Source organism: Thermobia domestica, chromosome 12 (genome assembly GCF_964235325.1).
Source record: "Thermobia domestica chromosome 12, izTheDome1.hap1.1, whole genome shotgun sequence".
NCBI lineage: Eukaryota > Metazoa > Arthropoda > Insecta > Zygentoma > Lepismatidae > Thermobia > Thermobia domestica.
Window position 1 is genome coordinate 22272154 of NC_137465.1, and position 72089 is coordinate 22344242.

At 35.5% G+C, this 72089-nt stretch overlaps 1 protein-coding gene across 9 annotated transcripts; it reads right to left on the reverse strand.

The window, feature by feature from the left end:
- Window positions 1–17084: 17084 nt before the first annotated feature.
- On the reverse strand, window positions 17085–50498 carry LOC145666360 (uncharacterized). 9 transcript variants are annotated; one of them, XR_014127727.1, is made up of 4 exons: window positions 49623–50498; window positions 43457–43983; window positions 20994–23311; window positions 17085–20271 (listed from the first exon to the last, which is right to left on the reverse strand). XR_014127727.1 is itself a non-coding variant. In XM_081733517.1 (3 exons), the coding sequence occupies exons 2-3, from the start codon at window positions 43918–43920 to the stop codon at window positions 21964–21966; spliced, it is 1812 nt and encodes a 603-aa protein (XP_081589643.1). In that variant the 5' UTR covers window positions 43921–43983; window positions 50348–50498; the 3' UTR covers window positions 17085–21963. The 9 variants fall into 9 exon arrangements, 8 of the variants coding, with proteins under 8 accessions (XP_081589643.1, XP_081589647.1, XP_081589640.1 ...); XM_081733517.1 differs by having other exon boundaries at window positions 17085–23311; window positions 50348–50498; XM_081733521.1 differs by lacking the exon at window positions 20994–23311.
- Window positions 50499–72089: the final 21591 nt, after the last annotated feature.

Genomic DNA, 72089 nt, shown 5'->3' on the forward strand with positions numbered 1-72089 from the left:
CATTTTTTCGTTGCGTTCGTTCATAACGGAATTCCATGGTGTCTTCTGGATTGCTGTAGATGGGCTGATTACGGCCTGTAGTAAAACATACTTTACACCCGTGATAAAAGCAGCCGGCATGCTCGTAGACGTGCTCCTCTAACGTCTCAGGATCTTGGTAGTAGCCATCAACATGGAATCCCGCAATAAACACTTCTTTTTGTCGGGCCGCATGTAAGATTTGTTTTTCTTCGGTTTTTTCAATGTAGGCCAGCCATTGCATTGCAGCGATCGATTGGGTACTTCTCCATCGATAGCCATGTGCCGGTAGAATTCCTATGGTATTAGGTTTAAGGAAATTCCGGCGGAATACTAAATTGGAAGCACTGGCAATCGTGATCGTCTCCAAGAAGGGATTCACTTTGGTTTCTATTTCAAATGACGTCATAAACGAAACGCATGCTTGTCGCAGTACATTGACATCTTGAATACAATACTTGATAATTTCTTTCTGGAAATCAAACGTGTCATTACGATGATCGTTGTACCACTGCATGAACTTGTTCCTGTCTTCGACGGCCATTTCATTTGCACCATAATACTTTGTTTCTGGAAGTGGTCCAATATACGATTGATTCTCCTTGGTGTTGAAGAAATGCGGGAAGTAGCCTTTGGTTGCGGGTAAATTGAACGCTTTTGACAATTTACTTAATGCCATAGGTAGGAAGTTCAAAGAGTCAATGAACGTCAGGTTATTCAAGGTTAAACTCAGTATCTTGGTTCCATTTAATATGACGTCAGGTCTCCATTGGCATTGTTCTACCATGGTCTTTAGGATAAAATGTCCATCGTATCCCTTAGCGTTGTGTGCGACACAGAAAATCCTATTTATATTAGGACGACGTTCCCGCAAGTACTGGAGAAAATCATAAACTGGATCCGCTCCTTGGAAAATATGCTGGCGCTGACCACACGCACTGCAAGACTGCTGGATATTATTGTTTTCAACACATGCGTAACATACTTGTTGTGCAACCAATAAATTTGGAATGTGTACATACGTATTATCGCCAATATTCGTGTCCTGCATAGATTCTATATCATAGAATATCAACAAGGCTTTCTTTGCGTGCATGAGTGAAGGAACACCAGGTTTCAAGCATTGTCGATCGGGAAGCATAAAACATTGATGCGATCCCGGAACAATCTTCTTACAAACATTGCAAAAGATCTCATTGCAATCATGAAGTCGTTGTCCTGTATGCACAAGAGAATATACTCTGTAGCATCTAGTACATTGCTTCACCATTTTGCATACAGGTTCCCCACGATGATATACAATATTACGATGATTGTTAAAACATTTTTCCCCATAAAATTGACGATTGCAGTCGTTGCATAATATCGGCGTTTGATTCTTGTCGCATAGTGGTCTCTGTAGACATTTGGAGCACGTTACAGGACAATTTTTCACATGTTCATTGCGTTTACTATACTTTTTATGGCACGCTTCACAGTAGAACTTGGTTGCAAAACAAGCAGTTAAGGATTGGATGATGTCAAAATGGCCAGCCAAACAAATCAAATTTATGGGAGTGCGATTTTCGTCGTTGGGCCCCTCGTACATGATATCACGACCTGTGAAACTAGTATACACTGTAATTTTATATTCTTTGAGGTATGCCTGGAATTGTCGAATTTCATTTACACTGGCACCATGATCCAAATTCACTCCTGCATTTGAACATAACGCATCGACTTCTTGGTCCACAATACATTTTCTCTGATGTTGATACTGTGTATATCGTTTCATATCTGTATTCTTGTATTTTCTCAGGCCAATAGCAATAACAAGGGCGAACGCCAGACACCTTGAATCTTGATTTTTTACTCGTACAATCCCACGCTTGCAACGTAACAATTCTTCATTTTGAAGTATTCCTTGTGCTAAACGATCTCCATATCCGTATCCTCTTGGAATATCCACACGATGAAAATGAACGGTGAATGGCTCGTGCAGGAGAAATGCATTGTTACTTTGTAACACTCTTTCGAACGAGGCCCACATCGTTTCCAGTGTCAGGTTTCGTGCTTGGCGAAAACTCACCCAAAATGGTTTATTCGTGTTGCGTGGCGATATTACCGATAAACCAACCATCGCCTCATCGTCGACATTGGCTAACAAATGGTCCAGCATTGCTTGGAAACTATTATGTACATACTGTATGATATCGGTTCCTACGGGTGGTGCGTTGAATTGAATTTCGAGCATTCTGCCCTCAATGTTAAATCGTCTATAATGACGAGTGATTTCATTGCGAACAGGAAAACCCGATTCGGCCATGGTTAATAAAAGGAGAAAACAAACAAACAGGTACGGTAAAAAAATATGTAATGTGGGGAAAAAAGGAATTGTGCAGCGTGAATTTACTACAAAAGAAAAGAAGAAAGAAAAATCTTAATCATCTGATAAACAGGAAATCATAACATTCATGATAAATTTTTAACTAAGCAATTCATGTAAAGGTCCTGAGTTTGATTCCTGGCGGTGACGTTCAGAATCTCATTATGAAAGCACATGTACTAGAAATCAAAGTTTTTTTAAAAAAATAATTGTACTGAGATGTGATAAAGTACGCGTAAGCATTTTTTTTCCACTCACAACGACCTTTAAATGATGCGTTTGCAAGTTGAAGAGATTCATCAAACATTAACGATACCCATGCGTAATTGTCAAAACAAAATCTGTATAGCGTATTTTTTTATTATTGTGACTAAGCGGTTAGCGTACATGGTTCGGACGTGGAAGTCCCTGGTTCAATCCTCGGTGGGTTTGCTTTCCACGTCGGGGCATGTCAAGCCTTTTCTGAAATTTAATATTCTCACGCGTTATCATACATTCTTTTCAAAACTAAGCTAAATGACTGACGTACACACCTCATAATACATAAACGTACATAAATCGTCTATAATGACGAGTGATTTCATTACAAACAGTAAAACCCGATTGGGCCATGATTAAAAATGAAAACAAACAAACAGGTACGGTAAAACAAATATGTAATGGGAAAAAGGAATTGAGCAGCGTGAATTTGAGTTGATTTTTAGTTTAGCGTCCCTTTCAGCAGCGAGGCTATATGAGACGTGGACCTACTGATTAACGTGGAATCCGAACCACATGAGCTCCCCGCCGGGAATCGAACCCGGGTCTCCCACGCCAAAGGCGCGTATGCTAACCGCTTAGCCCAGGAAATCATAACATTCATGATAAATAATTAACTAAGTAATTCATGTAAAGGTCCTGAGTTTGATTCCCTGGCGCTGGCGTTCAGAATCTCATTATGAAAGCACGTGTACTAGAAATCAAAGTTTTTTAAAAATAATTATGTTACTGAAATGAGTGTTTTATTGCTGTCAAACACGAGACCATTACATCAGCATGTAACTGACCTACCATTCTATAGTGATAAAAAGAATGCATGAATGAATGAATGTTTCAACAGTACTGAGATGTGATAAAGCACGCGTAAGCATTTTTTCTACTCACAACGACCTTTAAATGATGCGTTTGCAAGTTGAAGAGATTCACCAAGCATTAACGTAACACATACGTAATTGTCAAAACAAAATCTGTATAGCGTATTTTTTTATTATTATTGTGACTAAGCGGTTAGCGTACATGCTTCGGATGTGGAAGGCCCTGGTTCAATCCTCGGTGGGTCACACATCGGATCGCTGTCAAACCTTTTTTGAAATGTATTATTCTCATGCGTTATCATACATTCTTTTCAAAACTAAGCTAAATGGTTGACGTACACACCTCTGGCCTTGGTTCAATCCCGGGGCGGTTGCTCGAATATCACGTTAAACTGAAGGGACGTTAAACTAAAACAATGGTTTCAAAGGGTATCGAACCATATTATTCTCAGGCATAGTTTTAGAAATTTTGTAATGTATTCTTTTCAAAACTAAGCGCACACATTTTCTGGCCATGGTTCAATTCCCGACGGGAGTTCACATTCAACATTAAGCTGAAGGGACGCTAAACCATATCATTTATCGTGCTTAGTTTTAATGTGTGGAGGTTCCTGATTCGTACTCCCACTTTCCCATTCCACTAATTCCTTCATAGCATAAATATTTCGTACTAAAAGTAAAACAGTGTATGTGTGATCCGCCCACAAATATAAAATAAAAATGATTTTCGAATCTTGTGTGAAAAATAAAATCTCACTGAACTTACCTCAAATTCAATGAACAAAAAGTCGGTGCAGTAAAGCTTCTTAAATAAAGACACTTTTAAAAAACAGACCTTCTCACACGATAGTTGAGAGCGATGTAAGATTTGAAAAATGAAATTTAGATTTTTATTTAGGTCGTTGTGAAAACGATGTCACCGTCAACCAATCAGAAACGAGGAAATTTATAAAATGACATCACAACGAACCAATCAAAACGCTCGCTGCTTTTGTCATGAATCACGAACCAAAACGATGTGTAACAATCGATCGTGACGTCATTCACGTTTCTCAATAGTTACAACATCTAGTATCGCAATTCCGATGCCAATTCCCTTCTGCCAGGATCATGTCACTACCTGTCGTAACTGTGACGACATTTCATTTTCCTCATATTCCATACGAGAATGTCAATGTTTGCTTTTTTTTCCATGAATCATGCTGACACGTTCGTAGTAAAACTAAAGTAATGCGATCCGCTGACGTTTGCATTTTCAATCATATGTGCTTCTATGTCGTCACACAAAGAAGTCTATCAGCATTTTATTTTAATCCACGTTACACTGTCAGATTTATTTTCTTAAAGTATATGTGTATCCTTTTCAAGAACCATGGTTCGAAACCCACCAAGATCGATTAAAAACCGAATTCATTCATAGCTAAGCGGTTAGCATACACATCTTTGGTTCGAAAGACCTGAGTTCGATTCCTGGAGAAACATTTCTTAGGATTTTTCTAAAACTTGGTTTAAATTTCTAGTTCGAAAATTTTAAAAGTTTAGTTCGATAAAAAGTTTGATTTGAAAATTTTTAGATGTGATTTACATCTTTAGTTCGAAACTTTTGTTTTTAAAAAATGTTTTAGTTCAACAAAATTTTGTTTCAATTTTTTTAGTTCGAAATTTTTTTTGGGTTCGAAAATTTTTTGTTTGAAACTTTTTTGTTTCAAATTTTTTAGTTCGAAATTTTTTTTGAAATTTTTGTTTCAAAATTTTTAGTTCGAAAATTTTTTGTTTGAAAATTTTTTAGTTTTGAAATTTTTTTAGTTCGAAAAATTTTTAGTTTAAAATTTTTTGCACTCTGCGGAACCGTTTCGAAAAGAACCGGAGCAGTTTAGGTAAGAAAAATCTGGCAACACTGTTTCCATTAATGAAGCGCTTACTGAGCGTTTAAAAAATCGCTTAAACTCACAACAATGTGTTATAAGAAATCTACAAGCGACACCCCTCTTTCACCATTGTTACTTCCAGAGACATAGGCTACTAATTCAAGGACAGGATCTCCATCAAGGTAAGAAAGCTGGTAATCATCTTATCTGTCAAAGAGAACGATAATATTTAATGTAAACTTCAGTACAATATCATGATACCAAAAAGTGTTATTTAAGGAGGAGGTTGAACCCTCCATGGGAACTTTACGCATAACCATAAAAGGGAACAAAATTCTAAAATCCAGGATCGCCGTCATATCACTCTGAATGTCTAGCATTGGGGTGGGGATGTAAGATTATGCGATTTCTATCAACCAATCAACATCGTGGTACCAAAGCAACCATCTTACCCGTAAAATGGAAACAAATGAGTGAGGGGGTTTTCCCATGTAATCTGTTCACCGTGTGGTGGGTCTAAAATCATGTGACCTCTATCAACCAATCAGAATCGAGATACCAAAGTATACATCAGAAAGGACACCCTAATTTCAAAAATCCTAGGACCTAAAATCACGTGATCTCTATCATCCAATCAGAATCAAGGTACCAAAGCACTTATCTTACCTGTAAAAGGGAACGAATTAGTGATGGATTTCCCCGCAAGGGTAAAACATAACGTCATACCATGTGACCTGTTCACCGTGTAGCGGGTCTAAGATCATGTAACCTCTATCAGCCAATCATCATCGTGGTACCAAAATACTCATCTTAACCGTAAAAGGGAACAAATTTCAAATATCCCAGGGTCTAAGATCACGTGACATCTGTCAACCAATCAGCATCGTGGTACCAAAGCACTCATCTTACCCATAAAAGGGAACGATTTTTAAAAAATCCCAGAGCCTAAGATCACGTGACCTCTATCAACCAATCAGCATCGTGGTACCAAAGCATTCATGTTACCCATAAAAGGGAACGAATTTCAAATATCGCAGGGTCTAAAATCACGTGACAGCTATCAACCAATCAGAAACACACATCTTACCCGTAAAAGGGAACAAATTTCAAAAACCCCTGGTGAGGGATTTCCCCGCAGGGTGACTCATGACGTCATACCACGTGACCTGAAAATTTGAATTTCCCGCGTGGGCGGGGCCTAAAGTCACGTGATCTCTCTCAGCCAATCAGAATCGAGAAAATTTTTGCTGACTCGGCGCAATATAACCGGGGGACTACTACTCATATGAAAATATACTGTACTTATAAATCAGTTTAATACCTTTGTTTTATGGCTGTATTTATAGTATCTTGTTAAAATGTTTGTCCTCAAACTGTCAAATATAAATCGCAGTAAATTCTGTAATCTGTTGTCACAAAAAAGTATCCTATTTTTCGATCGGTATAAGGTAGAGATACCATACTATTTTTCGATCGGTATGGTAAAACAATATTTCTCCATACTATTTTACCGTAAATTATTAATTGTCAATAAACTTTGTTACTTTTAAATGAATGAAGCGAGATAATTTTACTATGATGTTTTAAAAGATGGTCATTTGGGGGGGCCAGGAAATTATTTGGGGGGCCTGGCCCCGATGGGCTCCCCCTTGGCTACACCCCTGACTACGGGGTTGACTAAAGGATGGTTACCAAAATTGTATTCCGAGAGTCTGATTAGGAGGTAGTATTTGTCGAAGTTAATCACATGTGACTAATTAATCTAGAGCAGAAGCTAATCTTTTACCCAGAAAGTCTTCCTGGCGAAAAGTGAGATCGAACCAGAGATCTTGTGCTCCAGAGGTGATCTATCTACCGAGCTATTTACAGCTAATTTTATTAAAACCTACTAGTTTACTTAACCGTCTTCATTTCTCCAACTGTTTTGCAAGTACATGCTTTGGCACCTTGATTGCTGTACTTCATATATCTCGTGATCTTCAACAATAATAACAAGTATGGATTCTGTAATTCTTGTTTATAGTGGCATATACTCAAAACAATTTCAGGCTATCTTTTAGTACTGATTCATACTTGATACTATGCACATCTCCCGAATAAGAACACTTTTATCCAGAAACACCCGCAGGATTTTTCCGAGGTCGGGGAAGATGCAAAACCCCGACATACATTGATGCGCATAACGCATGATGCAAAACAGTTATTTTTGAGGCATATTGCGTATCTTTGTGGACTACATTAAATAGGTCTATATTAAATATTCTAGTAGGTGTAACCAAATATAATGTTCCTTGGTGTGTGTTTCTGGGTAAAAGCGTTTTGAAACAACCAAACACCTTTCGAAAAAGCAGGGTAAAGCGATTGTCCCTTTGCCTCCGCTGCGGACGTTCATGGCCTGATCGTTGACAGAGCATAGTGGTCTATTGCTTTACTCAATGGTGTCATTCACCTAGTTCGCCCGATCCGGTTATTAGAACTTCTCAGGTTCTTGGAACCTGTTGTTAAAATTGTATCCCCATTTTCATATCCGGTACTTACGGAAACAACAATTTTCTGGTGTTACGAAGTGTCAAAAAACCTTTAAAACTTAAAGAAAGAAAATATTGAGTGAGCATGGAACAAATGAATTTCATTTTTCTACACAATCCACTCTACGTTCAATATACGTTTCCCGTTACTTACAAGGTGTCCCAATGCCTCTAAAGACTTTTTTTTTTATTGGATACGCAATCAGTCATACACCATGCTTTGCACCTCTTCATCAGATTGAAACTTCTTTATCTTTAGTGCCTTTAACCACTGAGGCGAGATTCGGTACGAAAGGAGAACGAAATTAAGATTTTCAATGATCGCAACCATTGCACAGACAGTATGAGGCCGAGTATTGTTATGTTATAGAGGAAATTTGTTTTCAGAAGTCCTTGTTACTTCGTATAGTAAGTTTAGGACCATTTTGGAGATCGGAATACAAGATATTATTGACTATGCGTTCCCTATGCAGTAACGCTCCAAAATGTCACCCTTTTAGTCCCAGAAGAAAGTACTAACTTCCCTGTAGATGGTTGTGTCCGATAATGGACACTGCCATTGCATGCTCGCTTTCTTACTTCCGGAATGTAATAGTGCACCCATGTTTCATACCCAGTAACGAATCTCTTCTGAAAGTCACTACCTTCTCGTTTGCGGCGTGGCAAAATCTCGTGACACATCAACACATCGCTGCTTCAGTTCGTGTATTAACTGGCGTGATACCTACCTGGCACACACATTTCGAAATCTGAGCACAGCGTGGATAATGTTACAGATTGAACAGAGACTTATGCCAATGATTGTAGCTACTTCATCCAGTCACTCTGCATTGTCCCTTATCACACTTTCAATTTACATAGAGCAAAACGGTAAGCGACAACAAGAAATTATTTGTTGATATAGATTCAGCGCCCCAAGCATTTGTTCCATCTCCACTCCTTATTCTTATGTTGAAACAGCAAGCGGTAAATCACTTACAATTCGGAATTCACGGGCAATATTCGTTAGAATATTGGATCAATAAGAGGTAGACATAGAGCACTCACTTCTGGTGAGTCAGGTTTTTGGCTGGATCCCAGCTCGCGCCAAGTGAGTTTTGTTGTGGACAAACCATAAGTGGAGTTTCCTTCGGGTTCCTCCCTTTCTTTCATTCAACCATTTCATTCGTTGTCATCATCACCTTCTATCTTTCCTTCGAAGCACAATGATAGGACGTTACAGAAAAAAACATTCCTGTCTCTCGGTTATGCCATATAGGCATGAGACAGTGATGATATGAATGAATTAAATGGTAGAATGAGAAAGTAGGAGCACTAAGAGAAACTCTGAGAAAATCCATACACACACATGCGGTGTGTCCACCAAAAACCTAAATACTAACTAGAGAAGGTCGCGGGATATTACTCTGACTTCGTTCCGATATTATGGTCAGTCGACGCCTTTTTACATATGAAACACTTAGGCAACCGGAAAAATATTCGATCGCAAGCGTGTTCGAATTATGAGCGTTAAAAGTTCAAAATTGAACAGATTTTGCAGAAACTTTGAAGTACCATTTCTTGAGATAAACATTTTAGTTTTGATATCAGGGAGTTCTCCTGGATACCCAACACAGTAGTAAGATCAAAATGTATGCATTTTGCAAGATAAGGGCAATTATTTGGAATGGTGTGATGGGTAATGGTGTCTTACACCATGCAAATTACCTCTCATTTGACATACCGGGCCAACCAGTGATAAAAGTGGATCTTCAAAGGTGGGAAGACGGTAGGTAGCGGTATGACGCCATGGCGTTCCCCTGCCTATCTATATCCATTATAGTTTTTTTCGGAACTGGGTGGACGCTTTAATTATTTTCGAGGTGGGGATACAGCGTCCCCGCATTCTCCTTCACTTTTACCCCTGGGGCCAATAGGCTAATAAAATGTATTTGATACCCCTATTCGACTATATTGTTATTCAAAAGACGACGTGTTATTCCCGGCGGGAGCTCATGTGGTTCGGATTCCACGTTAATCAGTAGGTCCACGTCTCATATAACCTTGCTGCTGAACGGGACGTTAAACTCAAAATCAACTCAACTCAAAAGACGACGTGATGTTCATAATTAAACTTGTGATGATCTATATTGTTGTGTTCTTCCCAGGCCCGTATCCCCTGGTGGTCTAGTGGGCCTGGCTCCCCCTATATTTTTTCTCCTCCCCTAAAATTTTCACGATATGCTCGCAAATAAACAATAATATAGTGATGAACTATAATATGGTTGGATCCGTCCCCCCTAACTTCTACCACTTTCCTGCATTTTTGAAATGACTTCTGACTTGGTTCTTCCCCTTATGTAGCTAGGTTCAAACAACTCGAGCAGCGCCAAACAGCTTGCCCTGCTGCAGTACTCCGAATACTGTCGGCCTTCTTTCCTCATAGCAGAGCAAATTAATATTACCACCGCTAGGACTGAATTTGGTCTTAAATGCAAATAAAACTTCTACCTAGTAATTTTGCGATCAGTACTACAGTTAGAAACTCGGCGTCCCTACGCTTTTTTGTTCTCGGCGCCCCAAATAATTACATATTTCTCCACCCCTTCATCCCTAACATAATAATAAATCTTAAGTCAAGTATGCTTAGTTAGTGAATTAACAATTGTTACAGTTAAATACCACTCACTAGTTGCTACAGCTACATCTACGTAACAAAAAATAACCAATGGGGAATACGTTCTGAATTACTTTTAGATTTCTTACGCTATCATTAAACACATTAGAATAATAAAAGAGGATTGTTCATGAAATGGAATATTTCCTCTCGATTTTTTAACTTTTTCATACGAAAAAGTATGAAATTTATTTATTTCAGTATTATTTAATTTTTAACTTTGCGCTCTTCAAACATGTTGCCCTCTAGGCACGGGCCTAATTGACTAACGGAAAATGCGGCACTGTTGGCGACGCTGAAAACTTACGATTCGACTCTAATATCGATTGATTTCGATATTTTTACGTCCCTATGCAACCACTGTGGGTGCTAATGGGAGCTTAATTGGACTTAAGGGGAATTGAAAGTTGAACTATTTACCTAAGCGACCACGAAACTATGGATTCGATACTACTATCGATCCTTTTCTAGCATCTTTTTTATGTATCCATACAGCTCTTTTCCAGACTGTAAGAAATATGGTTAAAATTGATCTAGGCATATCAGAAATATGTTGAAACACACACATACATCTCTTTTATGTATATAAATACAGATAAGATAACAGAGAGAGAGAGAGAGAGAGAGAGAGAGAGAGAGAGAGAGAGAGAGAGAGAGCAATTCAAGGCATCACCACTTTCATATTACAAAAGCATCTAAGTAAAGAGTTTGTGTTGTGGCATGCTTCTTAAGGACAATTCCAGTCTTCTCATGTGACCTTTGGGATTCAGGAATTTCTTGCAAGCTTTCCGACTTTCGATTCTCTGTTTATACCCTCTCTTTATGCTTTGAATAATTTTTCAAGTATATAAATGACCTGCTGTAATAAGAGTGTTGAGAAGTAACCTCTATATGACAATTGTTGCACATAAATACACTACTTAACTTGTTTATTACTATTATTCCATCTTCTTAAGTTGTATTTAACAATCACATATAGTAGCGTACCCAGGAATTTATTTCGGGGGGGGGGGGCTGAAACTAAATATGAAGGTATTTTATATTAAAATTCCTAAAATTGCTCCTAAAATTAGGCTAAATTTTAAAAAAGTCGAAATTTCAGGGAGGTCCGGACCCCCGTGACCCCCCTTGCGTACGTCCCTGATCACATATATAATACCAACGTACTCTGAACACCTATCTCAGACGTTATATTTTAAACATGATTATTACTTATATTCTGCAATGATTATATGAATATATGTATATATAAAACTGATGTATTTTAATGTAGTTATTTTATACTATTTTTTATGCATTGCAGAAAATAAAATTTCATACAAGAGAGAAAGGAGACTTGACTCAGATAGGAATCGACCCTGTGACCTTAAGATTTGCAGTCTAACGGTTTACCATTTTTATAGCAACTTAATGTCAGTACAAGTCAATAAACAAAATAAGGAAGGTGATACAAATGGGCAGATACAGGTTGAGGTACATTATGCAGATACCCCTCCCCCCCAAAAAAATTGCGAATAACCTATTGCGCAACGCGAAAGGAATTTGGGTTCGCTGGGCATAAAAAACATAATATAGGAAGTATGAACAACTTTCTGATATTCTGCTAACAAATATAAAACAGTCTTGCCAATCAAGCAATTAAGAGCTTGATATTTTGTTTTCGGAGAAAGTAATGCCGGGAAAAATAATTAAGTCTATTGAAATAGCCGTGGGAGTAGTGCGGGGCAAGTGGGCCATATAGCGACAGAACTGGGGCCACACCACTGTTGCTTCACCATATTCTGTAAAATGATGTCGAACAGTGTCCTTTACATTGCAAGAATCACAAAGATCTGAGTCACTAAATCCAAGTGAATGTCGTCGGGGTACAGTATCAACAATTTGATGCACCCAAATAAACCATACGAATCTTGCACGGGAAGTTAAATAAGAGGCATGTAAAACACGCCATATACGTTGCCAATTATGATGGAGATGCGTAGTAACAATATAGGAGCATGATTACAAGATTGGCGAAGAGTCGAATACAGTTTGTTGACAGAGGCGTAACTCAGAATTCATGAGTGAAATTTTTCCAACGTTACAAGGGTAAGTTACCTGCGATTGTCACCAGCTGACACAGGAAGATTGATTTGCTCTTTCCCTTATTAAAAAAAAAAAAGAGTTACTTCTAAATCTTGATCTTACAGAAAAAAATGTTTGTGTGCAAACTGTAGTACCTTCATCGCATTTGGACTGGTAATTTTCAGGTTGTGGATCATTCGCTCACGCCTAAAGTACATTTCAACCTTTTCTTGAACTGTTCTGCCATGTTGGTAGTTTTCTTGAGCATTTCATGATTTATTTCTACTTTCACGATTTCTTGTAGTCTTTGCAACGCAACGTTACTAAAATTATTCATTGTAGTATGTAAGGCCTTACTCCTTTCCAGATTCCGGCTTTTTGGGCTATTTTTTTAGACTTTCAGTCAAGCAGCTACTGCATCGCCAGTATTTATCCTAGGATCATGGTTCATACCTCATTCTCTTCGGAATAGAGCTGGCTTTCAAATGGTACCACTTGCATGCTCATACCATATACCAGGAGCGGGAAAAGTGATGTCAAAGGGAAAATTTCGGAGGGAATTTTTTTCTCTCACTTTGCCCCCCCCCCTGGAGCGGCCCTGTGTGAACGTAGCCATCTAAAAGAAATCTGATAAACAGTACTTGGTATATTGACTGTGTGTGTCAAACTTCAAGGTTCTATCTCGAATAGTAAGGGAGTGAGGAATTTTATGAGGAATTCCCACAATGCCCCAAATTACCACAAAACACTATGATCTTAGGGAAAAAAATTCCTGAGACATCCCGAATTACCCTAGGGTCATGTTTCGCCCATACGTCTCTTCAGAATAGAATGCTTTTCAGGCGGTATGACTTACGTGTCTCCATCATGTATATAAGGCGAGAAATTCCCGAAAAATGGATTTTTTGTTCTAAATAGCCCTTTTTAAATTTTTAGCCCCTCTGGACCCCCTGTTTTAACGCATAAATCCGAAAAAAACCTGTTAAATACTACTCGGTGGACTGAATGTTTGTGCACAATTTCAATCTTCTAGGTACAAAAGTAAACCCGCCAAAAAATATATATACCGACAATGTGCCATATTCCCGTATACAGAGGGATTTTTTTTTGAAAATTCCCTGAAACATCCCTAATTACCCTAGGGTCATGTTTCGCACATCATTCTCTTCAGAATAAAATTGCCTTTCAGACGGTATGACTTACGTGTCTCCATCGTGTATATAAGACGGGAAAATCCCGAAGAAAAAAGGATTTTGGGGGTAAAAATATCCCTTTTTTCAACCCTTTGACCCTCTGGTTCCCCCTTTGTTTTAACTCACAAATCTGAAGAAAAAATCTGGTAAATACTACTCGGTGGACTGAATGTCTGTGCAAAGTTTCAATCTTCTACGTGCAAAAATAAGCGCGCCAAAAAATATTGAACATAGGCTTAATAAATGAAAAAAAAAATATTTTAGACTTATGACATCATCACCTTCTATGTCTGGACGCAGGAAGGTGTTAAACCATACGTAATGTCTTCTACAATGCCTCTGGACTTGAAAAAAAAACGGACGAAAAAGCTCAAATAGGAGAGTTATAACGCAATGTACCATGAAAAACGCGTATGGTACCAATTGTACCATAAAATCCCCAAAGGGTTAGTAACCATCTGGATACTCTCCTGGTGCGACTCAGGGAAAAAGAATGACCGGGACAAGATTTGAGATCGGGGCCTTGGGAATGGGACACTAGCTCTTCATCAATTGAAATGCTGCCACATGTTTTCACATTACTATTATTATTTTTTAAATATTTTTAATTATTTTCTATTCTATGTTGCTAATTGATATTATAATTTGCCTCAGTTGTAACATTCTCATTTTTGACTTATGTAGTACGACTGAGAGAGTGAACCAGAAGTTTATTTTACAGCACAGTGTTAAATAAATTAAATATATTATGTAATTGTAATATTTATAAGAATCTTTACTTTTTAATAATAAAAGTGTGACTGCTTCAACATGTCATTTTCAGCTGTAGCTGTTGTCTTCCTTGTCCTTTACATTCTTCCAGTATGTTACGTTTGTGACACAATAGTGTTTTCAGAAGCTGATACAGGTCCCACGCAAACATTTTAAATATTTTTGTAAGTTTAAGATGTAATAATTGATCCTTAATCATTCCCTGCTGTTATTATTTTATTAAACACTGTCTATTGTTTCTATTTTCAGAAACTGCGCCAACACAAGAGAAACGTAACTAACGGGATTATTGAGAATTGCCTTCAGCATGCCAAACAGAGATGAACAAGAAAATCTGTTAAGAATTCAGCTGCAGTTCCATAAAACTTTAACTGTCAATTCGCAGCGTCGAAATTAAATTTATTAATCAAATGTAACATTATAAAGGAGCAAATTTGTATTTCTGGTTATTCAGCAATGTGTATGTTCTTTTTGTTTTTTTTATTATTATTTAATTAACGTGTCACTGACATAATTTTCTAAAACAAGTGTTTAAAAATTAGGAGGTAAATTTCTGATATTGGAAAGATTGTTCTTAATGTGTAGAAACAAGTAATATGAGCAGCATCAAGAAGATGCTGCTGAAGAGAAGATAAAGAAATAAAGCTAGAATAATATACATTTATATTTCTATTTAACGACTAACCGAAATAAACTGATATATATATGTATATATATTATAGTGGATACTGTAAATTATGACTACATAATGTTTGCTTGCTCTCATAATTTTAAGCATTTTTTAACTCAAAATCTTATTATATACAAAATGTTTTTCGGTGTTCCACTGCTACTGCTGGTATGTGGCCGCGTCGTGCATGTATGTTGGGGTGTGTTATGTGATCTTACAAGGTTCAAACTGCATATTAGTGTCTTCATAATCATCACCTACCAGTTTTGAAAGCAGCTATATTGGATTTATTATCTTTAAAATAGGAAAAGGATTGCTAACAATTGTTTCTTTAATTTGATGTCTAAACTTCAATCCTTTTCCTATTTTTTTTTAAAAAAGAATCCAATATATCTGCTTTTAAAACTGGCAGGTGACGATTGTGAACACACTGGTATGCAGTTTGAATCTCGTAACGTCACATAAGACACCCCAACATGCACGGCGTTGCCACACACCTGTAGTTCATAGTGCAACATCATTGCGACATGTCACAATTTGTTACAATGAGGGAACGTGGATATTCCTAGGATGTACTGACATTTGGAGATCCCAGCGACATCGCATGGGATGCAACCAGAGCGGACATGTGTTAGTCGCACGGACTTTCTGTACCAGGCATTTTTTTATGCAATAGCCTTCTTTTTCAAACAAGCTGCCCTCAATTACCTGAGAGGTAATACATCAGGTAATTGAGAGATAATTAAGCCCAGTATTTGAATACATCGAATTCTCCTGCATGAGATTTCGAGAATCTAAGATGTCCTCACTGGACTGTTATAAGCAGATGTACCTTGTATAATAAACTCTAGCGCGATTCTCACTAGTATTGTTGTTTTTTTTTTAAGTTTGTGGGCCGGAATGGTTCCTCGTGATGAAGACAGTGATGCAAAAGTGTCTAAGCAAGTAAAATTCAGCAGAAGAATCATGTTTTCTTCCAACTGTTGTGTCGTTGCCTGCCCGGTTTGTTTTCAGCCCACTATTTGTTCTCAGCAAGCAGGCGGTATATATACAGAGTGACGCAAAAGTCCAGAGCCCATAGGCCAACTCGGCTACTATTGCAGATATGAAAACAAGATAAGGATATTTTTAAATTCCAGCGACAGTTTTGTTGTGTACTAGCGTATCGTCCAATAAAGGAAATACGTTACCGTGAGTCATGTTGCACTACATGAATGAAAGAATGTGGCCTGAAATTACCTACACCAAGAAGAATTGAAAGGTGACACAATAAAAGATAAACATGCGATTTCAATATCCACGCCAGTGGCGTAGCAACCACGGGGATGGGGGAGAGATCAGATACGAAAGACACGAAATTGAGTCCTGGATTAAATATTTCATTGTGTCTTTCTTTCCGTTCTCTTTGGTCCAAATAATTTCAAATAATTTGTTTCATTGAATGTTGTCCAACCGTGGCAGCGTTGTACTTTTCGTTACTATTGGGCGGTATACTGATATATAAACAAAAATTGCTGGAATTTAAAAATACCGTTACATATCTTACCTTGTTTTCATATCTCCAATACTAGCCGAGTTGGCCTACGGGCTCTGGGTTCTATCATGTACAGAAAATATTTTCTGTGACATACAAAAAATATTCACTAAATATTTTTGTCATATAAAGAAAATATTTTGTCATATGTAAGAAAATATTGTCTAAATACTTTTTGTCATATACAGAAAATATTTTTTGGCATGTATGGAAAATATTTTAGAATTATTAGTTTATAGAACATTAATCTTTGTTAAAAATGAATTAGAAATCTTCAGAAGACATTTCAACAAATGTACCCAATACATTGTGAAAATATTAAGAAAAAAATTTCTTCATTCTTGACAAATTATTTTCTGTTTTATTGGTAAATAATTTTAAAATATTCCATGCGAAACATTTTAAAAACAATTCCGTTAACATTGTATAAAACATTTCAAATACATTTTCAGTAATATTTGGAAATCGTACAGAAAACATTTTTTGGAAAACTTTTCTAACGGCGTATAAAATATTTCTGCGTTTCTGAGTGTATTAAGAGAATATTTTCAGTATTATTTGGAAAATGTTTTCAAAAACATATGGAATATATTTCCTTAAGGGAAGTAGGATACATTTTCTGAAGGAAAATGATGGTACGTTTTAAAAACGTTTCGAAAATATTTCATTGCTGTGTGGGCATAATATGAACACATGTGTACTATCTAATTTAATTTTTGTATATATACATATGATTAAAAATGATTAACTTTCCAGAAAATAACAGCAAAATATTCCCTTAAATGAAGCTGAAAAACGTACAGTGCCAACTTTAAAATTAATAAACTGATAATTTTATATTCATCTACAGGGTCCCCACTTACAGTTCATCACCATATAAAAGTGGGCTATTTATATCTCTATGAAATATGTAAGAGAAAAGAACACTAATTTTTCGGATAATGATGAGCAAAATATTCCCTCATATGAAGTGAATAAACGCACAGTGCCAACTACTAAACTAACAAACTAATAATTTTATATTCATCTACTAATAATTTTATATTGCATAATTTTCACATTTCCAGGAATAAAGTTAGCAAAGTCCCCTGAAACAAAATAGTAAATACCCCACTGATTCTATGAAATGGAAAACCCAACTAAAATTACACACAAATATTCTTATTTTATCCTGTACAGTAGAGTTTGGTAAATTTATACATATGTTTAATTTATCAGGGTTATATTCTAGAAGCTATTATGGACCAGATATCTTGTACAAAAAAAAAGCTACTCTGAATACTTTCCGAAAGTATATATCTAAATTAAAGAAGTTATCACTAAAGACCGGATTTTAAGGTCCAAAAATATGTTAGAAAAAAGGGAATAAAGGGGCTGAAATTCATTTAAAAGTGCCAAAAAGGTGCTAATAGAATATCTTTATTAAGTGCTATAGTATACAGTTACATGAACATTCTTTATTCATTACACCAACAAATATTGTTAAAGTCGGGTTTAAACTTTGGACATAAATTGCAAAATAGTTTTATTAATCCCAAACTTGTACAACATTCAGCATTCTTTTAATAAAATTGTGTTTAAAACCAACTCGATATTTAAAAAAAGAAAACTAATTTAGCAATAGTGAGAAACCGTAACATATTTTTGGGTCTTCAGAAACTGGTTATACTTGATTATACAGGACATTTCTATATTTTCAAATGGTAGTTTCTGTCGCTTGGAGCTCAGGAGATCCTTGTCTATGGAGAAACTTTGCTCGACATCAACGGAAACCAGTACACATCTTGTAAGCGAATGGACAGGAAGTTCAGTTAACGTTGCAAAGGTTTTTATGTCCAGATTGTTTCGCAAATTCAGTTCAAATGTATCCCTCCGTCAAGATTGCATCTAAATTTATGGAATGTTATGTGTAAACTTGGTTGAAAGTAAAACATATTTTTCTGTCATTTATTTAAAAAAAAGGGAAAAAAGGGACAATAGAGGTGCTGAAGGCTAAAAGAAGTAACTAAAAGGGAAATTTTATGAATCTAGCAAAAAAGTGCAACATTCACGAAAAAGGTGCAAGAAAGTGCGTTCATTTTAGTTCGTTTTATGCCCAGGAATACATATTTTGAACTTTGGTTGTTATGGCAACTACATTTTTAGAAAAGGTGCTGCATCTTAAAATCCGCTCTCTAGTTATTACTTATAGAAATACATAATTCTACACATGAATTTTCAATATAGCAAATACGTACTTCAAGCTGGAATTTTATCGTATCATTTTTACTAAGCGTCGGAAAGAGGGTTAAAGTATTTTCCATAAGCCACATTTGAAGAGTAGGCATTTCAGATAGTAAGTAGTAAATATATGAAGGTTACCACAAGAGTAATTCAAAATACACCTCTTGGAATCTGTAGTTGATGCTGTTTACCTTAAAACTTCCACTAACAGTTACTCTTTACCTGTATCAATTTGACTCTAAACTGACCTTACAATGACACCTTAAAATATACATGGTGTTTCAAAACAACTCTGACAACGTTTGGACATGATTCCTGATGCCAAGGTAAGACAAAAAGTATAAACTAACCTGGATGCACAAATATTTCTGCAACAGATTGGTGAGTAGTTCAAAGTATACAGGGGTAGGCAAATATCTAAAAACACTTCATACAGGACACTTAGGTTTGCCCTCCACTGCACAACAGATGTTGCGATTGCCGATCGTTTTTTGTTTTCAATGTCACGTGAACCTCCTCTTCCGTCAGGGGTAATCAGTTCACCTGTGAGTGTCGTAGTGTGAAAGTGGTGCGGTAAAATGGGCTTCCTGACAGACTTCCAAAGAGGCATGATCGTTGGTGCCCGGCTGGTTGGAGCATCAGTGGCGCACATTGTGAGAAATCGAAGGCACTGTGTCCAATGTCACGAGGGCATACACAATTCATGGGCAAACGACGCCTGCACAGCACAATACTGGTCGAAAGACAATCCTGTCAGATAGGGACCGGAGGGCACTAAAACGGATTGTAGCAGATAAAAGGAAGACCACTGCAATGAAAATTACGTCTGAACTCAATCCCGGCCCACAGAACCCGGTTTCGTCAAAAATCATGCGACGGAAACATCATAAAATGAAAATTTATGGCAAGGTCGCTATCGCCAAATTGCTGGTCATAGCAATAAATGCGAAGATGATATCGAGTCGTGCAAGAACCACAAGGCGTGGACTCATCAGCAATGGAAACACGTAATGTGGTCCGATGAATCAATCTTCATCTTGTTTCCAACAATTAGTCCTGTTTACGTATGGAGAACACCGTCGCAGGCCCATGATACAGATTGTTTGCTCCGAACTTTCCAAATTGTAAAGCATGGGGGTGGTTCTGTTAAAGTACGGACGGTGATATCGTGGTTTTCTGCAGGTCTCATTATAGCTCTGCATGGAATGATGAATGCCAAGGCGTATTTGGCCATTTTCGTGGACCAGGTTCTACCCATGGCCCAAATATTGCTCCCTGATGGTGATGTGATCTACCAAGATGATCGTCCTGCAATATCAAGCACGTGAAAATTTAAGAATATTAAATAATATATCCTTATGACGATGCTTTAGTTCTCATGATTATTCAAATGTTATAATATTTTTGAAACATAAAAAGTAAGAAGGAAATGCGACCATATCCCGGATAAAAAAAAGGTTTGTACAGGTCTGTAACACTATCAGTACACCTCGTTAACTCTGCTACAATCATTTCATACCTTTCACATATAATGACGTTTTTGAGACATCTTGCCTAGCTTTGTGTTAGCTTTATTTAACAAACTGACCATGTTTCTCTAGTTATTGGCAGTTTCGTTATTTCCCACATGATACACTAATATAAATTACAAAAATAACGTTTTAATATATCCTTTCCTCCCATTTTCCAGACTATATTTCGCTTTTGTTATACTGTTTGAATATCGTGTGTGAGCGAAACATGACATTTATTAAATACTTTACCATTTTACTCACTTCTAAGTTTTCTTCTGTATATCTAATTCTCTCTTAGCAAATATGTTCTTCGATTATATAGCACTCCATATTAATATATATATATATATATATATATATATATATATATATATATATATATATATATGAAACACTTTACCTGCACATGTTATGATTGTTGCAAAAACTACACATGACTAAGTTGATCTTGTTTGATGTTACTCACGTATATATTGAGTTGTAAACCTTGCTTTTAAACTAATTTTTTTTACTCACGTCTGATGGTTCCCTTCGGTACGCATGAACAGTTTCTTCTTGTGTAAAAATTAACTTTGGAGACATCCCTTTGCAGTTTTGACACATCTGATATTTTTCACCTGAATGTGTTTACGCCGTCTTGATCAACTGCAAGTAAATTCTTCCCCGCACTTTTCGAAATTGCGAAGTTTGTGCGTGTGTGATAAATGTATTGCAAAACATGAACTTTGCATTTCCGTACTTCGTTTGATGTTTCAATAAATACCTCCCCAGATATGTGATTTTCGATCTTTCTCATTCTGTTCTAATTTGTGTTTTGAGAATTAAATTTGACTTTTTATAATTCCTTTGCCCACATTCATTCTCACCACACATGAGCTTTTTTTTTAGTTGTGTATGTTGACATGTGCCATCCCAAAACTGAATATAGGCTAAATCTCTGTTCAGTCACGCGTGGGGTTTATTTGCAGTATGTATTATCGTGTGCCTTGTCAAAGTGTAACTTAAACAAGATGATTTCTTCAATCTTGCATGTATGAAGTTACTACCATTTGTGCCTTAACATCTGGCTTGCTTAACTTGAACGTTGGTTAAACCTTCTTTCACACTTTTGGAGGTATTTGAAGAGACAAACGTCTTTTCAAAATTGAACAAATGCTTTCTATGATCTTGGCATGAGTAAGTTTTTTACCAGTGTGTGTTAGCAGATATGTTGCGAAGCTCTAATTTTGATGAAATCGCTCTCTACAAAGCACGCATCTATGTACCATGCCTTAACCTGTGTTTTGTCTAACTTGAATTTAAGTAAATCTTTTTTCACACACATCACGTAAGAGGTTTCTCACCTGTTTCATAGCATGCACGTTGCAAAAGTAGAATGTACGAAAAATCGTTTTGCACACTCATAACATATACAACGTTTTTCACCAGGATGGATTGACGTGTTTTGTCGAACTTGAGCGAATTTATATCCATTTCCAGACTTTTGTTACATTTGAAGTTTCTCACCGGTATGTAATAACATGTGAAGTGTCAAACTTGAACGTTTAATAAACCTTTTTCCACACTCTTTGCACGAATGTTTTCTTTCTCCGGTGTGTGTTAGCAATTGGCTTACCAAAGTTGAACGATCATTAAACCTTTTTCCACACGTTTGGCATGCGTGAGGTTTTTCATCAGTATGAGTAAACAGGTGTCTTTTCAAACTCACATTTTCAGTAAATCCTTTTCCACAGACCTGGCACGTATGCGGCTTTTCACCAGTATGAATTAACGTGTGTTTTGCCAAACTTGAATTGAGAGTAAATCTCTTCTCACACACCGGGCACGTATGAGGTTTCTCACCTGCGTGTGTCAACATGTGCGCAGACAATCTATGACGTAAGGTAAATCGCTTTCCACACTGATGACACATGTGAACTTTTTCACCAATATGTATTAACATGTGTTTTGTCAAATATGAACGTGTATTAAAGCCCTTTCCACAATCTTGGCACATATACTGTCTCTGACCACTGTGTATTAACATATGTTGTGTCAATCTTGAACGTTGGTTAAATCTTTTTGCGCAATCCTGGCATGCATAAGGTCTTTCACCGGTATGTATTAACATGTGCGTGTTCAAAGATGATTTTTGAGTAAATCCCTTTCCACACACTTGGCATATATGAGGCTTTATACCAGTATGGATTACCATGTGTTTTGACAAATTTGATTTATAAGTAAATGCTTTTCCACACTGCTGGCACGTATATGATTTTGGACTTATATGTATTAACATGTGATCTCTCAAATGAGAACTTCGATTAAATCCCTTTCCACACCCTTGGCATATATGCTGCCTCTGACCAGTGTGTACTAACATGTGCTCTGCCAATCTTGAACGTTGATTAAATTTTTTTGCGCAATCTTGGCATGCATAAGGTCTTTCACCAGTATGTATTAACATGTGTGTTGTCAAAGATGATTTTTGAGTAAATCCCTTTTCACACACTTGACACGGGTGAGGCTTAATACCAGTATGAATTAACGTGTGTTTTCTCAATTTTGATTTTTGAGTAAATGCTTTTCCACACAGGTCATACGTATAAGGTTTTTCACCGCTATGTATTAACATGTGAGTTCTCAAATATGAGCTATGATTAAATCTCTTTGCACACACTTGGCACGTGAGATGTTTTTCACCTTTATGTTTTAACATGAGTGTTGACACATGTGATGGAGTATATCCCTTGTATAACCCCTTACTAGTAGAACTTTTCACTTCTGAATGAGAAACTATTTCCTTTGATTTAGTAAAGGTGTTCTCTTTTCTGGAAAACGTACCTTTAAGAAGCCTGTAAAAAATTCAATGGACAGAGCTCAGTTGGTTTTTAGTTTAAAGTCCCGTTCAGCTGCAAGGCTATATGAGATGTGGACCTACTGATTAGCGTTGAAAAAGAACCACATGAGCTCCCAGCGGGAATAGAAACTGGGTCTCCCACGCCATAGCCAAGTACTCAACAGAGCAGTGGATATTGAGATAATATGAAAAACGAATAAAATTCCAAAGCTTGCATGCAAAATAAAGCAACTAGAGTGAGGTAATTGTTTTCTATTATATTCGTTACTGGATATTGAGACATTCATATGAAATCATATCTTATATTTCGTGATAAACTGGTCTGGCGTAATTGTTCTATTACAGTAAATCTCTCAGAAAAGTTGAACCGAGAATTATCGAAAAGTTATCATATTTTTAATTTTCAAAAAGAATGTGTTTTATTTACTGTGAAATAACATTTACATTTATATATTTGAAATGAGGCTTAACTCTAATTGGGTACATACAAGGAAAAATGTAACACCATGCAACGAATACTAAGTAATACAGGTAAACACAAAACTACGAAGATGTTATGTATTTTTGATTAACTTTATAAAAGGGAATTAGGAATTGCGAGAATATTCTTCAGTTATAACTACCAGGAACTGTTACTATAATGACAAAGGAAGGCTATACCAATTGTTACAACTTTGCACAAAGTACGTCATTTGTATTAGTATACCATCTCTGCTAGTGTTTCTAGAACCCTCGCAATGCTACGAGATAATAAATTTTAATCCGCGTTAGGACCTTTGTGTCTATTCAAATATATCTATGTCGTTAAACGTGATACATATTTAAACATTTTAAATAAATAAAGCCTATTAGAAACGCTGAGTTTTCGATTCCATGTAGTTTTTAGTCTATATGTAAGAAATAACTAATATTATGATTGCAGAATTCGAGACTAACGTCATTGCCGTATTCGTCTCGTGGATTACAACAGTTAGAGGCATCCAGAAGTTTCAAGGTCCTTATTTTCTGACGTCATTCTGGAATATTCAGAAATAAGCGTTTTGTTGTGGGTTTTCGATTTATATGTAGGATTAAATTTGTATAGGTTGCATTTCTATTGAGACAGTTATGCAACCAGATATGGGATTTTAAAGCGCCATATCTGGCAATATTGGGAACTACTTGTTCTTGCTCTAGCCCTCTCGGTGACATTAAGGTCATTCAGACTGAAATGACGAAAGTGGAGTGTGATTCCAGAAGTTGGGAAAGTGTTTAAATCGTTTGCGAAAGTTTGATGGGCAAATCTAAAATAGTAAAATAGCATTGCATTTGGAATACATAAAAAAGAAGTTATTCTTGGATTTGAAGTGAATTGCAGTTCGTTATTTATTAACAGTATTATATTTAATAGTGATATTACCGTGAGAACTTATAGTGTCCAATATTAGTAAGCGGTCTTCTCTCAAAGCGCATATGAGTGCACATATTACAATCTCCATGGTGTAACATGATCAAGGTGAGTTTGTTTTTGAATTACACGTATGTTTCGAAGAAATCAGCTTTACTGACTTAAAGGATTAATATTGAAAGTAATAAGTGAATTATTTCGGACTATTGTAGCATTTAAGACATTAATGTTCGATTATGAATTATGTGAAGTGCTTGTTTAAATGGAACAGTATACAGTGCTTGTTAAATGTGTGTAATGAGAAACTTTTCGTTTCTTCTTTTTGGAATATATTTTGAGGAAGTTTATAAAGTTAATAGTAAAGAGGACTTAAATATCTTATTATTTCAAAAATATACTTTTGCCTAAATTTATGGTTGCCCTGTGTTTGCTGAACAACTTTCTATACTCTGGAGTCGTCTTACCATTGATGATTATTATAAGAGGTATGTATATAGATAAATTTAATTTTTATGTGAAATGTGTCGTAGACTATATTAAAATAGCTAGAGCCTCCACGAACAAGCTTCATATTTATAACGAGAGCACGTTACACAAAAATTTCATTCTGAATGTTCGAATATATGTACATACCAAGTGACATATATATATATTATTAGATTTGTGGAAAAAGGACAATATATAATTATAAAAATTTGTACTCTTGATGAACAGTATTGATATGTGGAAAGTGATTAAATCCGGTTTGACAGGTTCTTACAGTGGCTTAAGGCTCATTTATTGCTAAAAGGAGTCCGATACTTTTCTTTTCTTTTTCCCCCCTATTGCTTGTAACAGTGAGTCTAATAAGTGTAAAAGTATGCAAAATGCCGGGTCTCAACTCGTATTAAATGGTAGTGTAGGAGACCATGAAGGAATTATAATCCCTGAATGTGCTCGAGGTCATTGGTGTTTGTCATATCTGGAAGACGAAATGTGGAGGGAGGAGAGTCCTTCGATTAATAGTGGAAGCTATTCAAGCAGTTGTGTAACAGGTGTCGAGTCAGGAACGGGAAGCAAGCTGCACTTGTACGATGACGTAACTCAACCATTGCTATCAGGTAGTAGTAGTGGTGTGAGGGAATTCGATTTAGTGCACATTAGTAGTGGTGAAACAGCTGGTTTTATAAACCAGGAAAAAGAAAAAGAGAATACAAATCCATTTGTGCCTTTTGGTCGTGAGTTAAGATCGGAGCTAGAAAATAAAACTTCGCATATTAATCAAAGGATTTTTCCTTTTAATATGAATTTTGATAAGATAGCGGTTTATACTACAAGTGCTCTTTTTAGTGAGAAAATAAAGCAAATTCTGTTTACAGACGGTAAAATTGATGTTGGTTTGTTTCGTTCACTGTTTATAATATAATAAAGGTGGTTTGTTTCCGATTGAAGCAGTGTTTTTAGCTGTTTTGAGTAAATCACAGGGCGTTTAAATAATGAATTATTGCATTTATATGAGCAAACGAGACAATGGACAGACATAAGTAGTTACTTGTTTAGGAAGCTCATTACTCCATTAGGTAAACGGGACCGGACTATAGGATACTTAAATGCAATGCAAGAACCTAATGAAAACATTCTTGAATACGTAAATAAAATTGTGGATTATCATTAGTTTGTTATGGCCGAATAAATGAAAGGGAGGTATTAGATGTAGTCGTAAGTGGAAAGAAACCACAAATAAAATTTGATATGTATAAATATAGACAACCGGAATCATTGAGAGAACTGATAGCTGATATCCATAATTATGAGACATATAAAAGGAATGTTGAAATTTACAATTCAATGGTAAACTTTACTAGAGCTGATAGTGCAATGAAGAAACAAATTAATTGTTATTTTGTGGTGCGAACCATCGAATGGCGACTTGTAAAGCGTATAAACAATCCTTATTAAATAAACAAATGGTAAAGGTGAATATGAGTACGACTCCAGTAGGACGCTTTGCAGAGAGATTGGGGTTTTATTCCGGCTTATATAATGGGTAAACCATATTAAGATTGTGTGGACACTTGTTCTTCCGCCTCGTTGGTCAGTAAACAAATATTTGACGAGTGGAATAAAACTTTAGCTAGGCCAATAGTAGTTTACAATGAGAAATTTACTGGTGCGGGAGTGAATCAGAGCAAAGTGACACTCAATCAGTGTGTTATGCTGCATATTAAATTTCAAAAGCGGGCTTACAAAATGAACTTTTTTCTCATTTATAGTTTAAATCCACCTTTCATCTTGGGTATTAATGAACTTAAATCTATACAAGCGCAAATTGATTTAGTTAAAAATGAATTAGTGTTGCCTTTGGAAAATGGAAAAATTCGGCTACAATTTTCTTCAAAAACTTGTCCCCTTTCCACAAGTGCAATTAGGGAACAGCTTAATGGTGATTTATCGTCTCTAAAGCAGTCCGAAATTTTTACAAATTTATTCATTAAAGCAAACAGTGTTGGAGATGAATCATTGATGGAGGAGAATGGTATGGATCCAATGGGAAATATTCCAGTAAATCCAGGGATGGTGGTGAATCCAGGACAGGCGAGTGGTCAGAGATATTTGGGAGGCGCCGACAGAGGCAGGGTTGGAAGATGTATGAAGAATATCCATGAAACAACTGCGGATACATATCTGAGTCCAGAGATGGAGCGGGCATCCTCGATGGTCGATCCAGAAGTGGTTGATCAACATCCACATATACAAGGGTATGATAATATATTAGTTACAAAATTTCTTAATGTATTTTCTGATAAAATTGGATTTATTACAGATTATTCTTATAATATAATATTAGATGATTATTCTCCTGTCCGCAAAAAGGCACATCCTTTATCACGGGCTACTCAAAAGGATCTTGATAAGATTTTGGATGAATTATAGAGTAAAGGAATAATAGAAGCGAGTGATAGTGATTTTGCTTTTCCATGTTTTGTAGTTAATAATAATGATGGATCAAAACGCATAGTTGTAAACTACTCTTCTTTAGATTCTCTTTTATGTTTAAATACTCAATATACGCCTCGTATGGAGGATGTATTAGCCGAACTCGCAGATGGTAAATTCTTTTCGCATCTTGATATACGTAAGGCATACTTAACCATACCGCTAAGAAAAGCCGTAAATATACAGCCTTTTTGATCCATAGGGGATTATTCGTATTTAAATTTTTACCATTTGGTTTAGCAGCAGATAGTCACGTTTTATCAAAAATATTAACAGAATTGTTATATCCACTTAAGGAAGAAGGAGTTGAATGGTATATGGATGATGTAATAATAAAGTCAAAAGATTTAGAGAGTCATAAAATTATTCTACAAAAGTCTTGAAAAAATTGGAAGACTAAGGGTTAACTTTATCTAAAAAGAAATGTTCCTTTTTTTCAACTAAGTTTTCCTATTTAGGATTTATAATAGAAAATGGAAAAATGTATATGGACCGAGCACGGGTTGAAGTAATTCGTAAATTACCAGCTCACGAAAAGCAGGAAAAGTTTAATTTCGCTCAGCTCTTTTTTGCAATATTATGGCAAATTTGTTCCCCAATTTCATGAAATAATGAAACCTATTAATCGATTAACGAGTGCTTCTGTAAAATTTTTTGAGGGGCCCGAACAACAGAAAGCCTTAGACGATATTAAACTTATGTTTAAAACACTCGTAATGTTGAAGCTTCCTGACTTAAATAAGAGGTTCATTTTGAATGCAGATGCATCTCTGAAGAGTCTTGGAGGCGCAGTACAACAATATGGTGAAGAAGGTAACTTCTTACCGGTTGGATTTTTTAGTCGTCGCCTCAAGAAATATGATTTAAATAAACCTATTTATTTACTTGAAATGATGGCGGCGGTGGAATTGATGGAACGGTATAGTACCTATTTGCATTCACAGTTTGAATTTCGTATTGATCACGCTGGATTAGTATATGTCATAAAGAATATGAAAAGATTTAAGCGTTATGGTTCATTATTGTATTGTGTTTTTTCGTTAAATTTTGTTGTGAAATCAATTTCAACAAATTTAAATATTTCAGCTCATTTTCTATCAAGGTTGTACGATAGTAATAATTTTGAGGAGATGGATGTTAACCCATCACATGAGGAACAGGTAACTAATTATTTTTTGATAAATTTATGGAATATACCTTGTGCCAATATAGCCATCAACGAACATCAAGAAAATGATCCGGATCTGAAACAAATTTTAAAACAACTAAAAGCGAAAAAGATTGTTGAAGGATATAAGTTGGTACGGGAGATATTATTCAAGAAAACTAGGGCAGCTAGAAACCCTTATAAAGTATGTCTTCCGAAGACTTTGGCAAAAAGCATCATATAATTCTATCATTCTAATATTTTGCCCGGATCGCACTGTGGTATAAAAAGAACAATTGAAAAATATTTTCGCGCTTTACATGGCCGGGGATGGTCCAACAAATAAGGGATTTTGTATCTACTTGCAGAGAATGCCAATTAAATAAAAGTTCTAACGTGAAACCTCAGTGACAGTTAGTATCTCGATATGAAAAAATGGTTAATGGTTGTTGGCAAATGGACCTTTTGGGACCAATGATAGAAAGTCGTTCGGGACGTTATTGTTTGATAATAGTTGATTCTTTTTCCAAAAGAATTTTCTAGAACCCATTAAAGTTTTGTCAAGTCAGTCTATTATTAATAAACGGTATAAGTTAATGTGTAGGAACGGATTTTGTTATTCAGTAGCGCATGATAATCATTCAGTGTTTAATTCGGCAAAACTTAAGGATTTTCTTTATGGAAATGGGATACGGGACATTAGAATTGCTCCCTATCACGCTGCTTCGAATCCGAGTGAAAGATATGTCTCGACCATTAAAAATTCGTTAAGAATTTACTTCAATGATAAACAGAGTAAATGGGATAGAGGATTATGGGAAATAGAATTTTCTATTAATTCAGCTATACACGAAGATACTAAGTGTAGTCCCATGGAAATGGTATTTGCGTACAATCTTTGTGACCCTTTAGATATACAGTGGAATGTAAGGTTGGCGGAAATTTATACTAATGATCCTCAAATATGGAAGACAGCATTAGAAAATATGGAGAAGGCATGGCAAAGAAAAAAATGTATGATCAAAGACGACTTCCTAATACATATGAAGTGGGAAATAAGATATTGATTAAAGCTCAATTTCAATCATCTTTGAAAGATAAAAGAACTAAATCATTATGCCCAAAATGGCTAGGGCAATTTTTTATTGAGCGCTGATTGGGAAGGAATACTGTCCAGGTTCGAGCGATAGATAATAACAATGATGTACGTAAGGTTCATATTGACATGATTAAATTGTTCAGAGAGGGTAGAAGAATTGTAGGAGATTGAATTTATATATATTAAACTCTAGTCACTGAATGTTTGATTCAAAAATTAAGTACTATTAATTAGAATCACCAAGCTACAATTATATGCTTAATATTCTGTAAGAACTATCTATCTATCTATATATATGTGTGGGTGATAATTTTATGTGAATTTTAATATAAAATTTTAATAGTTCCAGGCCTGGGATTAATATAAAGAAAATGTATACATTTTCATGTACGCGGATTTAGAGGATGGTAATTAAATTGATGTTATAGAGCGCAATTTTATTTGACTAGATTGTAAACGGCAATGGGATTTTTTGATGTAGCATCAACCTGGAGAAAATTTGGAAAATCAGAGATATATCAGCGATGTACATATGTAAATATATATATTGAAGACACACAAGTATGTATCTGTAAATTGATATTTTTGGAATTTGAAATGGTTTAAAAAAACTCACTAAATTGATATTAAGAATAAGAGTAGTTTATAATATTATATATATATATATATATATATATATATATATATATATATATATATATATAATTAAGTTGAAAATTATAAAATTTTGTAAAGGTTATGAATAGTCAGACCTTGGACTCAAATTTACTAACTTGGATAGTGTAAATAGAAGGATGAGTCAGTGTGATAATGATTTTGGGGGATAATTTTTTTTCTTTAGTTTCGTTATTTTTTTCTTTTGGACGAATGAGAGTATGCAGGTATGTGGTGGTAGAGTTAGTAGGATTTGGGGTAGAATGGTAGTTATAGATATTAATTAAACATGACCTTTATAACTGACAATAAATTTTCTATTCATAACTTCCAATATGGTATTTGTAAAATGATCGGGTATTTAAAAAGTTTGTCAACTTTTTATGTGGGGTGAGTGATATGTGTACCGTATTGACGTTACGAATTTTTTTCTTTCCTTATTTCTATTGAGACGGTTATGCAACCAGATATACGATTTTAAAGCGCCATATCTGGCAATATTGGGAACTACTTGTTCTTGCTCTAGCCCTTCGGGTGACGTTAAGGTCATTCAGACTGAAATGACGAAAGTAGAGTGTTTGATTCCAGAAGTTGGGAAAGTGTTTAAATCGTTTGCGAAAGATAGATGGACAAATCTAAAAAGTAAAATAGCATTGCATTTGGAGTACATAAAAAAGAAGTTATTCTTGGATTTGAAGTGAATTGCAGTTCGTTATTTATTAAAAGTATTATATTTAATAGTGATATTACCGTGAGAAGTTATATTGTCCAATATTAGTAAGTGGTCTTCTCTCAAAGCGTATATGAGTGCACATATTACAATCTCTATGGTGTAACATGATCAAGGTGAGTTTGTTTTTGAATTACAAGTATGTTTCGAAGAAATCAGCTTTACTGACATAAGGATTATAGTAGTCGCGCTCAGTCGTGAAGCTTGGGCTCTAAACCAATCATAGAAATATTTCGCTTGAGCTCCAACACATCGGAAAACTTCGGTACAATTCGTGGAGTCGCTTCCCGAGCGCGCACGTGGGGAAACGTCAAACAGCTGAAATTCATCAACAACGTTGCCAAACATATAAGACATAGTTAAAAAAAAAAGATAGAAAAGAAAAACATCTTACCTATTCCAGAGGGACAGCAAGTTGTTCTTCCTCTTCATCCTCTTGTCCATCTTCGTCTGTTTCTACGTAAACTTCGCTCTCCGTATCACTGTCTTGTAAATTTATAATAATATTTTCCATTGTGTTATCAGCAACCACTTCGAGACGAAAATCTTCGTTTTGTAGTTTTTCCGCGTGACCAACACATGTCTCCCACTGATGTATAGATACGCTGTCCAAAGCAATATTTACGAGATTTTCTACATCGTTTAGCCTAAACGTGTTGTTTTTGTCTGCAATCGATCTCTTCACTTGTGCCCATATCATCTCTATTGGGTTGTAGTGGCAATGATAGGGAGGCAGTCTGATTACAGTGTGCCCAAAACTTGACGCAATTTCGTCGAATTCGTACATTTTAATGCGAGGTTTGGACATCTGTACAATTTTCAAAAGCTCAACACGGGTTTGCTTCGGATCGTGTGGAATATTGTTTTTTGATAACCACTCAATTATGTCATTTTTCTTTGTGTTCGTAGTTGGCGATCTATTCAAGATTACTGAGTGGTAACTCGCGTTGTCCATCACAGTTACAGCATTTTTCACCTCTAAGTCATGTAACTTATTAAGAAAGTTTAAAAACCATTCCTTGAAAACAGCTGCATTCATTTCATGGTGGTAGTCGGCAGAGTTCTGTTTTCCGCGGAAAACTAATTTGCATCCTGGCACAAATCCCCTTTTCCCGGAACCCACATGGCACACTATTATTCTTTTCCCTTTTCCCACAGGCACGTTCAAACCACCTCTTCCGTCTTCGTCTTGCCACACCTTGGAATGAGAGTGGTTTTTGTGCACAAATGTCTCATCAAGGTAAAATATCTCCCGCCCCTCTTCTCTTGCCTTGCAGATTTTGCGTAAAAATGTTACACGCGAAGCCGCAATATCGTTCCTTTCAAGAAGGTACTTTCGACCATCTTTTGTATTCCGGTAATGGAAACCCATTGACTTCAAAATGGAACGTAAGGACGTTGCTTTCCCCTTAAAGTTAATTTCACTCCTCATATCACGAAGAAGTTTATCCACAGTAGGATACTCACCCTTCTCATACTAATGGAATATTCTCCTCCTAAGAACATTTTTATCAAAATCATCCAGATCAGTGATAACTGGTCTTTTTTTATTCGTTTCCTTGGAGAAACGAAGGATGTTTCACCTGTTGAAGCTTGCGCTCCCTTTGCCTCTCCAGTTATTCGTTGAACAGAGCTCCTGCTTACCCCACAAGCTTCTGCAGTTCTCTCCTGCACTTTGTTTATGTTGATTAGAGGAGCTCCTGCTTTGGCTTCTTTTTTAAAAAACTGGAGAACACCATATACAATAGATCTCCCTTGCTTGTGAATCACCTTCTTATTGTTTCTAATATCACTCATATTGCATATCCCAAGAACAGAACAGGAACGCAAGGTGAAAAAGGGAATAAACGAATTCAATAACAAGTACGCGTATAAGAGTATACACGTATATCACATATACACAGAGGCACACGAAAACACTTAAAAATTACCAATAATAACACTGCACAACAATAACCACCATAACAATTATTCTAAAACGGTAATAATAACGCGAATAGTAACAACAAAAATATAACGCAACAATAAACAATTAACAAAACGAAACTTGGCGCCAATCCGACAACACTGTACTCTTGGGAGATGTCTTCCGAGTAGAGCGAGAGACGACACTGACAAAATGTGATGGGTGGGGGTTGACGACCGAAACACACCCTCGCGTTCTATTGGGTGGTGAAATCGGCAGATCTAGGTCAAGCATCACGACTCGGCGCGACTACTATAATATTAAAAGTAATAAGTGAACTATTTCGGACTATTGTAGCATTTAAGACATTAATGTTCGATTATGAATTATGTCAAGCGCTTGTTTAAATGGAACAGTATACAGTGCTTGTTAAATGTGTGTAATGAGAAATTTTCGTATCTTCTTTTTGGAATATATTTTGAAGAAGTTTATAAAGTTAATAGTAAAGAGGACTTAAATATCTTATTATTTCAAAAATATACTTTTGCCTAAATTTATGGTTGCCCTGTGTTTGCTGAACAACTTTCTATACTCTGGAGTCGTCTTACCATTGATGATTATTATAAGAGGTATGTATATAGATAAATATAATTTTTATGTGAAATGTGTCGTAGACTATATTAAAATAGCTAGAGCCTCCACGAACGAGTTTCGTATTTATAACGAGAGCACGCTACAACACATGTTTCGATATTTTAAAATACGAAGGTCTAAAACAGCTGGTCTTGTGGCATAGAAGTTTTGAAATCGTTTCAGCCAAACAAAGTATTTTCATCTTTCTTCTAAATAACGCTATTTTCCCGTTCCTTAACTGTCCCTTTGCTAATTTGGAGTATTCTACTTAGAAAAATATGTCAAATAATCACACTTTCTTCCCGCGTTATTTACCTTCATATTACGTATGTCATTTCCGAGTTACAATACTACGATTTTCAGGGGACAGGACTTTCTTGACACTCCTTACTAAGTATAACTAAGTAGTTTTAAGGGCTACATACACATAATGTTTTTTTTAAAACACACACTTTAAGGGGTAAAAATTATGATATTATATGCCTAATGTTGTTATGAACATTCAACATTTGTATACCGTTATAACGCTGAAACTAGAAAAGGATTTCACATTTGAAATAATACTTTTGGAAATTTATTCTTTCTCCGCCTTTACCAACGCATTCTGAAAAGAGGAGACATTTCGTTAATATTATATAAGTTCTTTTTTTTAAAGAACAATTCCTAATGAAACTGATGAATATTTCATTTCACTAATTAGTCACATCGAGAACCTGCACAGAAAATGAACAGAAAACAATACGCACTAAATTACTCCCGTTGTATTTGCTGCACCATCTGAGAAAATTAAGAAGTTGAAGATATGCATTGATTTCCTGGATATTCTCTTTCAGTGATGACAGCCTGGTTTGCTGGGTACCAGTAGGTGAAGAACTTATTGTGCATACGTTTCCGAAAGTATGGAAAAAGGTCAAATAGAGTTAAATATTTGCAACAAGCATGACTTTGATTAGAAGCTTTGATAGTAATTTACAGCGTGTAATATTAACACCAAATGTTACGCACTGAAAAAATATAAACTTAATAGTTAAACATTAGTACACATTTGGAAATATACGAAACTAATTGACCCTGTGATTAACCTGACCCGAAGGCTCATAGACTCGGAAGTAAAACTTTTCCATATTACCAAGGTGTGAATCAATTAACCCGATTCCTATCAACCACTTTTATAAAATCCCGTTCTATATTTTCTTATTATTTTCACCTACCAAACAGCAAATTACCTTTATCTTTAACAAAAATTTTCGATTCCCATGCGCATTATTCCCGCAAGCGTCGTGGCTTATCTTAGCCATCTCCATTTCATTCCTTCTGAAATATTGTGATACTATTCTATTTTAAAGATCAACTACATCTAAAGCGCTAGCTATATAATACGATAGTGTGTACTTCTGACAACGTCAAGTTGTGTACTAAAATGAAGATAGGTGGAAAAATCATGCTTTTCTCAGCGGGTGAATTTTTTACAGTTAAGAAGATATCTTGTGAACCTGCTCTTCTTCTTATTCGATTATAAGTAGTGTTGGCAGCTCATGAATTAGAAAAAGCAACTATAGCTGCGTTATAGGTCTATTCCAATACTTATGAAATTACAGAAACAACTGTCACAAACGTTATTATTTATCCAAAGAAAATTTGTTTTACAACGTGACATCTTTGGTATTAAGCTTCAGAATTTCACAAACTAGTAAACTTTGGTATAATATATATATATATATATATATATATATATACAATGTTATGAAAAGTATCCGAACACACACCGAAACATACGTTTTTCATATTAGGTGCATTGTGCAACTACGTACTGCCAAATACTCACTATCCGAGACCTCAATAGTCATTAGACATCGTGAGAAATCAGAATGGAGCGTTCCGCGGAACTCACGGACTTCGAACAAGGTCAGGTGATTGGGTGTCACTTATGTCAGTGGCCTGTACGCGAGATTTCCACACTCATAAACATCCCTAAGTCCACTGTGTCTGATGTGATAGTGAAGTGGAAACGTGAAGGGACACGTACATGACAAAAGCGTAAAGGCCAGTCTAGTATGTTGACTGACAGAGACCGCCGACTGTTGAAGAGGGTCGTAAAGTGTAATAGGCAGACATCTATCCAGACGATCACACAGGAATTAAAAATTGCATCAGGATACATTTCAAGTACTACGACAGTTAGGCGTGACGTAAGAAAACTTGGATTTCATGGTCGAGCGGCTGCTTATAAGCCACACGCCTATCACGCAAGTAAACGTCAAACGACGCCTCGCTTGGTGAAAGGAGCGTAAATATTGGACGATTGAACAGTTTAAAAACGTTGTGTGGAGTGATGAATCACGGTACGCAGTATGGAATTGGGATGGCAGGGTGTGAATATCGGCGAATGACCGGTGAACGTCATCTCTCAGCGTGTGTAGTGCCAACAGTAAAATTCGGAGTTGGTGGAGTTATGGTGTGGTTCGTGTTTTCCTTGAAGGGGCTTGTACTCGTTGTTGTTTGGCGTGGCACTCTCACAGAACAGGCCTACAATGATTTATGCATCTTGTTGCTTCCAACTGTTGAGCAATTCGGGGATTGTAATTGCATCTTTCAACACGATCGAGCATCTGCTCATACTGCAAGGCCTGTGGCAGAGTGGTTACACGACCATAACAACCCTGTAATGGACTGGCCTGCAGAGTCCTGACTTGAATCCTATAGAACACTTTTGGGATGTTTGGGAACGCCGACTTCGTGCCAGGCCTCACCGACCTACATCGATACCTCTCCTCAGTTCAGCACTCCGTGGAGAATGGGCTGTCATTCCCAAGAAACCTTCCAGCACCTGATTAATAGTATGCTTGCAAGATTGGAAGCTGTCATCCAAGCTAAGAGTGGGCCAACACTATATTGAATTTCAGCAGAACCAAAGGAGGACGCCACGAACTTGTAAGTAATTTTCAGCCAAGTGTCCAGATACTTTTTATCACATAGTATATATACATAAATTTACTGAACGGGATGCAAGGATCACTGACGATTGTGGAATTCTTTCTGGTTTCCAGATACCTTCCTCTGAAGGAGGAAAACTGCAAAGCAACACCACAAACAGCTATCAGGGATAGAGTTTTCCTTCAGAAAGATTCCACGAAATCTTTTTATTTATTTATTGACTTTTTTGTAATAGTGTTTTTAAAATACAGCGAAGCCTCAACATTCAACAGACTGTTAGCGAAAGATTAGAAGAACCAATTTGTTCCTTGCCAATGACGACTGCCAAGCGAAGGCGTGCGAGCTGAAGTGACCTTTCGGAAGAGCATACAGAACGACATGCCTGACGTGCAAGGTGTACATTGTATAGTAATCGGAAAATACAAATTAACGTTTGCCTAAGCTTACCACACCAAAATTATCGAATGCCAGGACAATATTTAAAGAAAAACAAATTTTCAATGAAAAAAGAAAAGCAGACTTCATTAATTTTTGAAAAGAGTGTTTTGTACATCATATAATTGTGTTGACGTTGAGATGTCTCGTTTTAAAGGAGGATGGAGCTGAGCTGTCTCTTCAGCCTTTGTTTAAGCCGTCTTCCATTCTAAAACAGGGTGCCGCCATATATCAGGAAAGATTTAATACACTAAAGTATTATATGAGATCGCCACTTGGACATGCTGTTCATGTCACACAGGTTTTCCTGTTCAATTGTCTCGTTTTTGCAAATATAAATAAAAGAGAACTCATTTTTATTAAGAGTAAGATGTCCGATGAGCACAGGAGACAGACAGAGCGTACATGCACTATATAGTCTTAAAGTTGAAACCAAAAAAAGACAATTTGATATAGATATTGTACAGTATAGAGAAGAGTGTGGAAGCTGAGACAAGATAATTTAGTTTTGTTTGGAAAGTACACACATAGACAGTCAATGTAGTCACAAAAATTTAAATAGAATGTAGCTTTTCAAATTATACAGCTGTTTATAACTTGATATGTTAACGTTAAAACGAAAAAAATATCATAATTTAGGATGGTTTACTGTGCTCAATTGTTGCTCGTTGAAATAGTAACTACGAGCACTACATACCCGCTTTCACTGAGCGACAATCGAGCAGAGAGGGATGTATATTGATCGTCGCAAATATGTTTCAAAGAATGGCGTTCTTAGGATTCATAAAATCAGCATATCTATAATGTATAAATATCTACAAAATTTGGAAAACTACTTTCTCTTTCAAATTTTTTGCACTGTATTAACCCTCAATGTCTACACTTTCGAAACAAAACTAACATCTTGCCTCACCACACACATTTCTTTATACTGTGCAATTTACGTGTAACAAATGGTCTCTTTTGGTTTCAATTTTAAGAATTATATATTGACATACCATCAACAGTACCTCTGAAACCTCAAATTAACTGTTGCGAAATTCTATTCTTTAGGCAGGAGTACCTCTGATGTAAAGCGATAAAGTTATAGTGCCAAACTAATAGAATCATAGTAAACGCTTACAAAAAACGGAGGTATTCGAGAACTTTTCAGCGGTAATATATATATATATATATATATATATATATATATATATATATATATAATTACAATAGTAACAAGAGTATACATTGAAATATTTGGTCTAGGAATTAATTCGTGCGGGTGGACAAGAGATGGCGCAACGAACGGAGCGTCCCACAGTTCCGTGTATCCACACATGTGTTGCAAACCCCTGTCATCGCGTATCGTTCGTAGTGTAGGGCAGTGGATTAAAGCGTCAACAACACCAGTTTGTAGTTAAGTGAACATGGCGCAATTTGTGCCTGATAAAGTGTTTTTGCGGGGTGTCCTGCTGCATTACTTTAACATGCAGAAAAGTGCGACTGAAAGTCATCGTATTTTGGTGGAAGTGTATGGTGACCATGCTCTAGCTGAGCGAACGTGTCAGAAGTGGTTTGCACGGTTTAGAAGTGGTGATTTCGGCTTGGCAGACCAAGAACGAGCTGGACAGCCAAAAAAATTTCAAGACGAAGAATTGACAGCATTGCTCGAGCAGGATTCGTGTCAAACGCAGGAACAACTTGCAGCAGCATTAGGCGTTGATCAAACAACAGTCTCCAAACGCTTGAAAGCCATGGGAATGATTCAAAAGATGTCACATTGGGTTCCACATGAATTGAAAGACAGAGACGTTGAAAGACGAAAAACCATTTGCGAATTGCTGCTTCAACGACAGAGCAGAAAGGGGTTTCTGCATCGAATTATTACGGGTGATGAGAAGTGGATCCATTACGAGAACCCTAAACGAAAAAAGGCCTGGGTGGAACCAGGTGAACCAGGTCCATCACAACCAAAACGAGATATTCACTGTGCAAAGTTTATGCTGTGCATATGGTGGGATATGAAAGGTGTGGTGTACTATGAGCTGCTGCAACCGGGTGAAACTATGAATGGAGAACGTTATCGACGACAATTAATGCGTTTGAAGCAAGCTCTGGCCAGAACACGACCAGAATGGGAAAACAGACATGATAAACTTATTGTTCAACATGATAACGCTCGCCCACATGTCGCAAGACCGGTCAAAACCTATTTAGAAAATGTCGGATGGGAAGTTTTACCCCACCCGCCGTATTCACCAGACGTTGCTCCTTCGGACTACTACTTGTTCGATTGCATGAACAACGATTTGATTGGACAGCGGTTTACTTTTTCAGAAGATATCGAAACATGGGTCTCTGACTGGATCGCTTCCAAGGATGAGGACTTCTTTCGCCACGGAATTCGTACATTGCCTGACAGATGGGCGAAAGTGGTGGCTAGCGATGGACAATATTTTTCTTAAGGTATTTATGTATTTTGTGTTTGTACTACAGCTTAAATGTGTGCGCACCAACCGCACGAATTAATTCCTAGACCAAATATTTTAATTGTTTCTCTCGTTTCATAAAACACACAAACCCACAATATATAACCTACTAAAGCCTTGTTGAAAGAAGCAAGTTCTCTTTTTAAAGGAGATAGGTTAACATGTACTAGGAATTCTTCATTCAATTCCTGGTGAAGCACACAGCCTTGGAAAGAAGTTAGCAATACCCCAGGTCACACTGCGGTATTGGCTTTGCAGATTTGTGAACTAGTAATAATTTCATGGATTGTTCTGGGGACGAAATTCTGTCTCTCTCCAAAGGTACGAAATTTACCTCGATGCATATCTCTTACCTTGCACAACGTGTTATTACTATTTTCTCAGTATAATTTCACCACTTCTCTACGTAAAATGGAGGTGTAATCTTTGAGTTTATAGTACTGTTGACAAAGGGTGAGTCTATAGTCATGCAAGCGAGGTACGCGCAATGTGTTCGTAAAGCTAGTAAGCAGTTTGTTATGAAAACTTCACAACTGTGCTTCCCAATTGCGTAAGTTACAATGTGGTTCCGAGACTGCGAGGAGAGTAGAGCGTATCATTCAATAGCTCGGTGTTACATAAGCAAAAAATAGTCAATCATAAAACATAAGTGACCCAACGCTTTGATCGACAATATATTAAGCGAAAGTTAGCACAAAACTTTACATGTTATAAGTACTGTATATAAAAGAGTATCCAGCAATAAGAGGGTAAACTAAACTAAGAGGAAACTGTTTTAATGCTCAGACAGGAAACAGAACGTGGTGACTTTTGATTTCCCACCTTGCTAAGTAATTAGAGGTGGAAATTCTGGTTGTTCACTACATAAACGTGTTCCGAAATTCCCGGACGCGTATCTGAATCAGATGCGTCCCCCTATACAATATTTAATTAAAATTGACGACCCAGATTGTACCAACTCAAAGATGATGTGTTGCATTGTCTGTAGTGATAAAACACCACAAATAGAACACAGAAATAGGAAGGACTCTGAAATTGGAAAAGTAGTAAGACGTTACCTAGGGCAATCCGTCTGTTCATATCATATGTAATTTATGTTCCTATAAAGTTTATCGAACTCTGCTAATTAAAACTATAGAAAAAGTAATGGAAAAGTGTTCTATGGCCATTAACGAAAATGATCAACTCCGAAAATTAGCATTAGCATACAACGCGGATCTACTCCATTAAAACTATGTATATATATCGTTTGAAATTTGGTGTATAATTAGCACAAAATAAACAGCAGTATAATTGTTATATGTGTATCTATCAAACACACCTTTCAGTGTATGCGCGAAATGTTGACCTAACACGTTAATTTTAAACACTTGAAATAGTAAATTCATTCATAAACAGTTATAGCAGAGAAAATGGTTATTATTCAGGTATGAAAATTATTAGATAACTATTGGCATAGGATAATAAACTAACGTTACTTATTTATTAACAGTTGTTACAACATTGAATGGAAAATATTACACAGAAGTTTTCTTAAGATATATACACTACCTATTATATACAGCTAGGAAAAACGTAACTTTCTATCGCATTTAATGGGAAATAGTTAGCTTCAGTTAACCATATTTTTAGTACAATGTCCCATTACACTTCGAACCACTGCTCCGACATAGAAAGGGTGCATCGGATCTGGGGTCATCGCGCTTTTCCACATATGTGTTACATAATTAAACCGAAAATAATTATTACAAAACCTGATCTACATGAAAAAATAACAGTGCTTCAGCTCCTTTTCAACAACAAACCATGAACTTATCACAGACTTTATAGCAAATTCGTTAGATGTAGGATCTCAGGTTGATGTAATGTATATAGATTTTGAGAAGTCATTACACCCCATCAATCACAAAATATTAATGTATAAGCAAGGAGAATAAAATTTCTCTTCTCCCTAGATCAAATTCTTTTCATATTTAAATAATCGTAAACAAACAGTTATGTGCAAAGAGTATAAATCAACTTATTATATTGCATATTATGGAATTAACCAGGTCTCTAACATAGGTCCGTTATTGTTCGTTTTATTCTTTAACAATCTGCCTGAGAATGAATTGTTAACAATCTGCCTTATTCATTAACATTAATTTAACAATATTGAGTGAGAAATTGTTTTTGAGGATGGTCTCAAAATATACGCTAGGATAAAGACCATCATTACTGTTTAAATTTACAACGTGACATGGAAAATATTTTTAATTGGTTAATAAAAAAATGTAACATTTTATCGTTTACCAGAAAATATCAAATAAAGTTTAAGTATTCAATGAAACATATGTTACTAATTAGATTACATTCAAAGATCTTGGGGTTACATTTGATACGAAACTAATAACCATGTAGAGAACATAATTAATGAATCTCTCAAGATGGTACAGTTTATAATAAGAACTAGAAAGGAATTTAGCAATATCGCCACACTAAGAAAAGTATAATTTTTCCTATGACCGATATGGAATCCATTACAGAAGCAATACCGAAACAAACTGGAAAAAGTCCAGTCTAAATTTATCAAACACTTGGCGTACAACAGAATTGGAATCTATCCATATTATGAAAATTATCTAACATTAAAAGACAACTTCTGTATCTCTACACTTCAGGAAAGGCGAAACGCGATAGTTCTGAGTTCTCTCTATAAAGTAGTACAAAACAAGATTCCTTATATGCATCTCATATCAGCAGCAGCGGTAAATTTTCATGTCCCGACCCTTAAATCTCGTGCTTATAACTCTTCCCAGTTCTATTGCGAAAAAGCGAAGACCAACGCACTATTGAAACCACCTATCCTTTTCTTATAACAAAATATGTATCAAGCACAAAGAAACTGATATATGTAATATGAACTCTATGTAAAAGAAAAAAAACTGTAGTCTATTTATGTTGATGACAAATAAATAAATAAATTTTATGTTCTCCAATGGTTTACATTTGTTTCCAGGCGCATATATGTAACGTATGTTCAAACGTGTTTTACTAATATTATCACATTTATTTTGTGCATATATTAAACATAGAAACACCGACAAAGTATTTTTCACTTCTTCCAAAACAAACCAAAGTGCAAATGCTTTTGAAATGTTAGTGTTCTTTAGTAGTAATTTAAAGTTATGTACTTTTTCCTTTCGTGTGAACGATGCTGTGATTACTCTCAATGAAATTGTGGTGAATTCAAGATGGAGAGTATAAATGAAACAGCAATGGAAGATAAATCTACAAGACATCTACGGTATTAGATTGAATTCCAACATACACTCATACGTCTAAGTAAAGTATGCAAATTACTGATCAACTATTATGCACTTCATCGCTGGATTGGTTCGTATATTTGTGAAGTAAATTCTGGCCAAACCACGGGGAAATCTTATTTAAATTATTGCTGAGTTATCATTTTACTTAGAATGATGTGTATCTCTTGTAAGGTAAAGATTTATAACAAGAATCGCTCATAACATTACTCATAATCATGTGAGTATTCAACCCTAAGACTTAAGGCCATAAGGAGGAGATTACTTAAAATTTACCGTTACGTTTGAACACATTATTCAAGGCTAAGGATTAGGCTGTATTTTTTAAGTGTTGAAAAGTTTGCGGTTCAAATAACTAAGTTTAAGCTACACGAAAAGAAGTATATTTAACGTAGTATTGCAACTGTTGAAGTGAAATATTAATACAGAACATTTCTGAAGGAACAAATGTATTTAAACGTACCTGAGAGCCTGATAATTGCCACCTCCTTCAAGGTTATCATTTTTTTGAACGTCCCCTTCGTGGTCGTTCTTAGGTCCGATAGCGGGGGACTGTTCCGTGTTGTATGAAAAATCTATGGATTTTGGCTTGATCTTACTGTGAAAACGCTTGGAATTTTTAAGTACATCAGCCGTTGATAAAGGCTTGAGCAAACATATTGCTTTCGAAGTTACTTTCCAATCTGATACTGTTTCATCCTCTTTACTTTCAGAACAAACATTCTCTCCTTCCGTTGCACTTTCTTCTTCCTTACATTCCAAATGTATTGAAAGAGGATCTTTATGATCAATAGTGTTATTAGTATATAGTGTATAATTACATTCTTCAAACGACTCACTTTTCGTTTCCATTTCAGCTTTAATAAGAACGTTCTCTGTTTTAATTTCAACTTCGCTAGAAGCAAAGTTGAAATAATGAAAATCCATTTTGCTAGCACAAAAAGTGTTCACGTTATTGATCTGAAACCTTCAGCATTCAAGCAAACAAATCTGAAAGCAACAGGAAAAGTATTGTTAGTTTTAAAATTTATAAACAGGCCGGGGAAAAACAATGGTTATTGCTACTATTCGTTAAATTGAGTTAGTGGGTGAAATAATTTTTAATTATACTAGGATTGTAATAGATACTGAAACCAGTGTTTTAAATATCGAAATTTTGCTACTACTGATATCAAAATATCGATATACCTAAATAACGAAAATCTAGAACCAGAACAAATATGGAAATTCTGATACTGTAAATACAACAATGCAGGGTACTAGGATATTGTGTTTTTGCTGTATATAAGTACTGTATATCGAAGTACAAATGTTACTTCTTTTTCCTTGTAAATAGTTACGAATTCACGACGTACGATCAGTGTTGCAGGAGAACAGAAAACGCCAAAACTAAAATTTTCTGTGCTAACTTACTAGTTTATATTCCTTGAATAAAATATGAAAAGCAATTTTATACAAATTTTCCACTTAAAATGCGATAACCCTTTTAAGGCGAACCGTAATACATTAAAGAAAGAAAAATTACTCGTTCTGTGCAGCCTTTCGTCTTTACTTAAATACATGTAGCGCTAGCAATTTCCAGTTAAATTTATTTTGTGCTTGCTGTTGGGTATTTTAATTTGTTGGTCTGTAATTTTCTCGATATTTTCGGTTTCGCCGTATTTCATTTTTACTGTATTTTTTTCTACTACTTTTTACTTGATGGGTTGTATTGATGTTAGGTATCCATTTTAAGTAGTACCAATATCATATCGAACAACGAGCTATTGGTTAATGTTGAAAATGAATCGCTCTTTTGCGTAGAAGGCGCACATGCTAAAAGCAGAGCATTTATAGAGCTCTTATGTAGGTAGATATAATGTAATCTACCGTAAAGGTACGAAAGAACAAAAGTAGTAAAAGGGATGTACGCTATATTTGACTAAACAAAGATTTCATAAAAACATATTCTTTCTCATGGTATGTTTGTTTTGAGACATACCTATATTTTCGATATTTAAAACATCAAAATCAATATCACCAAATCTTAACACCGAACATGTCTACCGGCATAAATGCTAACGACAAATTCCATTTCTTTTGAACATTAAAGTAAAATAAATGGGTGAGAGAACTACTTCATTTTCCTACTTAACCCATTTTCAATTTAATCCCTGTTCATATTAGTAGTCTTTTTCTTATGGTTTACTGTTATCTTTCTTACTTGAAAGTAGAAGAGAGTCATTTTTTTACATTACACACAGTAGTGTAACCTTCCCACCTCTTCTATAAACATTTGTTTGAATCAGAGTTGACGTTTTTTATAACATAGTTGCCAAACAATCTCCTCCTAAATTGTCAAATGAGTTTCTTCTTCGACAGTGAATGCCTTCTCCCGACAGCGAAATCCTCCTCGGAAGAATTTTCTAATAGGATTCATCCAAAGAAACCACTGCTTTCAGAGTATTATTTTCACTCTCTGAACTGAAATCTTCTGAATTCATCACAGGTACAGTTAATTACTCAAACAACATATTAACACTCTGAGGTAATCACGTATATATACTGCGTGGTTGATACAGAGACTGCAATCACATATATTGACGGTTTCAAATCAACATTTATTTTATGTTTTACTTCATACTCGTATGAAGTTAGCAATTTGGGATTATATTCTGGGTTTCATATGACATTACATTTTCTAGCCTAGTTTGTCGAGAAGCGGAAGTTACGTTGAAGTATGACATCATAGCCATGAGGGGGAAGAAAAATGGAGTTGAGAGAAGAAAAAAGTTGAAAAGCAGGAGGTAATATAAGATCACATATTGTGGGACAAGTCAATTTTCTATGTCACCGCAATACAAGTGAATTGTAGTCTATTTAATAACTTGGGGATTTTGAAACTTATGTTTGCAATGAACACAGATACACGTAGAGCGTTATTGATCTTATCAAGCTGTGTACGTATGAAAAAATGAGATGGATAAATTATTTAACTATTACTTTGAAGAAAATTGTAGGTACAATAGCTCTTAAGTAAATTTGGATTTGCATTTATTACTGTAGATTTGGAAACCATTTAAATGTGAAGACATCTCTACAAATGACCATTTAAAATCAAAAATTAGTTGACTAATAATTTTTATCCTTTTATGCAGGATTTACACTGGACGACAAGATAGTATCCAGTCATATCTATAGAATCCATGATTTTCAATTAAGAAACAGTGAGTATTATAAGTTTAATCAACTTATTACTATATGTTCGTATTCTTAAGTTTTGTTGTATAACTTGAAATAATTTGAACTTCCTTAGCAGGTCGAAGCTAGTGGGAGTGCATCCGAAGCGACCAAATGCGTCAGCGACGGTGGGTACACGTGTAGACGAGGGAGTGAAAATAAGTTGGTTTTGGCTATGATATGTGTTTCAATAGCACTTGTCATGGTTTTATATTAGTAACCCTCAGCATGTATACATAAAGCAGAACTTCTCTACACTGTGCAGAAATACCTCGTCGGTGTAAAATAGTATATATAACAGTCATCTTCCATGCATTCACTTATTTTACCCGTCGTAAAGCACTTGTAATGATTTTACACTAGTAACATTTCCATTGCATGTATTCGACTAACACTAGGTGGGTGAGTGAACAATAAAACACAGGCAGCTAACGAATGGAATTGCCACACTAAACCGCAAACTCTTTAAATTTAATTAAGGGGTAACTGCTGTATCCCCGGACCAAAGAAAATTTACCGCGTTAATTGGATAATTTATTTTGATTTCTGATGAAGAATGAGTGAAGTTAGGTGAAACAAGATGCTTGTTTTCGTTATTTCTGATGATGTAAGCGGCACTGCATATGAAGGTGGAAGGGACTATTGGACGGAGAGATACACTCGTTATGATTTAGTAGCGGGACACACAGTGTGAGAATGCCGCGCATAGTCAAGGCTGTAACATATCATGTTTGGGTTTTATAGAATTATAACCTAACTAACCTCCTCTGCTAGGTGGATTCTACGGCGATGTATTTCCGCACAGTGCACTGAAGCTGTATTTTATCTTTAGAACTGGAGTATTACTAGTATGCAAACATGACAAAGCTATACTAAAACTCGTATCAAGGCCTAAACCAACCTGTTTCCGCCATGGTTTAAAAAAATGTTTTAAAAACATGTGTTTACAACATTAGAAAGATGGTCGGAATGTTTTAAAAATGTTCAGAATGTTTTAAAACACACACGGAAACAAACATGGCTGACCCCAAAGAAACATGCTTCGATTTACTTTTTATATTTACGGAAAGACTTCACAACAACAACACAGTAAACTCTTAAGTTGATACAACGTGGTGGATTAAAAATCGTAAAAATGAAATTTAAAACTACTATAAATGAATACAGCAAGTAAAATACAGTGCACCTTCTGTTATCCATATATGTCTCTTTAACATTCACCTATTGTTAGTTTTATCCAATACTGAATGCACTTCCAATATTGCCATCCGTATTTTGCAGCAGATTGAATATACGGGTCCATGTAATTGAAAAATTTACAAAGGAAATTAATAATATTACTTTAGTATGGTAGAGTGTAAGTAATCAAGTTTCTTGTGGTCTTACCTGTGAGATGCGGAATTACGTGAATATATATTAATAAAAGTCGAACCTGGTGTGCACGTACTGAACTATAAGGTAAGTGCTGGTAGATTTATAAAGAACTATATGACGTGTGATGAAAGTAAGGAGCAAAGATTTTAACAAAGTGATATCTTTGTATCGTGAAAGCAGTGGTTTTCTACAATGCTAGTTTACGTTTATAGCAACCATCGCTGACGCAACCGCTCGCTACGGATAAAACCTCGCGCTTCCCCGTGGAATCCCCCGCCACTGCGCTGACTCGATTAGATAGCATTCGTGCTTTTTTTGTCTACCTACGGGGAACGGGGCTTCTCATGATTACGCGTATACCTAACATCGCTGATGTGCCTGCTATCTACAGACATACCCCGTGTTAGCGTACGTAACCTTCAGGCGTCCTGTCCTCGACTCGGTTAGATACTATTCGTGCTTTACTCTATCCTCCTAGGCCATGATGGTAGGCATTATTGTACAAAAAAACTAAAAGTGAAACTGTACTATGGAACGCAAGTTGCACACTTCAGATTTGATTGCTGAAGATACAGAAAATGAATACTCAGAGAAATTATATGAATTTCTGTATGGACACGTATACTCAATCTGCACACGTGCACTTGTAAAATGTAAGTAATAAACCAAAATAAAGAGAAAAGATGAAATATTCCATCGCTGTATGATCTATAATTTTTGAATTAGTAGATTTTCACATCTAATGCGTAAACATAAGAAAGATTTTGTTTAGATGAAGGTTCCAGTATTAGGTAATGACTATTCTACATTTTTGCAATTCTGCAAACAGCCTGAGCTCCACCAACTAAATATCAGGCTAGGCAAAAAGGGTAGTATCCTCGGATGGCTGTCTCCTTTTTCCACGAATTATTATAGCTTGTGAGCAACTGCAGAGTAACTGCTGCCCTTCTCTCATGGACAGACACCCAAGCGGCACCTCCGTGACTGAGTAACATAGCTTTCGCGCTACTTCGTGGGTATTTAGCTCAACTTCATCTGTGTGTTCTGCATTACAGCTTTTTCTTACTTTGATTGAACTCAATATTTACACGCAAAACGGATAAAAATGTATTTTAAAAAACATTTCTGGAGCACACCATGAACTTTATCTGTGCAAAGTAGGATATTGTCACGTGGCGCAGGGAACAGTAATCTAGGGAACGAGGACCTTTAGAGTTAAAAAAAAGAAGAAGAAGAAGCTTGAATCACAAACTGATTCATTCATTCATTCATTCATTTATTTCGTCTTTTTAGTCATACATATTGCACGATTACGTGCGTATGAATAAGACTCGTCAAGGGTACAAATATATAAAACACGTAGTAATGACAAATACATACCTATTGAAATAAACTACTATGCTACATCTACGATATAAAAGCATTACATAACAATATATTTCCAAAACTATCAATAGACAATTGAATTAAACTACTATGCTACCCAAAACTATCAATAGACAAATTCACTTACATATCTAAAAATTCGTTTACAGAATAAAAACAGTGCTGCAACATATAGGTTTTCATTAACCTCTTGAACTCTCCTTTTTGTTCTGTCCTTCGAATATTCTGAGGTAGTTTATTGTACAATATAGAACTCATAAACATTGGATTCCTTTCATATAACTTAGTGAAGTGCTGTTTGCTGGGGATTTTATCCTTGCGCCTGGTATCATATTTATGTGTTGATGGTGTGTTAAATAAGTCAATGTTGTTTTTGACGAAGAGCAGCAGTCGAAACATGTAAAGAGAGGGTAACGGCAAAATTTTAAATTCCTTAAATATTGGCCTACATGGGTCGTTTATTTTGGCCCCTGCTATAGTTCTTAAAAGCCTTTTTTGTATTACAAACAACATATTACTTTTTCGAGAATTTCCCCAGAAGATTATGCCATATGTAAGTAAAGACTGAAAGAGACTGAAAGAGAAGCATTTTTATGAATATATAAAAATTTATGTCTTCACATTGTAAATATATGCTTTATAAAACTCACCGTGAACATTAACTTGATATTCTTCTTTTTTTTCTTCTCCAAAAACAACAACGGTTAAAGAAAACTGTCTCAAACAAACATCATATAGGTGATAAATATAAAACTGTTAACGGATATCTACAAGGAGCATCGATCACCCTCTTTAACAAGGCTGTTTGAAATTTAAAATAAATTGTACACGTTGTAATTGTTCCTATGACTGGGTGCCATTCTTGTTCTTGTTTGCTTTCTTGCCCCGGCTTCCACGTTTGGACAGTTTATGAGCTGATGAGTTTGACGGTATAGGTGTATTTTTAACGGTCAACTAAGAGAAACCTTTCATGTGAATTATGTTCACTGAATTGTTGTAAAAAGTATTGTTAGAGCGAAATATTGTTAACTATTATGTATTGTAGAAAATTATAAACTACTGTGTGTATATTATTCGCTAAGATTAACGACACATTCGCTGGTGTTGTGTTATGGTACCGGCACAGAACCATATAAAGGATACCACGATAAGCTGCTGTTAACTGAACGAAAGATGAGATGGGGTAGTCTTCCTTCTGATTCACCAGAGTAAAATAATGGTGTATTGTGGTATCCTTTCTGATATAATCGATACGGCGTTTGAGCTATGCCTAGATATAACCTAAAGAGTAAACAGTCGTGTCTCCTCGTCCAACCTTCCGGTGAAATCCACTTTATGGTCGTAGGATTTGGAAATATATTTCAGAAGTGTTTACCTCCGCCGTGTCTTGTTTGCGCTTGATAGTATCTCCATTTTTCTTGACTTTGATGATGTAGGAAAGCGTGTAGACTTTTCGTTGGAAGAGGGATCTTGATGATATGATTTTCCCGTGTTTCGGCCTTAGCCAGGTTCAGGTTCAGGTTCAAGGTATTTTCCTTCCTTCCTGAGACAGTGTTGCCAGGTATGTCGAATTGTGCAGGACTGTAGAAAAAGGAAACAGATTGACCTCTTACCCTAAGAATCGAGAGTTGTTGTTTAATATTACTATGAATCCATGATACGCGAGGGCGACTGCAATTTTTACACTGAAAACTTCGTCACAGTAATTTTGTCACCAAAATATTACCACATAGGTAATTTCACACCGAAAATTTTGTCACGATAATTTCATCAGCAGTGTCTTTTAGAACATAATAGAAGAGAAATTTTTATAAATAGGATGGATACGATACTAAATTATTTTATGAAAATCAAGAAGACCGTCGTAATTGTTGGCGATATCAACATAGACTTTTTACAGCCTATAAAACACGAGGTAGAACTTCTTCTAGATTCATTTAATATGGACGCAATTGTTAAAGTTCCCACACGAATTACAAAATACTCTAAAAGTGCAATTGACCAGTTCATAGTGAGCAAACATCTTAACTACAACACAGTAGACGTCTTCAACAGTGGTTTTTCAGACCACCTTGCCCAAGTACTCGACATACATGTAACTCCTAATAAAAATTTTTGTAATGCAAAAGCAAGTAGTGTAACGTACAAAAGAAAATTTAATGACGAAAATATACAATATTTTAATCACCTTCTCAGGGAAGAAAATTGGAACGAGCTTTATATACATAATCAGGTTAATGAAGCTTTCAGTTATTTCATTGACACCATAAGATTCTATTTCGATCTAGCATTCCCTGTTGTAAAATGTGTAACTTCAACAAAACAATCAAAACCCTGGGTAACACAAGGGATCAGAATAGCAAGCAAAAAAATGAGACTTCTTAACAAAGCTAAAACACAAGGAAATCTATCACCACATACAGAGACATATTACAAAAGATACAAGAACATATACAAACGGGTTCTGAAAGCAGCAAAAAAAATTACACAATGACACAACCATTAAAAAATCAGATAATAAGTCGAAGGCGTTGTGGAAACTAGTGAAGAGCGAGTTAAGTTTAAACACTCGTAATGATGACGGTAATTTAGAGGTAATTAAAAATGGCAACATAATAAAAGACCCTCGTATAATTGCTGACCTATTTAATAACTATTACACCAACTTATCACATACGTACAATAATGATCCAGCATTGTCCACTTCGAAAATATTCTCAAAAATTTGCAACAATACAATGTATCTACATCCAGCTACTAATGCAGAAATAATAAAGGTGGTAAAGAAAATGAAAAGTAAATGGTCAGCTGGCGTAGACGGCATACCGCCAAGTATTGTAAAGAAAAGCATTAAATATAGTGCTGACCCTCTGTGTTTCCTCATAAATATGTCGTTTTCAAGTGGAGAATTCCCTAGTATATTGAAAACTGCAAAAGTAAAACCAATATATAAAAAAGGCGACAAATCAGCGCTTGAAAATTATAGGCCTATTTCGCTTCTCTCAATTTTCTCAAAAAACCTTAGAAACCACAATGAGTGTCCGGCTAGCATCCTTTTTACTTAAATATGATCTAATAACACACGAGCAACATGGCTTCCTACAAGGGAAATCAACGGAAACCGCAATATATAACTTCGTGGAAAGTGTACATAAAAGTTTAGATAGTAAGGAGAAATGTATAGGTGTTTTTCTGGATCTTTCGAAAGCATTTGACTTAGTGTCACATAGAAATCTTCTCTCAAAGCTACAAGGTTACGGAATAAGAGGCATTGCATCCAAATGGTTTCAATCGTATCTGAAAAATCGGCAGCAAGTAGTAGAAATTACATACAATAACAGGGATACAAACCAAGCTACACACTACATATCAGAGAAACAAGAAATAACATGTGGAGTGCCACAAGGATCCGTATTAGGGCCGCTATTATTTTTGATATATATTAACGATCTACCAAGTAATATTGCTCCAGCAGAAGCATCCCTTTATGCAGATGACGCTAATATTATAGTAAAAGGTAAAACAAATGAGGTTGTTGAAGGTAGTGCAAACGAAATCCTTTGTAAAATCTCTCACTGGGTTAAAGAAAATAAGCTTAAATTAAATATTGAAAAGACACAAGCAATTAATTTTCATCACATGCGCAACAAACATGCACAGCCTAGGAACATTATAATTCAAAATAATGAAATAGAATATGTAAACTCAACTAAGTTCTTAGGAATTTGGATGGATAAAAATCTTTCTTGGGATGTGCAAATAACTAAGCTTAGTAAAAAATTAAACCAAATATATTTCGCAATTAAAGTTCTTAAAAATGTTTTAAGAGAGTCTACTTTAAAAACAATTTACTTTGGATTATTCCAATCGAATTTAACATATGGTATTATATTTTGGGGAAATACACACAAGGCCAAAGTCATCTTTACGATACAGAAACGAATAATAAGATTGATGGCAACTGCTAAACCAAAAGATCATTGCAAACCAATATTTAAAAAACTTCGTATACTTCCAGTGCCCTGTTTGTATATTTTAAATCTATTGATATTTGTAAAGAAACACCTACAAGGTATCCTTACGCGAGTAGAACAGCAACATGATCATGACACAAGAAACAAAGAAAACTTTTCTATTGTAGAACACAGAATAGTATTATGTGAAAAAGGATGTAAATACGCGGGTATCATGCTTTACAATAAACTTCCGAAAGAAATAAAAACTCAGGACTCTGTTGCTAAATTTAAAAAAGAACTCCAGAAATATTTATTACAACATTGCTTTTACTCGGTAGAGGAATACATGAACTGCTAAGTAAATTGAAACGTTACAGGATATACAGTAAATCAATGTCATTACTTGCTTTTAGCATTACATATTTGTTGGAGGGTTTCTAAATACACTGCAAGTAATAATTGCTAAGTTTATTTTTAACAATGATGTCATGTAAAATGTATAGTGTAATAAGATGTAAGAAGTAAGGCTTAATTACTAACCTAGTGTATCTAATTTTCACTATTATTGTTTCTTTTACTTCTGTATTCATATATAAATGACGTGTCCGCTTCATATGCATTGTATTACAGTGCTAAATGTATGAAAAAAGGACGAAATAAATACAATACAATACAATACAGTACAATGACTGAACTCGAAAAAGTTTTTGAAATTGTTTCCTTTAATCTTCAACTGAAGCAATACTATGCAGCATCGAAATGTATTATTATTAGTAGTAGTATTTTAAATAAAGAGCTACCGTCCAAATCATTAAAGTTCAGGGTCATAATCTGTGTAGTAAGGAGGAAATAGCCAATACTTTTGTTAAGTATTTTAGATCAGTGTATATTTCCTCTTCAGAAACGATAATTGATCCCGACATAGATCTGGGAGATAACATATATGTAGCATAGGAGCACTATATATTTGCCAAATAGATTTGAATGAAATAGAAATGGGTATTAAGAACCTTAAGTCCAAAACAGCAGTTGCTTCTGACGGACTTCCCTCCTACATTGTGAAAGGTTGCGCTGATATATTTAAATATCCCCTATTAATTGCATTCAATTTATCACTAAGAACAAGTACTTTCCCAGACAAATGGAAAACAGCATTAATTTGTCCAATTCCGAAGTCCAACAATAGTCAAGGTATTACCAACTTTCGATCCATAGCAATATTACCTGCTTTTGCCAAAGTGGTGTAGTCTTTGAGTTCGTACTACTGTTGACAAAGGGTGCGTCTGTACAGTCACACAAGCGAGGTTCGCGCCGTGTGTTCTTAAAGCTAGTAAGCAGTTTGTCATGAAAACTTCACAATTGTATTCACCAATTGCGTAAGTTGCAATGTGGTTCTGAGAGTGCGAGAAGAGTAGAGCGTATCGTTCAATAGCTTCGTATTACATAACCAAAAAATAGTCACACAAGTGACCCAACGCATTGATAGACAATATATTAGGCGGAAGTTAGCACGAAAGTTTACATGTCATAAGTACTGTACAAAGCAAAATAAGTATCCAGCAGTAAGGGGGCAAACTACACTAAGAGGAAATTGTCTTAATCCTCAGACAGGAAACACAACGTGGTGAATTTTGATTTGCCACTCTGCTAAGATATATGACTAATTTGATCAAATTATATGTGAATTTCTGGTTGATCACTACATAAACGAGTTCCGAAATTCCCGAACACATATCTAAATCAGATGCGTCCCCTATACCATATTTCATCAAAATTTACGACCCAGATTGTACGGACCAACCCAAAGATGGTGTGTTGCATTGTCTGTAGTGATAAAACACCACAAATAGAACACAGAACTAGGAAGGATTCTGAAATTGGAGAAGTAGTAAGAGGTTATCTAGGGCAATCCGTCTGTTTATACCATATATGATTTATATTCCTATAAAGTTTATCAAACTCTGCTAATTAAAACTATAGAAAAAGTAATGAAAGAGTGTTCTATGGCTATTAACGAAAGTGATCTACTCCGAATATTAGCATTAGCATAGAACAATATATGAGGGATCTACTCCACTAAAACTATGAATATATATCTTTTGAAATTCGGTATATAATTAGCACAAAATAAACAACAGTATAATTGATATATGTGTGTGTTTCGAACACACCTTTTAGTGTATGCGCAAAATGCTGAACTAACACGATAATTTTAAACACATTGAAATAGTAAATTCATTCATAAACAATTACAGCAGAGAAAATGGTTATTATTCATGTATGGAAATTATTAGATAAATATTGGCATAGGATAATAAACTAACGTTACTTATTTATTAACAGTTTTGGGTTTTTGCCTGTTGTGTTGATGACAAATAAGTAAATAAATTTTATGTTCTCCAATGGTTTACATTTATTTCCAGGCACATATATGTAGCATATGTTCAAACGTGTTTTACTAATATTATTACATTTATTTTGTGCATATATTAAGCATAGAAATACCGGCAAATATTTTGCACTTCTTCCGAAACAAACAAAAGTGCAAATGCTTGGGAAATATTACTGTTCTTTAGTAGTAATTTAAAACTGTGTACTTTTTTCCTTTCGTGTGAACGATGCTGTGTAATTACTCTCAGTGAAATTGTGAAATCAAGATGGAGAGTAAAAATGAAACAGCAATTGATGATACATTTACAAGACGTCTATTAGAATTCCAACCTAACTGATACTTTATTAATGATAAAGTATCCAAATTACTTATCAACTATTATGCACTTCATCGTTGGTTTGGTTCGTGTACTTGTGAATTAATTCTGCTCAAAATACGGTGGAATCTTATTTAAATTATTGCTGAGTTAACATTTTACTTAGAAAGATTTGTATCTGTTTTAAGGTAAGGGTTTGTAACAAGAATAGCTCATAACATTACTCATAAGCAAAATATGTCATTTATCCGCATTCGTCTTCTTCGTGCTCTCAAGATTTTAAGGTACGAATTTTGAAGCAAAAATATTTCAAATTGAAGCGTTGAATGAGACATTGCAACTTGATTCGCATTCGCAATCGCATTCGGAAGCAATGAAGGCGCTGCCTTACACGTCTTGTATTGTATTGTATTTATTTACATCCTTTTCATACAAATTTTCATATCAGGTAATTCTATTACCTGTAGCATGCAGCGCCAGGGGAAAGTATATGAACCAGCGTTGCCAGATCTAGCATAATGATGCTAGATCTAGCATAATTTAACTTTTCCGAACTTCTTAATTTTAGGTTGTGCAGTTATTTTTTGAGTTTTAGTGATACTAATGCGTATTTTTAAGGCTTTTAGTGTGTAATCATCCGGTTTCTATTTTTGAAGTACATTATAACCCATTTAAGTAGATTAACCTATGTAGATATACGGCTTTGCGTCCAAACGTCTCGCGTCCAAACGTCCTGAGGGCTGGTGTTATTTATCACTAGCCTTTAAGATATATCTATATATATATATATATATATATATATATATATATATATATATATATATATATATATATATATATATAAGTGAGCATAGTGAGAAGGACCACATATACTTCTACCTTAATTATTTATACTGTATGGCGCTGAATTAGGTGTACAAAAGCAGAGGGGTGATTCCTGAGAGTAAAAAAGAAGTTCCAATAAACTTAGGGCGAAAACCCCATCGTTTATGTGTTATAGGCTGCTGAAATCATGAAAAAATGAACTTTAAAGGTTCATAGCTCCAAAACTTTGGGACCTACCTTGGTCCGGTCAAGACTCCACTTAGAACCTAGTATGTTCCCTATCCAAAAATGCGTGTTTCAGAATCCTGAGGTGCTTCCACAGCAATTTTTTTAGAGGGAGTTTGACTACGGGCCTGTGATATAAAGTACTCTCCAACTACCTCCATAAAAATTGTTGCGTGAGTACCTTAGGATTCTAAAACTTACTTTTGGATAGAGCACATATTTGTTCCTAACTGAAGTCTTGACCCGACTTTGATAGGTCCCATAGTTTTGGAGCTATGGACCTTTAGAATTGATTTTTTCATGTTTTCGGCAGCCTATAACACGTGAACGATGGGCTTTTCGCCCTAAGTTTATTTGAACTTTTTTGTTTGTTTTACTCTCAGGAAACACTCCTCTGCTTTTGTACGAAGGATTTAGCGCCATACTGTAGGTATCGTTAAAAAATGTAAATATTAAGCTAGGCTTAATCTGCACTTTTTTAAAAAAGTTTATATCTCTATTACTTTATGGCAGGCATTCATATAGCGAAGTCGGGATTTGGGCGCCAGAGTCCAGCGGGCAAGCTATGTGTCGGTTTTCTACATTATTTATTTACAAATACTGAACAAAAATTCAGAATAAATTAAATCTTTTAAAAGTTTTTTTTCCTTTTTAACTCTTTTTAAAGCGAACTTATCTTCTTTATCTTATATATAAGTCGAAGCAGGAAATATAAACCAACGAACAATTTCTGTGTATGAACTCTGTCAAACTCGTGACCCAGCTGAGTTACTTTCCTTCCTTCGCTTAGTAATACTCATGCATCTACAGTTTCCATTTTCATCCTAAGTTAAGTTTATTGTGTTCTGTAATATCATTATTTTAAGTTTGGAACATAGTTTCAATTCTATATCTACACTATAACTTTATTCAGCGTACCAAATTTGAGTGATAGTTAATAAGATATTTAGTATATAACTTCCAAAAGTATAGAAAGCAATGTTTTAGTATTTTGGATAGCCTGAGGTAAGATAAACGCATAAAACGCTTCGTTTGACTTAACTTTGATTGTGAGATATCTTTCGTTTTTAAATGTTGCCCCATATGCTACAAATAGTAATTTTACAACAATTGCTTTAGTTTAGGAGTCCACTGTGTTTGATGGCTATCAACCGAGATGATTTCAAGGTAGGCCGCACCCAGGTACTACATAGACGGTACCAAATTTGACCGTAAGTAAGGATGAATCCCAGAAAAAGGAAGAAAGTGTTGTGACTCACCTAGCATTTCAAAGTGTTTTCCTATGTGATGAAGTATCATCAGCCTCCCATCATTAGCGCGCGGCTTGCTCAATTTGCAGATTCGACGAAAAACTTTTTATATAGAGAGAGTTTGGCATAGAGACATTTAGTATAGAAAGCCCAAAATTCATAGCGTCAACATAACACCAATTTAAAAATATAGACTGAAGATCTAATTAATTCTTATTGACTGTGATTTTTTTTAATTGGCGTATCTCGCTTCGTGTGATGTGTATGGTACTCATTTAAGCTAATTTGCGTGCATATTATGCTGTTTTAATTTATGGCAGTTAAATCACACTTCAGATTCTAAAGTAATGTATAATATACCTACTTCGTATCGTTAAATATATTCTTAGATGAAGGTGACAGAGAACTTTTCAAGAAATAGTTTAACTTATTTTGTGTGTGTTGAGGGAAGGGGGGACGTAAGTAAACGCATGATTCTGCTGCTTGGTTTTCGGTGATTGGTACAGTCATCTTCTGAACTACAATACTAGGATGTGGGAAAGAGTTTGTAAGATGCAACTCTGTTCAAACTTTTCTTACAAAGTAAGTGTTTTTATTAATGTTAAATAAAACTTGTTAAAATTGATACACTGATGAGGTGTATATACATTTAAAAATATTATAATGTACGGTATGCAATTAGTAGACTTAAATTAATATAGAATTTTTGTTTATGTATTCACAATAAATATATTGTGTACTACAAATGCATATTTAATGTAAAATTTAATAAATTATTACTGTAATTATTCTCAATAAATCTACAGGATTTTATTTTATGTATTGTCTTTTAAAGGTTCATTCCTTTATTTGGCTTTCGGTTTGTTATGTAATCATAAGTAATGTAGGATGGTGGAATTTAGATCATTTTAAGGATAATTTCTCTATTATATACGATAACTCAAAGAAATAATCGATTGTATATCGCATTAAATATTTACATGATATAAAATAAGTTATTTTCCCCATTTATCATGTATAAATCTTACCACCAGTAGGATTCTGTAGTATAGACACTGGTTGCCCAAGTACTTCACAAGTTGCGGTATAGTCAATGCGGTCTGGTTGCTTGAGCACTGACTTCAGGAGTGGTAGAATGAATGACTATTCGGAAACAGTGAGTAGCCTAGTGGTTAATGCAACGACACAGTAAGTTGAAGTTACAGGTTCAAATCTTAGTCCAGTCTTGCATTTTCTTTCCTTTTGTAATTATGTACTTTAGCTTAGTAGACCTGATTTCTTTATACTCGATTTATTTCATCATGACTTTCAACACAAGGACGACATGAACCACTCATATGTTGATAACTGGGATGTCTTCCTTGTGCTCTGTCATTTATTATACGCACTAGAATAGCTGTTTTAGTGTTGTGTAAAACATACAACGAAGAGCACAATTAAGACACCTCGACTGTGGACATCTGAGTGGTCCACGTCGTCCTTGTGTTAAGAGTCATGGTGCAATAAAATGGTTTCATGGTGATATGATCACGTTTTATAGTGATTCTTTATAAGAAAAACTCATTATATACACGTGTTTGTAAGTTTCGTATATTTTTAATACTTCTGTAAGAAACTGTACTATAGCATTTTTTTTTAATTCCATTAAGAATACTTTTCACAAAATGCATGTGATTTGTTCCGATTGTTATTGTCCTCCATATTTTTAAATAAATATTGGCATAGATATAGAATGTGTGTCCGAGATAATTTAGTTTTTTCCACTTGTACTGCACAGTGCCCCCTGTGGTGTCGCCTTGTAATATTAAGGGATCCCGGGTACATGACAAAATATTTAGAAAATATTTTCTGTACATGAGAGAAAATATTCAGAGAATATAAGGTAGACAAATCAAAAACATTTTCAAATTTTTTAAAATAATGGCAGATTTTATTTTCTAACGGTACATGTTGAACATCTTCTACACGTGTACTATTCTGAGCTTCTCATGTATAATTCTTGACAATTCTCAACCAAACTTACAATACGGTATTTTTTTATTTCAAAATATTTTAGGATTTATTTTAAATAAAAAATTTCATCCATTTTGTGTGTGAATGGGAATGAATTTAAAACACTTATTGCGTTGCCTCTTTGAATGACAAGGCTTACCCGTTGGAACAGGAAATGTTTGCTTCTAGGGTCCCCTTAATTAAAGCTGACCCCAAATTTGTCAAAAATTTACTTGATTCTTCACTAAAAACACCCATGGTTTCAGTAGCAAAAGCAATGAAAAAATGATCTTTTAATTTTGAATATTTCGAATGCTTTCGTTTACTAGCTGCCTCGGCTGCACTTCCTGCTTCCTCGCTGGTTAATGTTATGTATGAGGGTACGAAAGTGTCTACGCATGTAACATCCCACACTAGACTTTGGCCTCTTTTCCAGGGAATTAAAGTAATTCCGTCTTGTCTTTTGCCATCATCCCGTAACATTCTTGTTGGTTCCAAAGTGCTAGGAATGTCTATGCTGGCGAGAGTTCGCTTTACTATTTGGTTTAATTCTCCGTGGCGTGAAAATCTCCCACTGCTTCTAATGCAACTCAATGCATGAAGACCTTTAGTATCCATTTGATTCTGACACACACACGTGAATTCATGACAAATATTTATGCCAAGGCGTAAGGCTACACTTATTTGAAAGATATTATTTTCCATAAATGTTCCTATGTTTTTTGAGGGTGTAGCTTGCAACCATGCTACGGACTCTTTCTTGTGAAGCGCTTTAAGACGGGCAGTATCAATAGGATTTTCTGAAACTATTTCCCTTTCTCTTATCTGATTTAATAGTATGTCATCCCATTTCCTTTGTACTCCTTTTGTCTCTGGGATTTCGTTATAAGTGTCTTTCCATATCTCTAGTGCCTCGGTCAAATGGGCAATTTTCCCTTCATCAACTGTGGTATGTAAAATGTTGGAGACGATTGAAACTGCTCCATGGCACGAAGACAAAAAAGCAGGAAAGCTCAAATCAGATACTTTTCGTATGCTTAAACCACCTAGTCGTATGAGTAAACTTGCTTGCCCCCACTGACTTTCGTTTAATGTATAATTAATAATTGATTCTAAACCTCTTTTCAGTAAGTTGTCTAGCTGAAGGACAACATATGGCCTGGTCCACGTTGGAGTGGTACATAGAAAATATGTCAGTTTTGGAATGCCTAAACAGTTTTTTAGAAGAAAATAAGCTATATGTGCGGGCAACTGTTTCAATTTGTCCATTATTATTTTCATACTATTTAAATGTTCTTCAAATTTATGAACATAGCCATCCTCGTGGAGTGGCGTCCCTAGTAATGACAACTCATGGGTTTGTATTGTCCGTATTCCAGGCAACAATGTCTGAAACCTATAAGTTAGAACACTAGAATTTATTTCAACAAATTTATGTGACGATAGAAGTTTCCGTGTGTTCTAAACCGGTTCCAACATACACAGACTTCTACCACCCCATCAATTTGTAAAAATGAAATCCAGATATTTTAATTTACAAGAGTTGGAAAACTGTTCAGTATGCATTTCCTTCAGTATTGAAGAAAGAAATGTATTTCAAACTGTAGGTGTTATCGTGGTAATGACGAAAAAATATTCAGAAATAATTAAAAATATTCTGTGTGAAAACCAGAATTCGTTAGAAAGTATTTTAAGTACGTTCTGAAACTACATACAATAACAAATCAAAAAATATCAATTGCTATTTGAAAAATGAATCGTAAATGTTTTCTTTCTTAGCACAAATTCATATCTGAAGCTAGTTTAATATTTTCTAAACATTTTCTACTGTTACAAAACACCAAGGAAAATAATTTGAAAATGTTTTTGATATGTCTACCTTATATTCTCTGAATATTTTCTGTCTTGTACAGAAAATATTCTCTAAATGTTTTGTCATGTACAGAAAATATTCTCTAAATATTTTCTGTCTTGCACAGAAAATGTTCATTAAATATTTTCTGTGATGTACGGAAAATATCCACTAAATATTTTTTGTCATGTATAGAAAACATTTTTTGGTATGAGTGGAAAATATTTTAAAATTGTCATTTTGCAGAACATTAATTTTTGTTAAAAATGGATTAGAAATCTTCAGAAAACATTTCAACTAAGTACTCAATACATTGTAAAAATATTTAGAAAAAAATTCTTTATTTTAGAGAAATGATTTTCAGTGTTATTGGCAAATGATTTTAAAATATTCCATGCTAAACATTTTAAAAAATATCCCGTTAACATTGTATAAAACGTTTCAAATACATTTTCAGATATGTGTGAAAATGATTCAGAAAACATTTTTTGGAAAACTTTTCTAACGGCGTATAAAATATTTCTACAACGTTTTTGACTATATTGCGAAAATATTTTCAGTATTATTTGGAAAATGTTTTCAACAACATATGAAATATATTTCCATAAGGGGATGTTATACCTTTTGCCACTGGTTTCTCAGTCCCCATAAGATAACATGTAAAATTTATTTCATGAATATCTAACGAAATATGATACCTAACAACTTAAAATTTTTCATATGTACACAGAAAAGCAATAGAAATGAAATGATTGTTTCAATTTCACGCTTAATGACATAGATCAAGAGTAATGAACTTTTTAAAGTAACATTGTAATGGACTATGTATTGAAGGTTGTGTGTTCCAATGTGATCTTCGCGAACAGATGTCCTGCTGACAGGCAGGTATTTCCCTCCCCCTCTTAAGTCCTTTTCCAATGGATGTGGTAGAACGCCGCGGGGTGCCACCCTCATCCCATTTCTTTCCTCCGTTTCTGCAGAGCGGATAGATTTTCTGTAAATGTTACAAAGAAAGATTATTTGCTTCCATGACAATTTGAAATATTTGCTTCTTGCGATTTCATGCTGTATGATGTATACTGCGAAAGCAAAGATCAGGTAAAGAACGCCAATTTCATCATTACTAGTAACTCTAGTTAGATAATTATTGCTAACCACTAATTTCATATTAGTACGTTCCAACTCTTTGTAATAACACTGCCTCAACAGTGGAAACTAGGGAAGAGTATATACTTTGAAGAGGAGGATCAACAATTTGATACAGATCATGGTTGAAATTTAGCTTTCCTTTGCAGCACTAAGTTTGTATGAGACGTTTGCATGGATACAAGCTACAGAATTCCCTGTAGTAACTGGGATTTGAAATTCGTGACAGGTAGTTACTTTTACTTTCTGGCAACATTAGCTATTCAACACATATTTTTCTGGATGTAATAAAAAAATCAACTTTACTTGAAGCTAAATTCAACAGATTGAAACGATGGATTGAACCCGATGAACCAACTTTCCCGTGAATAAACATACATAAGTAACATTCCAAAAAATACAATAACCCTTCCCTTCGTCTGTCTAGTGGCTAGCTTGCGCATCTTTGGATCACAGATCTCGGGTTCGATACCCGGCGGAAGAGCCTTGAAATATATACAGATCACTAAGGACTCGGATTCCACTGAAGGCTCACGTCTCTTATAACATCGGTACAGAAAGGGACACTAAACTCTAAACCCACCAAACCAACCAAGCTAATGAAGAACGGACATAGTAATGTCACTATAATTTAGACTACGTGAACGATTTTTTAAAGTTTTCATTATGGTAATAAATATAAGTGGAACTAGGGCCTCGAACATTTCTAGATCTTGTTACTCGAAAATAAGCAAATATAATGTATACACATAGTGTCAGGAAATAACTTCGGGATGTGAATCCTCGGACGAAAACATGAAAAAGCCTATAGACCAACCTTGATGCACAGTTGCGTTATTTCAGATATTTTGTCCACAGAAAATTGGTCGTAACGATACAAGAAAGCAACAACTCGAGCAATATTTTGGAGTTTTCCGAAAAAAAAGTTTTGTTGTATTTGACAGCAACATAATATGATTTAACCTAAGAAATATAAGCGAGAATGTTTTTAGTACGGTGACCCGTAACTTTAATTTATGTTCTCGTGTAAGGATTAATTTCCTTAAGTAATTTGATGTCGTTTTCGAACACCCTGTGAACATACATAGCGAGACCTCGGGTCACGAACTTTATACCTATTCCATTGTAGGGATGGATACGAGTGAGTTTTCTTTGAAACTCGACTCGACTCGAAGCAGACATTTTTGAGCTCGGCTCGAAACATTTCCTCCAACTCGACTCGAATTTAGGTCGAATTTCGAATCGAGTCAAGTCGTGTGTAGTTTCAATTACTATTTTTAAGTATCCAACATAGATACTACTACTACTTATATTATTATTATTATTATTATTATTATTATTATTATTATTATTATTATTATTATTATTATTATTATTATTATTATTATTATTATTATAACATCATGTATAACCAAGAAAGTAGGCGGGTAGAAACCTGTATACTAAAAACTAGTTGACTTCCGATCTCGGTCGCCGAGAAGTCTTCAGGAGGCAAGGACATTATTCACGAGGATCTGGGTTTGAGTTCCGGAGAAGCAAGTATTCAGGCTCGAGCCAAAAATTATTAAAAGTTATAGGGCGCCGGTCAAACATGTTCAAAACTGCTCGGCTCGGGTCTAGGGTTGTCAGTGGCTCGAGCGGCTTGGTCCATAGCTCATTCACTATCGAGCCAAACCGAGAAGTGAGCCAAGCCAACAGCTCACCCAACCGAGCCAACTCGAGCAATCGGCTCAGTTGAGCCGAGTCGAACCGAGGCGATGAACTCGTTTCAACGGAGGTGGCTCGAGCCGATGGCTCATTTCAGCTGAGTTGGTGAATCATCTGAGCCGAGTCGGTAGCTCATCCCAACCGAGAAAGCTCGGGCCAAAAGCTCAATTGTGCCAGTCGACGGCTCGTCTCAACCGAGATGGCTCAAGCCATTGGCTCAATTGGGCCGAGCCGATGGCTCATCTGAACCAAGCCGGCTCGAGTTGTTCGCTCAGTTGAACCGAGTGCCGAGCCGATTGGCATCACCACTCGGGTTGGGCTTCTGCTTGAGCTCAAAAATTCGAACGTTCAGATCTCAGCTTTGATAGTAAGAGCTACAGTATATACTTATATTGATGCTCATGACACTTGAGGCTGTCTCGTTATAAAAAATAAAAAAAATATTGTCGTCTCGTTATCGAGACGAGACGAGATGCGGGTAGTGTTCCTTATCGTGAGCAACACTAAAAGTATTCCACACTACTGCTTACATTTTTCATGGATTTCGCTTTCCAGTCTAATCAGACGATTGTTTCAAAACGAGTTAAAACGAGCTGAACGAGCGAGCCATTTATCAAACTCGACTCACTCGAAACTCGACGTCAAAAACAGTGACTCGGCTCGGAACTCCACTCGAGAAAATTACCTTTGACTCGAGTTTCGAGTCGAGTCGAGTCTTAGCTCGACTGGTGCTAAAATTATCCAAAATTATCCAAAGATCCAAAATCATTTTCCTATTGAAATTCACAGAATTTGTATGTGTATGTTAAACAAACAATTGATTTAAACCAATAAAATAATATAAATGGTTCAGAACCAGAGTGAACTCAATTGATTCATATCTTTATTCACTTCTTATATTTAAATGCAAATTAAATTAGGTCGCAAAATTTTTGACTCTGTGAACTAACTTGGAGGAATAAACTATATCTTCTGTACTTTGTACTGATTTCGCTTGTGCAGTTTTTTTTCTCTTCTTGTAAAGTGATTCTTAAAATATTCACAAGTACAGTACATGCAAGATCAGTACAATATATCTTTATCAGGTGTTCTCCGTGGATGAGTCTGTAGAATTGTCACTTTTGTAATCAGGCAGGGGTCCCAGGTTTGAGCCCAGTTAGAGGACAATTTCTCTCCGATTCAAACCGAGTAATGGTTTGTAACCCACTTTAAACTGTAGGTCCCGTCCTTCATAACCCCCCTGTTACATAAGAACGGGCTAGAAAAACTTATTTCTATCCATATGTAATCTAAATAAATTAAAAGTTTTGTAGCCATGGCCCCTTCATTCGACTGATCTCAGTCTCAATCTTAAAAAGTGAGCGCAAACCGGTCTAACTCGAGGTCAAAAGTCAACTAGCTGTTTTCACTCAGAATCAAGACTTTCATTACAAAAATGTGCTTTATATTTCCCGCTTTATCCCAACTTTGGCTCTAGCCCAATCTATCTTATTCTTTTATCAATTTCTTAACTGTAACTGTGTGAACCAAATAACCTCTCAGATGTTTAAGATTTCTTATCCCTTATTACAAATCTAAAGTAGGTTTTATTCATGCAAATAATCTTATGTATTAGCTTCCCTAACTCACTCCTTTGTTCAGACACGCTACTCGGTTTGGCTTATTTAATCTTGAACAGTAATGAATGGGCAGACTAGAAAATAATTTGTGCTCTACTGGTAAATCATTTGTAAAACTAGTTTACATATGACCTTGAGTTTAACTTATTTTATTATTTAAAAAATAGAGGCCACGATTATCCACAAGATAAAGAATATGGTTCAAAAACAAGTAGCAGTGCCACGTGTACATCACGCAAAAGAGTTTGGTATCTGTGGTACGATATTTTCACAATTAATATTGAAACTGTAAATTGTAATAGATTTCTACCACTTCCGGTTTTAGTAGAGAGATTAGACTAGAGACGAAATATATTCTTGGAACGCCTAATAAATTGCAGAAAACCGCTTCTTATCTATTACAGTTTTTATTCCATAGCCATCAAAGTTAAAATCGGAAGTAGTTGATTTCCACATCTTTTGGAAGACAGAATATAGTAGTTATTTTTAGAAAGATGAATAGAAAGCAAAAACCCGCTTCATTCCTGTTCTATGGAGATCACTATTGAAATCGAGCTTTCAATTGAAGATCACAAGAGGAGATGAAAGGTACACCTGAGACGCTTGAGAGCTGCTGGATTAGAAGAAACCGTTTTCATCTATTTTTTAAACCGTTTTTGCTATATATAGATCAATATTTATTGAAAGCAGAAATTATAGTTGATTGGAACTATTATAGGTTGTAGTAGAGTTAATAATTGAGATTAAATATATTCTTACGAAGCAGAAAACCGGATCTCACTACATATTGCCGTTTTCGATCTATGGTGATCAAAGGAGAAACCAGAAATGGTTTATTTCAATCACTTCCGGTTTGGGTAGGTAGTTTTAATGACAAATAAAATTCCTTACTCTTGACTTTATTTTGACCAAATTTGGTGATGATCCATCAAGCAGTTCTATAGTTTTTTCTTTTACTTTTTCTTTCTTTTTTTTCACACACGTGCACACACCGGTATGGTAAATATATAAAGGAGTAGGTAAACCAAATTCTAGTTATTCAAAAACCAAACACGGAAAACTTGGTTTTTGCCACCCTTGCATACAATTAATCCATTCTAACCACAGAAACGTCGCACTGTCTGTTTTCTATGATAAATAATATAAAATGAAATGAAACCTATCCTTCCAGAAAACAAAAGATAGGTAAATAAGAAACATTTAGACTTTTCTTTGTTGTATAGTTTTGAGTGGCAGAGAGGTGAAAGCCACTGCTTGGAAGAAGAATCCATCCGTTTCAAGAAAAGAAAAAAAAAAACAGATGTAGAAAAGCAATCGGAAACATATGTTCGATACTGAGGTTTCAAAGATCATTATCTTTGTTCTACCAAGTATTTTGTTGACACTTGAGTCACTCCAGTTTCCATCGAAAAGGCAAATTCAGGTAGTTGCCGTCTGGGGCGGGGAGTGGTGAGGGAAACTGCTCAAGGCGTAAATGATTATGAAAATGGAGGGATAGACATGAGTTTCGCTGTTCAAATTGCCACAATGCATCCTTCCCCAGCATGTGTTCTTCAAAGAATGTCACCTGTAGTAATTTGTGAAGTATGAAAGTGGTCTTTTGATCCTTTACCTGCAATAGTGATTACCTAATTACGGAAGTAATTATTACAATTAATCTAAGTCATTAAGTTTAAAATTGAGATAACCACCTTCTTTGTATTGCTCTTTGGTATCCGTATAGAAAATTGCAAGTTTCTAAGTGCAGTATTTTGTAAGATATTTACGAATTAAATTTTACATGTTACTTTATGGAGATTCTGAAGCCTGTGATGATGGGTAGACACCCCCTTAAGGGAAGTAGGATACATTTTCTGAAGGAAAATGATTGTACGTTTTAGAAACGTTTTGAAAATATTTCCATGCTGTGTGGGAATGAATCGGTCTTTTGCGCAGAAGGACAAAGACTAACAACAGAGCATGTAGAGAGTCCTTATATAGGTAGATGTAATGTAATCTACCGTAAATGTACGAAAGAACATAAGTAGTACAACGATTGTACACTAAATTTGACTAAACAAACACTTCATAAAAACATATTATTTCTCATGGTATTTTTGTTTTGAGATATAATATTTTCGATATTCAAAATATCAAAATCAATATCAGCAAATCTTAACACCGAACATGTTTTTCAGCATGTATGCTAACGACAAATTCCATCTGTTTTGAACATTAAAGTAAAATAAATGAGTGAGAGAACTAACTCATTTTCCTACTTAAACTATTTTCAACTTAAATGCCTGTTCATATTAGTAGTCTTTTTCTTATGATTTACTGTTATTTTTCTTACTTGAAAGTAGAAGAGTTATCTTTTTACTTTACACACAGTAGAGCTCATTTGTGGCTAAGCAGTTAGCATACGCGCCTTTGGCGTGGAAGACCCGGGTTCGATTCCCGGCGGGAGCTCATGTGGTTCGGATTCCACGTTAATCAGTAGGTCCACGTCTCATATAGCCTCGCTGCTGAACGGGACGTTAAACTCAAAATCAACTCAACTCATTTACATACAGTAGTGTAGTTTGCTTCCTCTTCTATAAATATTTGTTTGATTCAGAGGTGACGTACTTCATAACATAGTTGCCAAACAATCTCCTCCTAAATTGTCATATGAATTTCTTCTTCGACAGTGAATGTCTCTTCCCGGAGTTGCGAAATCCTTCACGGAAGAATTTTCTAATAGGATTCAACCAAAGAAACCACTGCTTCCGGAGTATTATTTTCACTCTCTGAACTGAAATCTTTTAAACTCATCACTGCTACAGTTAATTACTCAAACAACATATTAACACTCTGAGGTAGTCACGTATATATTCTGCGTGGTCGAGACGGAGACTGCAATCAGATATATAGACGTGTTTCAAATCAACATTTATTTTATGCTTTACTTCATACTCGTATGCAGTTAGCAATCTTGGGTTATATTCTGGGTTTCATATGACATTACATTTTCTAGACTAGTTTGTCGAGAAGCGTAAGTGACAGAGTATGACATCATAGCCATGAGGGGGAAGAAAAATGAGTTGAGAAAAGTAAAACAGTTGAAAAGCAAGAGGCGATATAAGATCACATATTGTGGGACAAGTGAAGTTTCGATGTCAGCGCAATACAAGTGATTTGTAGTTTATTTAATAACTTGCGGATTTTGAAACTTATGTTTGCAATAAACAGAGATATACGTAGAGCGTTATTGATCTCAGAAAGCTGTGTGCGAATGAAAAAATGAGATGGATAAACTGTTACTTTGAAGAAAATTCTAGTACAAATGCTCGTAAGTAAATTTGGAAAAAATATATTTATTATATTTAAAAATATATTTAAGTTTAACATCCGACGGATATGCCGGTTAGACTAAAGGAGACGGTGATAATGAGAAATGAGTGAAATGGTGGAATGAAGAAAGTGGGAGGAAACGAGAGAACCCCGAGAAAACCCACGAGCACGGTGTTTGTTCACACACAAAATCCACACAGCGCGAGCTGGAATCGAACCAGCGACCCCAAGCACCTGAGGTGATTTAAGTAAATTTGGATTCGCATTTATTTCTGAAGGTTTGTAAACCATTTAAATGCGAAGACATCTCTACAAATGACCATTTAAAATCAAAAATTAGTTGACAAATAATTTTTATCCTTTTTTGCACGATTTACACTGGACGGCAAGACAGTATCCAGTCATGTCTATAGTATCCATGATTTTCTTTTAAGAAACAGTTCTAAACATTATAAGTTTACTCAACTTTGTTACTATATGTTCGTATTCCTAAATGTTGTTATATCATTTGAAATCATTGTAACTTCCTTATCAGGCTGAAGCTAGTGGTAGTGCATCCGAAGCGGCCAAATGTGTCAGCGATGGTGGGTACACGCGTAGCCGTAGGAGCGAAAATAAGTGAGTCTTGGCTATGATACGAGTTACAATAGCACTTGTCATTGTTTTATATTCGTAACCCTCAGCATATATACATAAAATACAACTTTTGTACACTGTCCAGAAATACCTCATCTGTGGAAATTAGTATATATAACAGTGATCTTCAATGCTTTCACTTATTTTATCCGTTGTAAAGCACTTGTAATGATTTTACACTAGTAACACTTCTATAGTATGTATTCGATTAACACTAGGTGGGTGAGGGAACAATTGTACACAGGCAGTAACGAATGGAATTGCCATACTGACATTCATCCCGTAAACTCTTTAAATTTAATTAAGAGGTAACTGGTATATCGCCGGACCAAAGGCAATTTCCCGCGTTAATTGGATAATTTATTTTGATTTCTGATGAAGAGTGAGTGAAGTCAGGTGAAAGGTAGATTTTTGTTTTCGTTATTTTTGATGATGTAAGCGGCACTGCATGTGGAGGTGGAAGGGACTATTGTACGGAGCGATACACTCGTCATGATTTAGTAGTGGGACAGGCAGTGAGAATGGCGCGTATAGTCAAGTTGTAACATAACATGTTTGAAAATGAAATCTTTGAGTTTTACGTCCCACGATTATGCCGGTTAGGCTAAAGGAGACGGTGATGATGAGTAATGAATGAAATGGTGGAATGAAGAAAGTGGGAGGAAACGGGAGAACCCCGAGGAAACCCACGCACACGGTGTTTGTCCACCACAAAGTTCACTTGGGAGCTGGTATCGAACCCGGATCCCAAGCACCAGAGGTGATCGCTCTACCACTGAGCCACCGCGCATAACATGTTTGAGTTTTATAGAGTTATAACCTAACTAACCTCCCCTGCTTGGTGGACACTACGGCGATGTATTTCAGCACAGTGCACTGAAGCTGTATTTTATGTTCAGAACTATAGCATTACTAGTATGCAAACATGACAAAGCTATACTAAAACTTGTGTCATGGCCTAAACCGATCTGCTTTTACCATGGTTGAAAAAAAAATGTTTTAAAAACATGTGTTCGGTATGTTTTAAACATGTTCAGAATGTTTTAAAACACACACGGAAACAAACATGTTGATAGCAGTATGAACAATTTGAGACATGACCTTAAACATATATTTGAAAATCGTGTAATAACTTACTTGTTAAGACTTTTTACTCTCTACTTGCAACAAGTATTACAGTTTCATCCAGTACATTGGCGTTAATCCCGGGTTGAGGGGGATATGTTTCCAAACCTTGGAATCGGGGGAGTCTCCAGCCCAATAAAACTTTTCGCAGATGAAACTGTTATGCGCTCACATTCAAAAATCACTTTACGAATAAACTATTTGTCACATACTCAACTAATTAAGTCCTTATGTTCGTTTTATGGACGGTTAGCTCGCACACTTAGTAGCAAGATACGCGCAATATACAATTTCTTACAGCATGGACGCTGCTCTCAAGTAGGTGCTGGCTGCCCCGCCTAGCACGCAGGAACGAGGAGGTAATCCTCAGAAAAGGTGTCGAAACACTGAGGCTTTGTTCAGTTGGCTATTGTGTATAAGAACTTGGGGCTGTAAAAGCACTGACTTTACACTACGTCGACGGACACACTATTGTTTGTTTATCGCTAGCATTATATCAAGACAAAATGTAAAAAGCTTCTAGGGACCGCGTTCGGATTTTTGTCGTTCGGATTATCGAAGTATGTATACTATATATACAATGTATTTAGCTAACGGAAAAATACTTAAAGCAACAAGATATAATTCTACTTCTTACTTTTCTGATTTCTGGTAAAACCCCTCTTTATTCTTTGTATATTTTTTGAATAACTCAAAAAGAGAGATGATCTTATTTACACATACACACATGTACCGCACAAGTGAATAAATTCAAAGTACTTATC

Coding starts and splice junctions, on each gene's coding strand:
- LOC145666360 (XM_081733517.1), bottom strand. CDS start 43,920: ATGGATTTTCATTATTTCAACTTTGCTTCTAGCGAAGTTGAAATTAAA. Junction 23,312..43,456: donor GGCAATTATCAGGCTCTCAG/GTACGTTTAAAT, acceptor AATTTTTTACAG/GCTTCTTAAAGGTACGTTTT.